Raw genomic sequence first — 72089 nt, 5'->3', positions numbered from 1 at the left:
TCAGGTTGATGGCAAAAAAAAAAGGACTGAAAATAGCTGGGCCATGAAAAGGTTTTTACTTTAGGGAAAATATGACAAGTTGACTCCTTTTTCAACGCTTATTGACTTGGAAAAAATCTGTAATCATGCAGCCCCCACTTTGCAGTACTAGAATGAACACAAATATAGAGACTTTGCAATGGCATAATAAACACTCTAAAATTGCTGGGTTATTTACATAACCCCGTCACTGGGTTGAGCGGGATGGGTCATTTTGTGTAGTCAATACATTAGAATCATGCATTTGGGGTAAACACTAAAATATGACAAAAAAACCCAAACAAACAAGCATTTGAGACAAAATGTCAAAGGCAAAGCACACGACTGAAAGAATATGAGCAAGTTCCTTATTTCTTGCTTTTTACTTTATGCAACACAATGAGTAAGTTAAAATTAGTCTGCTTTTTCTGGCAGGACTAGTTAGCCGAATGTCACAAACATCCTTAACAACAACGCCATCCTGACCTTTTTTTGAACCAAGATTCACAGTATCGTGTTGAGATACTACAGGTGCAAATCATGCAGCGGGGATTTTCTCATCATCAGGTGGAACTAATGAAACTAGTAGGATGAAGAGCACGACGTCTTCATTAATGAATAACAACTGTTTTGTTTGATATGTAAGTGAAATATCATAGTATTTTCAGTGCCCTGCTTAATCTAATGTATAATAAAATGTAAACATTAAACATATTTAAAATGTGCAAATAAAATGTTACAAATGGTTATATGTTTAATATTAACTGGATTGTTTACTGCCAGACAATTAACAGTTATTCTATGAAATCGAGTCGTACATGAGCTGATAGCCGATGAGGCGCGTAGCACCGAGTTGGCTATAAGCCATGTATGATGAGATTGAGTGGAATAACTGTTTTATTCTATCCACATTCACTGGATTTTGAGAAACAGAACATTTTTATTTTTATTTTTTGCAAATTTGATAAATAAAAAGTTTATACAAAATGTTAGACAAAATAATTTCTGCTTAGAATGTAAACAAACTGGTGAAATGACAGTGGCAATTTGTGACAAATGGTATAATCATAATTCTTGAAAAATAAAAAAAGATATGTTCTTACCATCAAATACATATATTCCATATTTTGTTGCTTTTCTGTATTTTTGGGGGGGTTGTTTTCGAGTAGAGTTTTTATTTCATCTTTGGTTGGTTCAGTAGCACACTCTACCATTTTGTTTTTCTCTACTCATGGTATATGAGCTGATAGCCTTAGTATTGGGTATGACTTTAATGTGCGACCAGTGGTGAGTCTCAGGTCCAGGAGGACTTGAGTATTGGGGAAAGTGGAGTTACCCCTTAATCACCATTGCTCCACTCTGACCCAGAGTGGTAGCACCTGCCTGGGTCCCAGCTATGGGGTTAAATAGTACATCACCAATAAGGCGCTGGCAGCAGGGCGCTTTTCGGCACAATGTGGTAGATGAACCCAACAGGATCAATGGCACACCACCTGATGGCATGTGGAAGAGCCACTCAAATGGCCAATGGATGGCATCACTCTGCAAGTCAGTTGTCACTGCAAGGCAACTTCCATACTCGTCAGGTCTGTGGCACTTTTGTGCACCACTTGGCATCAGGTCTGGAGGTCCAGAGAGATAACACGATGGGGCCATGACACTGTTTGCCGTACCTTACTGTGCAAGGCACTTCGTTAGGACAGGAGAATAGTATGCGAGAGCTCACAAGGCCAGACATTCTGTGGTGGCTCAGCCGGGCCATTCGTGACACCGCTGCGGGCGACAGTCAGTACGTTTACATGCACATCCAAATCGAGCTGCTGTCGGTAATCGAGCAAAGGGTCCCAGCAGGGGTGCCAGAGAAATCCAATCCTACATGCATACTGTGAAATCGAGCTATTGAGTGAGGTGCATTGTGCACCCGAGCCACAGGTGGCGCTACACGCCCCATCGTGTTGGTACACTTCCGGTTGTCGTCATGAAGAAGAGCTATTCAAGAGTATAAACAAAGGGACTACAGGCGGAAATTAGCATGTACTGCTATAACCTGTTACAGACATCTGTCCTTACCACAAGGATAATGTTTAATTTGTACACTGTCCCTTTTAAAAATAAAATAAACTCTAAGAAGAGTGTTTGTAGTTTGTATGTACGAACAGAAGTGTTCCTAATAAAGTGGGCGGCTAAGGTGAAGTGTCATGCCGACCGAGGCTGTTGTGTTTCCCGCTTGTGGTCTCGTCACTCGTCACTTCCGGAAGGGGCAGTGCTGAAGTAAGTAGATCGAATACATAGCTCGATAGGGTTTACATGCACTAAGTAGCTCGGCAGAAATCGCATAATCTAGGTCGTGTAGCTCGATTGCGAGAAATCAAGTTCGATTCAATTTCAGCCGAGCCAAGGTGTTTACATGCCATTTAGAACTTCGATTTCAGACGAGCTACGGCAGAAATTCGATTTTCTCTATGTGCATGTAAACGCACTGTCTGTCACTCTAGTGCAGGCCTCACAGCCCATCTGCATTTCTGTGCATCCTAATGAAGCAGTCATCACAGGCCCGGCGCCATGGGGGGGCGAAAGGGGGCGTCGCCCCCTCGTGGCTACAGCCCCGCCCCCTCAACGGAGACTCAGATCACTTAATTGTTTTCTTATGAAAATATAATGTATTATAGACGTATTAATAATTTGCATTTTCAAATACGAAATATTAAGTGGTTGAGCATTGCACAAATATACATTTCACATAAATCACTACTAAAACTGGCACGGTAGAACAAATCTGATTGGTTGTTATGATTCTTATGTTGCAATCGTAGAATTCAACTGTATTAAGGTAGGATTATTTCAAAAAGCCTGAATTTAATATTAACCCTGTTTTATACATATGTATCAATCCTAACTACTGGGGACTACTAGTTATTGTGGGTGTATGTGTGAAATGCTGACACCGCCGCGCACACACAGACCTGTGATAAGGACAAGGGGAGGGGTCGTGCGGGCGGGCGGGGGTTTTACATGTACACTTACAAGTGCACTGTCTCTGCAATATCCTGTAATATGCAGTCAGTTTACGGGAGTAGTCTTTCCCCCACCGAATTAAACGAATTCAATCACAATATTGTGAATCCATTTTCTTTCTTTGTAGGCTAAGTTTATCTCCGTTTATGTTGGTGTATGTGTTCATATATGGTCCGCTTTGTGCACAAATAGTGTAAGAATATGTGTCATTGACGTCACCCCCCATGCAGCGGGGGTGAAAATTCACCACTTCACAGTGTTTAGTCCCCTACACGCCTAAACTGGGATCGCGGATTAAGTGGTTAGCGTTGACTCGGTGCGAGTCAGGAAGGCTATTACTGGTGCAGCCGCGGGGTCTGTTAATTTTTTTAAATTATGATTTTGGCCGCCGAGCCAAGTACCTTAGACTTGCATTGGCGTTTTGTTTTCATGCCGCGGAGCTATTTGTATGTATTTTAAATGTAAAGGACTTGCCTGTAGGTTTGTGTGTGTTGTTTTATGTTTGGCATCTTTCCGGTTGTAATGCGTGTCTGTGAGAAAATTGGAGGGGAGGGGTAACAGGTGGGCACGGGTGTTGATAAAGCGCAACTGCCCTGGTAATATGTCACATGATTTTCCCGGACTAAAGCAACCTTCGGGGCCGTGGTTTTGTGGTTGGTGCAGTTAATTGTTTGAAACACGTTGTCAGACCGCCATCACTACTACACACTATATGAAAAATATTTGCCCCCTTGCGATTTCTGATTGCCCCCTTAGTAAACTGTTCCTGGCGCCGGGCCTGAGTCATCATTGTTAGCAATGGACAGCCAGCGGCAATGAGCTGATAGCCTAGTAGTAGAGTAGCCAATCAGAGCGCATGATTTCTCATGTCCAGTGAATGTGGATAGAATAAAACACAATAGTTGTATTTGTAATCTTTGGAAAAGTTCTTTAAAATAAATGCATGACAATGAAATACATTCCAGAAATGCAAAAGCAAGTTGTTTGTTTGTTTGTTTGTTTGTTTGTTTGTTTGTTTGTTTGTTTAAATCTATTCAAGTCCTCAACAAGGCTTATCATGAATATGCTAAACAACCTAGAAATAAGGGTAAAAATGACCCATGAGTCTGTCACCATGAACCAATTTTGGATAATTCAAGCAACACACCACACTGATTTCTACACATAACCAAACAGTGTGTGGTCAAATGAACACAATATGTCTTCTGTTATATAATACCCAAGCACTGAGTTACAGAAATGACTCCAATAGTGCTACATTTAATCCAGCTAATCCAGCTTGCAAACAAATGCAATGACTTTGCCGTTTGATATGGAACATGAATGTCAGACCATTTCCTTTGTCTTAATGTGTGCTGGTCGCATGGCACATGCCTTCAAGAAGAGAAGGGAAGAGAGAAAGTGGTGAGAAGAGAAAAGACAATAAGAGAAGAGAGGAAAAGAAGAGAAGAGACATGGTGAGAAGAGATAAAACAGAGAAGAGACAATAAAAGAAGAGCAAAAAGATAATAATAAAAGAGTAGAGACAAGACAAGCAGAGAAGAGTAAAGAAGAGAAAAGAGATGAAACAAGATGAGAAGAGACAAAATGAAGAGAAGAGAAGAGACGAGAAAAGAAAGGAAGAGAAGAGAAAAGAAGGGACAAGACAAGATGAGCAGATGGGCAGCATCTGTTGCCTCACAGCAAGAAGGTTCTGGGTTCAAGCCCAGCAGCCAACAGGGGCCTTTCTGTGTAGAGTTTGCATGTTCTCCCCGTGTCTTCCTCTGGGTGCTCTGGTTTCTCCCACAGTCCCAAGCCATGCAGGTTAAGTTAACATGGGGCAGCCTTAGGTGGAGTTTACATTAGACCGTATCAACGGATCATCAGATTAATGTTTTTAAAACGATTAGCGTGCACACAGCAACACCAATACACGATTCGCGTGCACATAGCAACACCAATACACGGATATGCTTGGCTCCGCAGGCATCCTGCGCTCCAAATCACTCCGCCCTGAACAGCGAGTGCCCTCTGGAGGGTGCGCACTCCGGCCCTGCGCAGCTCACAGAGCGCGCGAGTATAGCGCACGAGCAGTGATTCGGGACTGAGCCGCTGTGTGTGTGATCCCAGTGCATATCACTTACTACTTGCAAGTGGAAGGATGGCAAGCCTAAAGACAATCATAACTACACAATGGGCAGTATTTGCATCAGTATTTGCAGTATTTTCATACTTTTATACTCTTTAATGAAAGGTGATACAAGGCGGAAGTCCGCGCCGTTTTTCAGCAGTCGCGTCACATGACCAACGCCAGCGAATCAGGAAGGTGGATGTCACAGTGACGTTGTCCAATGACGACGCCAGCTAGAGCTCAGCACAGCGTATCCGCGTATTCTCAATGTTTACACAGCACCGGACCAGACACGATCTGGATTGAATACGTGGACCCTGGCGGATTCCCGTTTCCCGGCGTTTCCAGGCGTTTTAATGTAAATGGACAGTGCATCCGCGAAGAAAACAAGACAGATACGGTCTAATATAAACTTGGCCTTAGGCTGAAGTGCCCTTGAGCAAGGCACCTAACCCCCAACTGCTCCCCAGGTGCTGTTAGCATAGCTGCCCACTGCTCTGGGTATGGGTGTGTGCTCATTGCTCACTTGTGTGTGCATGTGTGTTCACTGCTTCAGATGGGTTAAATGCAGAGGACAAATTTTATTCTGCTTGAGTGTACATGTGACAAATAAAGGTTTCTTCAAGAGAGAGTTTGCTGCCACAGGCACAGCTATTCACTGGAATAAAGGTCTTTACACATACAGCACGACACAAATAAACGATGCGAAAATGTGAAAAAAATCAAACAAATTAATGAACTTAACACAACATTATTTGCATTAAACATGGTATGATTATGTGAGAATTTCACAAAGAGAATCGCACCACTATGGAGTCAACAAGTGATGATGAACTGGTGCTTATTCTTTTACAAAAAGTTTTTTGAGTACATTCTATCAATAGGCGAGAATGCTGTGAGTTTCACTGCTTGGTTTAGAAGTTGCTTCACTGTGTCACAAAGCAGGCTATGGACCATGAACTGTACACCGATTGTTTTCATTACTGAGCTCCTCTCCTGTTTTTTCCAGTCTTTACAATCATTATCTTTATAATTTTTGTTGTTCTCATCAGACAGTGCTGGGTTCTGAGACACAAACTAAATGAGACTCCACCAAGCCTACAGCAATGTGATGATGTTTCTACAACCTGTCCCCTGATTGCTGAATGCATTCCTGTTGTGAAATTTAACCAATTATGAAAAAAATAAATAGTACTTTTTCATACACAAAAATGTGCTTTTGATGAGAAAATGCTCATTTACAGGATAGTCGTTCAAAAAAATACATTTTCAGATGGAAACATCTCATCTCATCTCATTTTCTCTCCTGTTCTACAGGGTCGTAGGCAAGCTGGAGCCTATCCCAGCTGACTACGGGCGAAAGGCGGGGTACACCCTGGACAAGTCGCCAGGTCATCACAGGGCTGACACATAGACACAGACAACCATTCACACTCACATTCACACCTACGGTCAATTTAGAGTCCCCATTTAACCTAACCTGCATGTCTTTGGACTGTGGGGGAAACCGGAGCACCCGGAGGAAACCCACGCGGACATGGGGAGAACATACAAACTCCACACAGAAAGGCCCTCGCCGGCCACGGGGCTCGAACCTGGACCTTCTTGCTGTGAGGCGACAGCGCTAACCACTACACCACCATGCCGCCCAGATGGAAACATCATAACGACAAATTGCACCGTATGTGTAAAGATCTTTGTCTGTTTTAGCAGAAAAACACAACTAATCTTAAAATCTTGGAACTGAATGGCGAGGAACAAGTATGGGGATTAGTGTGGCTCTCCATAGAAACAGTATCTCACTTTAATCTTTGGGGGTCTTAGTCTTTTCTCAGAGACTATGGGGCTGTTGACTTTCAGAGCACACACTCACTGAGGCACTCCACTTCAAAATACAATTCAAAAATATAGTATTTTATTAAACCTCTATATTTGTAGCTCTCACGTAAAAGACCTGAGCTACATGGAAAAGAGCGACTTGATATTTGCCGAAATGAATAATGCTCCATATGCCTCAGCAAGGGGCACAGAAGTTCAACAGAGGTCATTTGTAGCCTCTTGAGTAGTCTACCATCTGCTAATAATCTTTGCATCTACTAACCACGGTTGACGTCCCATCATATATCACACAATAAAAGAACTTCAAGTGCCTGTCAACTGAGGGCCAAAATTTAAAATCCAACACCTGAATACTGTGTGCTGACACGCAACTGTAACGCTGGTGGAAGACATCTTGTAGAACTGCCTGTGCCCTTCTGCACTGCTCTCTTTAAAGCATTCCACCTTGATTTTCCATGCAGAAGCTGATGATCAAAGGTCCGCCGCTTTGATCTTTCGCCCCAGCGCTGCCAAGAGATCACTCTGGTCTCTCTGGCGAGGGAACTGACAGGACAGTAGCACAACAATGATAATTACAGGCTCCTCGTTTTGTTTCTGTGCGTCTGGAGCAAAAGACTGGCATGAACAGATGGCCTTACCTTTAAAGCCAAGAAGAAGGGAGAAAGAAACAGGACCTGAATTCCTTTACTGTCATAAGGGATGGAGAGAGAGAGAGAGAGAGAGAGAGAGAGAGAGAGGTTAAAAATCATTTATGGTAGATACTAAAGATGTGGAAAATAGGATTAATATGAAGAATTGCATGCTGTAACACTGGTTGGATTTCTATAGCTTTTATTTTCTCAGTGGTTCAGCTTTAACAGTGAGGGGAATTCCTTTACATGGGCATAGCTAAGGGGTGGCCTTCTCACTGTTGTTGTTTTGTTATTGTTTTCCCTGTGCTCCATATTGTTCCCGATATTCTGTGAATAATTCCTCAAGAACCACTTAACGTAGAAACTTCGTTCAAACTTTGTTGCATAGGTCTTGTAAATGACACCATTACAGTATATTCATTTTTTCTACGCAAGATATTAAAGAAAAACTCGTAAAAAAAAATTCCCATTGAAATGAATAGTGAAATCTTCATGGCTTTACCATTCTAACATTGTATTCTCACCGAAAAGATCTGTGTATGCCAGTACCTTATTTGAGATTCAGAATTTGCATATGGATCATATGAATGAACTCTGCTGGGCTTCCAAGACTGAATTAAATGTAGTCGAGTCTGCAACAGTTTACCTCAACAGGCCTAATAGGCAAGTTGGATCTTCCCCTCTACTTGCGGCCTTTTGATTTCTCTTCCTCGTCCCCTGATTCCTCTGAGATCTTAAAGGGCCGATGCCCTCCCATGCTGTGAGATCTGGTGTTTGAATAGCACTCCTGTGGTGCTCCTCCAGCTCAGAAGTAGCAGCTCTTTAAGGGCCTGGGAGGTCTATTATATCAAACACCTTACACCTGCTCATATTCATACCACACAGTTACCATTGTCGCTATTCTACTTTGCTTTGTATTTGTAGGCATAAGAGGTCAGCATTAGTGGAGACACCACTTTTATACCATTAGCTATACAGCAGTTGAACTATGATTACTACTGTAAGTACCAGTCTTTTGTTAAGCCCTTTGTTTGGTTACCCTCAATGCCCTCTGTTGAATTTTAAGAACTTATAGATCAAAGAGTTGGTATATGAACAGGACTAAGAACATTTATCAAAGATCAGGTCCCGATGTTGGAATCCTTGTGAATACAGATATACAGGTATGAAGCTTGCAAGCTGACAAAAGTATTTGAATTCTGGATATTTGAATTATATTAATACAGCATCAGATTAAATAAAATTAAATAAAAAAGCAACTATTGTCAAGTCAAAGTCCTTCCTGCACTATTCATGGTGTGTTTGGCAGCGCCGATCTCTGTTTCGTAACCCTCGGTCTCTCGCCTGTATTACATAGCTAGGGTTACAGTGGGGGGCTAGTCCTCTGGTAACTGCAAGAGTTTGACTCCCCACTCACATCTGTATTGCAGCATGCCTTGCCAGAAGGCACCATTTTTATAATGGTCTTTGGTATGACCCGACCTTGAATAAAACTCGCGATCTCCCGATCGAGAGGAGGACACAACCACGAGGCCACTCAACTATTGTCCAGCTATCCATATTAGATATTCTTTATTTATGATAATACTTCGAGTAATATGAGATGATTTTAGGAGCTTAGTGAAAGAACTGTTTATGGAAACTGAATGGTTGCAATATTGCCTTGTTAAAATGCCATCCATCCATTATCTGTAGCCACTTATTCTGTTCTACAGGATTGCAGGCAAGCTGGAGCCTATCCCAGCTGACTATGGGCGAGAGGCGGGGTACACCCTGAACAAGTCGCCAGGTCATCGCAGGGCTGACACAGAGACAAACAACCATTCACACCTACAGTCAATTTAGATTAGATTAGATTAGATTAGATTAGATTAGATTAGATTAGATTAGATTAGATTAGATTAGATTAGATTAGATAAAACTTTATTGATCCTTTTGGGAGGGTTCCCTCAGGGAAATTAAGATTCCAGCAGCATCATTACAGATAAACAGAGAAAAGAAATAGAGAAAAACTGCTAGATAAGTTAAAATAAATTAAGTATTTACATATACAAATATAAAAGAATAAGATATGGGGAAGAGAGGAAGGGGGGAAGGGGGGAGAAGTGGGGTTAGGGTAAGTGTGTGTGTGTGGGGGAAGCAGGAAAGATATTGCACTTTATATTGCACATTATATTGCACATTGTCCGGTATTGCTTATTGTTAGGCTAGGCTAGGCTACTGCTCCTTCCCATTCTCTGTCCTCCTGTTACCCCTCCTCCCCCCAGAGAGGAGTTGTACAGTCTGATGGCGTGAGGGACAAAGGAGTTTTTGAGTCTGTTCGTCCTGCACTTGGGAAGCAGCATTCTGTCACTGAACAGGCTCCTCTGGTTGCTGATGACGGTGTGCAGAGGGTGACTGGCATCTTCCATGATGTTCAATAGTTTGTCCATAGACCTCTTCTCTGCCACCATCACCAGAGAGTCCAGCTTCATGCCTACCACAGAGCCGGCCCGCCTGATCAGTTTGTCCAGCCTGGATGTGTCCTTCTTGAATGTGCTGCCCCCCCCCCCCCCAGTACACCACGGTGTAAAACAGGACACTGGCGACCACAGACTGATAGAACATCCACAGGAGTTTTCTGCAGATGTTAAAGGACCACAGCCTCCTAAGGAAGTATAGCCTGCTCTGTCCCTTCCTGTATAAGTGATTGGTGTTACAAGTCCAGTCCAGCTTGCTGTCTAGCCACAGCCCGAGGTACTTGTAGGAATCCACAGCCTCCACCTCGACTCCCTCGATCAGAACTAGTCGTGACCTTGGTCTGGACCTCCCAAAGTCAATGACCAGCTCCTTGGTCTTCGAGATGTTGAGCTGCAGATGGTTTCTGTTGCAATTTAGAGCCACCAATTAACCTAACTTGCATGTCTTTGGACTGTGGGGGAAACCGGAGCACCTGGAGGAAACCCACGCAGACATGGACAAACTCCACACAGAAAGGCCCTCGTCGGCCGCTGGGCTCGAACCCAGGACCTTCTTGCTGTGAGGCGACAGTGCTAACCACTACACCACCATGCCACCCCCTTGTTAAAATGTATGTTTTAAAATTTTTATGACACATTTTTCAAAAGTTGTCAATAGGGCTGCATGACTCGTGTCCACTCTTGAGACCATTGTACTGACTGGACTTGACTCGGATATATTGGCATTTGTCCTTGAACTTGTCTTGAGTTGGGCATTGGTCTCACTAAATCTGGTCTTGGTCTCTGTAACAATCTCTGAGCTCATTTGGTTTTCCTGTTTTTCGTTGGCTCCTCCCACTTGGTCACCTTAGGCCTGTCTTACCTGGTTCAGCCTCTATATGAGATCAGTTTGACAGATACCAGACAGAGAGAGGAAGGGACTGATGGAAGCCGTCCTTTTTGGACCTTCTTGGTTTGTGGGGGTTTTTGTGTTGTTGTTTTTTTTACATTATTTTGTTTGCCTTTAACTCTTTCTTCAGTTTAAGTTTTGTTTATGTTTATTCCAGTAAATCCTTGAGTTTTCTTATTTAAAGATGTGTGTCCTCTTTTGTTACGGTCTTGCACCAGGTCATAACAGTCTCGAGCAAGAGCTTGTCAAAAAATAATGTTTATTTTGTATTCTATTGGTAACCCAATTATATGCCTAATCTATTGTCCAGAATGATTTTGCAGAATTTTAGGTAATTCTCAAGAAATTTTAGTCTCGTTTATATGAAATTGATGTAAAGGCTTGGCCGAGAGAAGAACTGGTTTGTGGTCTTGATTTTGCCTCACTTTTATTTGGACTTGGCATTGCCCCACTTTAGACTGACTCACAGCTAGTCCTGGTCTTGGATTTGTCTTGGATTTGACAGAGGTGGTCATAAGTATAACCATAGCAGTCATACTATTGGACTTTAAGGGCAGTGGACAGAGTTCAAAAGGTGCAAATTTTGATCATTTGCCTTTTTTATTTGCTACTGTTGTATCACTGACCTAGCAACACTATAAACAGAAGAAGAAAAAAAACCCACAAAGAACAGCAGTTGGTGGGTGGAGGTTCAAGAAACAACATTTGGCAGAGAGATGATGGCTGTACTGTTGATTTATTTAGTAATGAAGGAACAGAAAACAGAAAATTGTTGTTTTAGTAAGTTTTCCTTTGAACATGGACATTGGACTCGCTGCTTTCATAACTGCAAGCTAACACCCAGAACCAAGACTCAAACTGCTCCATCTGCTGCTACATGCAGTGACAATCAACTATGTGATATATAGACCCTTGGACACATGGATATTTCTCTGGCACATGCAGCCATCTTAAAAAGCCCCCTCATCAGGCAATGACCCTCAAACGGGTCGATGGAAAATGGATAAGAATTCCATCCTTTCTTCCAGTTCCACAATCATACTCATATGAGTACTGACTGAAGACATGCTTTGCACTGACTTAAAGAGGCTTATACCTTAGTCCTATTTGTTGAATTCTCAATTCTGTTTCGTCAATGGATGTTGATTAATTTTCTATAACAGCAGCTTATATTACTGCAATCATTTTAATATGTTCTATAGTAACAGTCTACACAGGGACTTTCATAGCAGAGACTTCATTTAAAATGTGTTTAATTGTTGAAATACTTGTTGCAAGGTTTTTGTTTGTTTGTTTGTTTTGGGGTTTTTTAATGAGGACTTATTGCTTATTTAGCATTTTGGGAAGGAGTCTCCAGTGTCAGTGCTTTGTAACAGTTAAAGGTAAAGCTGTAACTTTAAATAAAGTTTTCCACCATGGGAAGGTCTTCAGGACAGAGGACTTTTCCAGTTTTTCTATAACAGGACAGACTGTATTTTGTCTTATTAACTTCAAGAGGTAAATAAGAGAGAGAGAGAGAGAGAGAGAGAGAGAGAGAGAGAGAGAGATTGTTGAAGGAAACTATTTATAGCTGTTATAATGTAATTGATATCAGGAGCTAACTTGTTTAGTGGGTGATCTGTAACATTAAATATACTATAAATGGACAAAAAAGTACTACACATCATTCTTTAATTAGGAGCAAAAGTATAATCATTGGCAAATTGCTGTGGTATAAGAGGAATAAAACTCTTTTGGACAGCATGGTGGTGCAGTGGTTAGTACTGTTGCCTCACAACAAGAACATTCCGGGTTCGAGCCCCATGGCCGATGGGGGCCTTTCTGTGTGGAGTTTGCATGTTCTTCCCATATCTGCTTGGGTTGTATAAGCCGGTGCATACTTAGTGCTGGTCCCAAGCCTGGATAGACTGGGGAGGGTTGAGTCAAGAAGGGCATCCAATGTAAAAACCTATACCAAATCAACTATGCTTTGAGAGATCTGCTGTGGCAATCCCTAATGGGAGCAGCCAAAAGAAGAAGAAGGAGATGCTGATTTTGGAAACTAATCAACTTTAAATATTGAGCCACATCACATCACCCTGTCATTACTTATTTTCTTATATCAATGCATTCCAAATAGTTTTATTCCTTACTTAATACAGGTGGATCCAATACAAATGACCAATTTAAACAGTTTTTTTTCTAGCATGCCTATATAGTTTCATGGCCCTATTTCATGCCAGCTTGGTATGCTTTAGCAGTGAATGGAACTGTATAATCCCCTTTGGACATAATGTGTACAATTATACACATGAAGTTCCATAGCATTTTTCCTTGTGTCCGAAGGGGATATTCCTATTCACCTGACATTTACTAAGTGCACTTGATGGGACATGGAGACGTATCAGTGGACAGAATAATACTAAAGAAAATATTAGTATAATATATACTGTATGTCTTTTTTTCGTAACATGTATCATAACAGCTGTGAGCAGGGTTCTGTTTGCACTCCAGCATATAAATACTTTATTAGCACAGCTAGAATTCATCCAGCGGCTTTAGAGTTCCTCTTTCTGCCAGCCACAAGATGTTCAGCGTTAGCTGTCAGATCAGCACATTGTGGTTTACAGCATGAAGACAGTAATTCATGGACCAGACCAGCAGCTTGGAAAGACATATGATTGACAGGAACGCCAACTTAAACTCAAGAATGTGAACGGCTGAAATACATGAAATGCTGTATTTGCAACAGTTTGTTTGAGAAATGTTAGTGTGATTTAAATACAAATAAAAGAGGTGTCATATAGTGGAGTAGTCCAGTACACAAGCTGTCGATCCAATCCATTGTTCTAAGGGATGATCCATTGTGTTTGGAGGTTTGAACCTGTTTGTGTCTGACCTCCATCATTCCAGCAAGAGTCCTTTGAGAAAAGTTAAAAGTGAAAATAGCACAGGGCTGATTAGTGTTTTTCATGCTCCCGAAACATCTGTTCCAGCCCATCATCTCATTATCAGACCAGATCAGCTGAATGACGTGTAACAGAAGAGAAAACGACATTACAGAGTTATAATCTCTTGATCTAGACAATCTAGGTGTGTGTTTTGTTGTTAGTTCTGTTATCACCCTACAGTCTTTAAAAAAATTGTTCCTCTAGTGTTTTTCAGATAGTTATATATTCTAGCATTCTATAACGATTCTTGGAACCATGGAGCTTGGAAGCTGACAAAAGAATTTGAATATGAATTTTGTATATTTGAAATAGAAATACATCAAATTAAATAAAATTCCTTTTTTTCCCGTGGTGTATTTACTTAATTTAAAAGTTATTCCTTTGCTTTGAACCTGAGTGAGATTTACCTTTAAAAACATACAATTTGAATTACAGATTCAAAACAAAACCTTGATACTAATCTCAAAAATTTAACTCCAAAACTGCAGAGTTTATATAAATTAGGGCAAAGGTAAATAATCCAGGAAAAAAGTAGATGAGTCATTAAACAAAAAAGTTTTATGTTCTACTAAAATAGCTATTTTTATACAGTGATGTTAAACACTCAATGTTCAGTTTAATTATAATGATCTGCCTAGTCTATGATAATGTTAGCTTGCTGGCAAAGTGAGCTGCTTAATGGGAATTTAGCTATTTTTGTAGAAAAAAAATTATATATATATATATATATATATATATATATATATATATATATATATATATATAATGCACTTGGTCATGGCGCAAGCATGACTGGCTAAATACAGCTTGAGCACTCCCTGGGAGTCCAGGATGTTTCAACTTTGGCCTAAGTTCTATAAAATCTGCATTTCTGTGATTTTTTTTATAGTTCTTTTTTATTTATTTCAAAACCATAAACCTAATCGTGTTTTTAAAGTTAAATCCCACCCCTAACAAATTCAAAACAAAGGAAAAACAATGGCAAAAAATTTAAAAGTATTAAATACACCACAGAAAAAAGTGAAATTTTATTTAACATGATGTGTATATATCTCATCTCATCTCATCTCATCTCATCTCATTATCTGTAGCCGCTTTATCCTGTTCTACAGGGTCGCAGGCAAGCTGGAGCCTATCCCAGCTGACTACGGGTGAAAGGCGGGGTACACCCTGGACAAGTCGCCAGGTCATCACAGGGCTGACACATAGACACAGACAACCATTCACACTCACATTCACACCTACGGTCAATTTAGAGTCACCAGTTAACCTAACCTGCATGTCTTTGGACTGTGGGGGAAACCGGAGCACCCGGAGGAAACCCACACGGACACGGGGAGAACATGCAAACTCCACACAGAAAGGCCCTCGCTGGCCACGGGGCTCGAACCCGGACCTTCTTGCTGTGAGGCGACAGCGCTAACCACTACACCACCGTGCCGCCCGTATATATATTTCAAATATACAAAATTTATATTCAGATACTTTTATGAGCCCTCAGTTTTAGGGTTCTATATATAACTGTTAAGGTACGGTATAAACCTGATAAAGCTTTAGAGTTGTATGTAATTTGTTTAATCTAAGTGTAGTTTGATTGTAGCAAAGATGTTAGAAGCACTTCCACTCATATTTATACACCTGGCATACAAATACACATCTGGAAAAAAAATACCACAAAAAAACTTGGAAAAAAAAACATGTTTTTGTCAAAACTGAGACACAAATGCTACAACACAAATATCTTTTCATTATATCTGAGAAAATGTGTTTGGGGGAAGTTTTGTTTCTGAAATGTTAACTACTCGTCTATTGCTGTCTTATAAATATGATAATGTTTTACAACAGCTGGTTAGAGATGTAAATGCTTACTTTCTCTAGCAAGAACATAAATATGGTGGATAATTGCCTATGTATAATATTAAACACCTTACAAAAGCTTTACTAGACTTTAAGCTAACAGGAATGGAGGAATAAGTTAATATACTATGCAACAATGCAAAAAAAAAAGAAGTAGAAATAATCCTCTGCAAACATACATATACAGCTATATATGTGTATTACAATAATAATAATAATAATAATAATAATAATAATAATAATAATAATAATAAGCTAATTAGAGATCGCAGTTATGTTGGGAGCATTGGGAGGAAATGAGTGGAAGGGTGTCTCCGTCGAGCTTTATGGCCCCTCCGTGGTTTCCCTCGACCATTCAATGACACAAACATCTGTCTCCCGCTGTGCTTCCAGCGCAGTGACGCATATGTGTTATAGCCATTCTCCTCAATGCGCTCCTTAAACTTGCAGCTTGGGGTATATCTTACCTACAAAAAAAGAAGAGAGAAATAACAACTATTCATTTTCAAACTACAGAGAACTCAACTCAAGTTCACTACAGATATCTGAATGTGATACATTTCAAAATTACGATCTGAAAGTGCACCATTTCCTCTGCTGCTTGAATATGTCTAAACTGGAAAAAAATGATATCTTAGCAAGTGAAAACATTTTGAATATAGTTAATTTTATCTAGTATTTAATAGCATAAGATTAGAGTACACTAAATATAATATTAATAATCTTACGTCGAGACATTTTTAATAATTTCAAGTTTAAAATGTTATTTTATTGACAGATAATTTGACTTCTTCTTAGAAATAAATGCTTAAAATTAGGAATTAGGAAAAGTATCTGCCAACAGAACAAGATCAAACTGATAAGAGCATGTGAACATGAACATGAGTCAATGCATTCATTCGTAGTAATTGCTTGGTCAGTGTCACAGTGGTTTAAATTAGGCTACTTGCTTATTTACAGATATTTTGTGAAATAGAACCAAATAAATTGCATAGAAAATATTGCAGGCAGGTAAAAACATGAATAACTACATGACAAAAATTTTTTTTAAATACTCAACTCCTACAGTGGTGCTTGAAAGTTTGTGAACCCTTTAGAATTTTCCCCATTTCTGCATAAATATGACCTAAAACATCATCAGATTTTCACACAAGTCCTAAAAGTAGATAAAAAGAACTCCGTTAAACAAATGAGACAAAAATATTATACTTGGTCATTTATTTATTGAGGAAAATGATCCAATATTACATATCTGTGAGTGGCAAAAGCATGTGAACCTTTGCTTTCAGTATCTGGTGTGACCCCCTTGTGCAGCAATAACTGCAACTAAACGTTTCCGGTAACTGTTGATCAGTCCTGCACACCGGCTTGGAGGAATTTTAGCCCATTCCTCCGTACAAAACAGCTTCAACTCTGGGATGTTGGTGGGTTTCCTCACATGAACTGCTCGCTTCAGGTCCTTCCACAACATTTTGGTTGGATTAAGGTCAGGACTTTGACTTGGACATTCCAAAACATTAACTTTATTCTTCTTTAACCATCCTTTGGTAGAACAACTTATGTGCTTAGGGTCGTTGTCTTGCTGCATGACCCACCTTCTCTTGAGATTCAGTTCATGGACAGATGTCTTGACATTTTCCTTTAGAATTTGCTGGTATAATTCAGAATTCATTGTTCCATCAATGAGTGAAAGCCGTCTTGGCCGAGATGCAGCAAAACAGGCCCAAACCATGATACTACCACCACCATGTTTCACAGATGGGATAAGGTGCTTATGCTGGAATGCAGTGTTTTCCTTTCTCCAAACATAACGCTTCTCATTTAAACCAAAAAGTTCTATTTTGGTCTCATCCATCCACAAAACATTTTTCCAATAGCCTTCTGGCTTGTCCACGTGATCTTTAGCAAACTACAGACGAACAGCAATGTTCTTTTTGGAGAGCAGTGGCTTTCTTCTTGCAACCCTGCCATGCACACCATTGTTGTTCAGTGTTCTTCTGATGGTGGACTCATGAACATTAACATTAGCCAATGTGAGAGAGGCCTTCAGTTGCTTAGAAGTTACCCTGGGGTCCTTTGTGACCTTGCCAACTATTACACACCTTGCTCTTGGAGTGATCTTTGTTGGTTGACCACTCCTGGGGAGGGTAACAATGGTCTTGAATTTCCTCCATTTGTACACAATTTGTCTGACTGTGGATTGGTGGAGTCCAAACTCTTTAGAGATGGTCTTGTAACCCTTTCCAGCTTGATGAGCATCAATGCTTTTTCTGAGGTCCTCAGAAATCTCCTTTGTTTGTGCCATGATACACTTCCACAAACATGTGTTGTGAAGATCAGACTTTGATAGATCCCTGTTCTTTAAATAAAACAGGGTGCCCACTCACACCTGATTGTCATCCCATTGATTGAAAACACCTGACTCTAATTTAATCTTCAAATTAACTGCTAATCCTAGAGGTTCACATGCTTTTTCCACTCACAGATATGTAATATTGGATAATTTTCCTCAATAAATAAATGGCCAAGTATAATATTGTTGTCTCATTTGTTTAACTGTGTTCTCTTTATCTACTTTTAGGACTTGTGTGAAAATCTGATGATGTTTTAGGTCATATTTATGCAGAAATATAGAAAATTCTAAAGGTTTCACAAACTTTCAAGCACCACTGTACATCTGTTGTGATGTAACCGAGGTTGAGAAACTGTCAGAACCAGAGTTAACAGACCATAATCAGTGCTGGTATTTCTAAATCTGAATACAGGTACACTAAACAGATACAGATAGTGGTATTGCGTTTCACCACTACTATAGTGATATTTTGCTTCTCTGCTACGGCTGGATAGAGCTCTTATCTCAAGAAGAAGAGATGGCACAATGACTATGTGGTTCAGGTTTCCGCTCAGGGGATGGTATCAGTGCCGTCCCGCTGCCTGCAGTTAGATAAGATCAGCTCCTGAGTGAGTGTTCTGATTAATAGTCATTAGGGTGAGATTCAGACAGGGATTAAATCAGACGTTTTCATGCTACATAGATTGTCTGTTCGGATACTTTCAAACTAGAGCTGTCTGAATGGCAGGCTTATCATCGTTGGGTAACTGTCATGTTGAGATGGTCTCATAGAGGACTTAAAGTGCTCAGGTACCACACAGTCATTAAATGAGGCACAAACAACTATCTGATGGCACGCACAAGGTTCACAACGAACAGGCCTGTGACCAGCAGGAGCCCTCTTAAACCTCAAGCAGCTCACTGAGTTCAGTTAAATGGGATTTAGGTCAGTGCACTTATTTTCTGGCAAGTTCAGCAGCATTTTGGTGACACTGACTGCTACCGTAGGTTCATTCTTTCTTTTGGGCTGAGACAGAAATCAATCACATCCAGGTGTGGAGGAAGGTAAATATTATTTTCACTTCAAGCAATAGGAGGTTCCATATCGCAAAGTAAACCATATAGCATTGCTCTAAATATTTTGTGAGTTCTCACAAGAATAGAGTGCAGCCCTTGTAATGTCTTGGAAAACGATTGAAGATGTACCTACCGATCCAAAGAGTGTGCCTTTTTTGGACATAGCTAAGTACAGGCCGGTGCTGACAGATTTGATGGCGACAACTCCCACACTAACAGATCGGATTTCCATCAGACCTGAAGAAGAAAACAGAAAATAGAGGCCTGGGTTAGAGAAGGGGGAGTTTCCCCATCAAAAACTACTCTATCATTACCGATTAGAAAAACAGCCATCCATATGCGCTAGGAATATTTTTCTCCAGAAGTAGAAAAAAAAAACAGGACAAGCAACAATAGCCCTTTTGGAATTATTCTATTTATTGATAAATCAAGCATGTTTTAGGTATGTGTCTCCTCATGTACCTGCAACTGAGAGCCACCTGTACCCTGTAGTTATAGTAATACATTAACATGTGGAAATAAATGAAAACCTTTTTAACTGGGTCACGCTCAGTTTGTCAACACTCTCCTATGTGATTTTATCATTTAACAGAACACAATCTAACTTTAATTGCTTCTTAGGAATCAAACCTTGCACATGTCCTTTGGTGATCTGATCCTATTTAAAACTGGGAGCTGGATCACGATGATGAAAGCAGATAGTCCACTACAAACCTCACTGCTTGTCCATCAACCTCTGAATGGGATCTGATTGCTGTACGGGAGGCTCCCTTCTCAATGCTGTTTCAGGTTTCACCAACAAAAGAACCCTGATGCATCATGCTATCTGTTCGGATAATCCCTGTTACCTAAAGGCTGTGTTACTTACCTCAAAGAGCAAAAACGCAAACACCCTAAGAAACTTTTAGTCTTTAATGAGGGTTGTGAGAGGAAATGATATAGACAAATCAGCTGTTGGCATTGGACTGTAAGAACAGAATCACATGAAGATACTGAAGGAGATGTTGACCCAGTATCAGTACGGAAATGCAGGCAGCAAATGCAGGAACTAACCCAGATGCCACTTCAATTCTTTTAGAGTCTGAGCTTGTTGAAGACACGAAGTCATTAGATTATACCCAAGAGCTTTGGGCCTAACATGGCCCGCTGCCTGGTTTCATTTACAAACATAGTAATATTGTACATATTAATATTGAAACACCTGGTAATACAACATTTTCGCATGAGAATTCACACCAGATCAATATTGTAGCTATCTAGTGCATGGAGGATAGCATCTCACAGTGCTGAAACTCTGGTTAAAATCAAGGTCTTTGCTGGGTTTGATGCAAATCAGACACATGTCTAAATACAGCTTCAGAAATATGTCAGGTGTTGACCTTTACTGTGATTCAGTGGAATCTGTATACCTAGTCATTCATGCAGTTATCTAATCAATCACACAATCCATAAAATCATGTAGACACAGGTCAAGAACTTCAGTTAATGTTCATTAAACATTAAAATGGGGGGGGGGGATGTGACCTCAGTGACTTTGACTATTTCATGATTTTCTTCCAGACATTTTGAGTATTTAACAATTATTCACCGAAGGCAAGGTGAATATTAGTGAATAATAACAGAAACAAAGTTGAGGTTATTATTCACCAATATTCACTGAGCCTGAGGCAGATAACTGTTTTAGTATAAATACACAGGTGATTATATTAAAAAAATTATATTTTTTTAAAAATAATTTATTTAAATCTTCAGAAGCGGCATGCAAATTGTGGCGGTGTACCTTGTGTCTGATTAGCCAAAGAAAAACTGATTATGCGATTATCAGTTTGGGCAGGTATCCCAGCCATTATAAAAAAATTTAAAAAAGGAATGCGTGCAAACTTGTGTCACTTATCTATGCCGACTCACATAAAATACTTTGTTTTGAAACAGATAAAATAAATCACAATTCCACCTTACCCTTGAATAGTTTTAGACCAAACTTTGTAGCATCTTTAGTGCTTTAAGGAACAGCATTTTCTTTCATAATTTCTCATTCTTCCTCATTTACAGTGACAAAACGATTGGCCACTATTTTGCCTAGTCGCTTGAGGTGATTATTGAGAAATAGTCTGACTCTCTTGACCAATCAGTGCATGAAATTTCCTATAATCACCTCCATAGTTATACTAAAAGTATTTAAGAAACTGCTGATCTCCTGAGAATTTCATACATTACAGCTTACACAGAATGGTGCAGAAAACCAAAAACATCCACTGAGTGGCAGTTCTGCAGGCACAAACCTTGTTGATGAGAAATATCAGAGGAGAATCATCAAACTGGTTTATGCTAACATGAAGGTAACAGTAGTTAAACTAAACACTCTTTACAATTGAGAGACATTATGTTCTTGCCAAATATAAACCTGTCTAATTTCTTCTTAAATCTAATTCTTAACAACTTGATATTTGAAAAACAAATATACTTTATATTTAAGTACAACCCCAAATTAGTTAAAGTTGGGATGGTATGTAATATGCAAATAACAAAAGAAAGCAATGATTTCTAAATTTACTTTGACTTGTGTTTCATTGCAGACAGTATGAACCCAAGATATTTCATGTTTTGTCTGGTCAACTTCATTTCATTTGTTAATATACAGTGGTGCTTGAAAGTTTGTGAACCCTTTAGAATTTTCTATATTTCTGCATAAAAATGACCTAAAACATCATCAGATTTTCACACAAGTCCTAAAAGTAGATAAAGAGAACCCAGTTAAACAAATGAGACAAAAATATTATACTTGGTCATTTATTTATTGAGGAAAATGATCCAATATTACATATCTGTGAGTGGTGAAAGTATGTGAACCTCTAGGATTAGCAGTTAATTTGAAGGTGAAATTAAAGTCAGGTGTTTTCAATCAATGGGATGACAATCAGGTGTGAGTGGGCACCCTGTTTAATTTAAAGAACAGGGATCTATCAAAGTCTGATCTTCACAACATGTTTGTGGAAGTGTATCATGGCACGAACAAAGGAGATTTCTGAGGACCTCAGAAAAAGCGTTTTTGATGCTAATCAGGCTGGAAAAGGTTACAAAACCATCTCTAAAGAGTTTGGACTCCACCAATCCACAGTCAGACAGATTGGATACAAATGGAGGAAATTCAAGATCATTGTTACCCTCCCCAGGAGTGGTCGACCAGCAAAGATCACTCCAAGAGCAAGGTGTGTAATAGTCAGCGAGGTCACAAAGGACCCCAGGGTAACTTCTAAGGTGGTGTTTACATTAGACCGTATCCGTCTCGTTTTCGTCACGGATGCACTGTCCCTTCACATTAAAACGCCGGGAAACGACTCCACAGGCGGAACAACTTGAATCCGCCAGGGCCCACGTATTCAACCCAGTTCGTATCTGATCTGGTGCTGTGTAAACATTGAGATACGAGGAAACGCAGTGCTGAGCTCTAGCTGACGTCATCATTGGACAACGTCACTGTGACATCCACCTTCCTGATTCGCTGGCGTTGTTCATGCCACGTTGGTCATGTGACGCGACTGCTGAAAAACGGCGCGGACTTCACTTCCTGCTATTGTTTCCGCCTTGATTCACCTTTTTGTTTTTCATTAAAGAGTATAAAAGTATGAATATAATGCTTTGCTTTGTCATTCTTAATGTTGTTCATGGTAAGATGCAAATACTGCCCATTGTGTAGTTATGATTGTCTTTAGGCTTGTCATCCTTCCACTTGCAAGTGGTGAGTGACTTGCACATGCCTGATATGCACTGGGATCACACACACAGAGGCTCAGTCCCGAATCACTGCTCGTGCGCTTCACTCGCGCGCTCTGTGATGCTGCGCAGGGCCGGAGTGCGCACCCTCCAGAGGGCACTCGCTGTTCAGGGCGGAGTGATCTGGAGCGCAGCTGCTGAGGAGGAAGCGCTGAGCCACACTGACACATTTCAACTTACGTGCCATCTAATTAGTCATGTGATTAGCGTATCCGTGTATTGGCGTTGCTGTGTGCACGCGAATCGTGTATTGGCGTTGCTGTGTGCACGCGAATCGTTTTAAAAACGTTAATCTGATGATCCGCTGATACGGTCTAATGTAAACACCACCTAAGCAACTGAAGGCCTCTCTCACATTGGCTAATGTTAATGTTCATGAGTCCACCATCAGGAGAACACTGAACAACAATGGTGTGCATGGCAGAGTTGCAAGGAGAAAGCCACTGCTCTCCAAAAAGAACATTGCTGCTCGTCTGCAGTTTGCTAAAGATCATGTGGACAAGCCAGAAGGCCACTGGAAAAATGTTTTGTGGACGCATAAATAAAACTTTTTGGTTTCAATAAGGAGTGTTATGTTTGGAGAAAGGAAAACACTGCATTCTAGCATAAGAACCTTATCCCATCTGTAAAACATGGTGGTGGTAGTATCATGGTTTGGGCCTGTTTTGCTGCATCTGGGCCAGGACGGCTTGCCATCATTGATGGAAAAATGAATTCTGAATTATACCAGCGAATTCTAAGAGAAAATGTCAGGACATCTGTCCATGAACTTAATCTCAAGAGAAGGTGGGTCATGCAGCAAGACAACGACCCTAAGCACACAAGTCATTATACCAAAGAATGGTTAAAGAAGAATAAAGTTAATGTTTTGGAATGGCCAAGTCAAAGTCCTGACCTTAATCCAATTGAAATGTTGTGGAAGGACCTGAAGTGAGCAGTTCATGTGAGGAAACCCACCAACATCCCAGAGTTGAAGCTGTTCTGTATGGGGGAACGGGCTAAAATTCCTCCAAGCCGGTGTGCAGGACTGATCAACAGTTACCAGAAACGTTTAGTTGCAGTTATTGCTGCACAAGGGGGTCACACCAGATACTGAAAGCAAAGGTTCACATACTTTTGCCACTCACAGATATGTAATATTGGATCATTTTCCTCAATAAATAAATGACCAAGTATAATATTTTTGTCTCATTTGTTTAACCGGGTTCTCTTTGTCTACTTTTAGGACTTGTGTGAAAATCTGATGATGTTTTAGGTCATATTTATGCAGAAATATCGAAAATTCTAACGGGTTCACAAACTTTCAAGCACCACTGTACATCCATTCCTGCAACACATTCCAAAAATATTTTGGATGGGGGCAATTTAGGGCTAGTAATGAGGTAAAACAATTAGATAGTGATAAGGTTTGAAATGGGTGATGTCAACAAATACATGAGAAAATTATTTAAATGTTTAGAAAACAATGTTCCTCAAAAAAAGATACAAAGGGATTTGGATATTTCACCCTCTACAGTGCATATCATTAAACAATTCAAAGAATCTGGAATTTTGGTGCATAAAGGGCAAGGGCACAAGCCTAAGCTGAACACCCATGATCACCAATTCCTCAGATGGCTCTGGATCAATAACCATCATTCATCTATAACTGATATAATGACATGGGCTCAGGATTACTTTGGCAAACCTTTGTCAAGCACTACAATACAGAGTTACATCCACAAATGCCAGTTAAAACTTTACTGTGCAAAAAGGAAGTCTTATGTTAACTGTGTCCAGAAATGCCATCAGCTTCTCTGGGCTTGGAGGCATCTGGGATGGACCATCACACAGTGGAACCATGTATTGTGGTCAGAAAAATCAGTATTCCAGGGTTTGTTTGTTTTTTGGAAGAAATGGGCACAGTGTGCTCCAGACCAAGGACAAAAAGGACCATCTAGACTTTTCCCAACAACAAGTCCAAAAGTCAGGGTTTGTCATGGTACAGGGTTGTGTGTGTCCTTGGCAAAGGTAGCTTACACTTCTGTGATGGCAGCATTAATGCAGAAAAGTGCATTGAGATTTTGGAGAAATATATGCTGCCTTCAAGACCACCGGTGCTTTAAGGGGGGGGGGCCTTCGGGGGGCTCAAGCCCCTGGGCCACAGCCAATCAGGGGCCTCGTAAAGGGGCCTTGTAATATTAATAAAATAATAAACTGTCGGAATCGTGGGCCTACATTAATGTACGGATAGAAATAAGGTTAGAAATAAATGAGCGCACAGTAGCCTGTTGTAAGAGACATGGTGGATGTGGTTCGCGAAACGAACACCCACAACTGTACCAGAATAAAATGTAACAAAATGTAACTTCACGCACGAAAGCGCGCCAAAGACTGCAGACTACAGACTACTGAGACACAAATTTAGAGACTTTGAAAGATGAAGCGTTCACGTGTTAGCGGGGCGCATAAAAGGAAAAAAAAGACAGAGATGCAGGTAATGATAGAATCGTTGCCTAAAGTCACAGACTTTTTTAAGGTAAGGATCACCAATCTGTTCAGAATATCAGCTACTTACAGTGCTACTTGAAAGTTTGTGAACCCTTTAGAATTTTCTACATTTCTGCATAAATATGACCTAAAACATCATCAGATTTTCACACAAGTCCTAAAAGTAGATAAAGAGAACCTGGTTAAACAAATGAGACAAAAATATTATAATTGGTCATTTATTTATTGAGGAAAATGATCTAATATTACATATCTGTGAGGGGCAAAAGTATGTGAACCTTTGCTTTCAGTATCTGGTGTGACCCCCTTGTGCAGCAATAACTGCAACTAAACGTTTCCGGTAACTGTTGATCAGTCCTGCACACCAGCTTGGAGGAATTTTAGCCCATTCCTCCATACAGAACAGCTTCAACTCTGGGATGTTGGTGGGTTTCCTCACATGAACTGCTCGCTTCAGGTCCTTCCACAACATTTCAATTGGATTAAGGTCAGGACTTTGACTTGGACATTCCAAAACATTAACTTTATTCTTCTTTAACCATTCTTTGGTAGAACAACTTGTGTGCTTAGGGTCGTTGTCTTGCTGCATGACCCACCTTCTCTTGAGATTCAGTTCATGGACAGATGTCCTGACATTTTCCTTTAGAATTCGCTGGTATAATTCAGAATTCATTGTTCCATCAATGATGGCAAGCCGTCCTCGCCCAGATGCAGCAAAACAGGCCCAAACCATGATACTACCACCACCATGTTTCACAGATGGGATAAGGTTCTTATGCTGGAATGCAGTGTTTTCTTTTCACCAAACATAACGCTTCTCATTTAAACCAAAAAGTTCTATTTTGGACTCATCCGTCCACAAAACATTTTTCCAATAGCCTTCTGGCTTGTCCACATGATCTTTAGCAAACTGCAGATGAGCAGCAATGTTCCTTTTGGAGAGCAGTGGTTTTCTCCTTGCAATCCTGCCATGCACACCACTGTTGTTCAGTGTTCTCCTGATGGTGGACTCATGAACATTAACATTAGCCAATGTGAGAGAGGCCTTCAGTTCCTCTAGTTACCCTGGGGTACTTTGTGACCTCACCGACTATTACACGCCTTGCTCTTGGAGTGATCTTTGCTGGTCGACCACTCCTGGGGAGGGTAACAATGGTCTTGAATTTCCTCCATTTGTACACAATCTGTCTGACTGTGGATTGGTGGAGTCCAAACTCTTTAGAGATGGTTTTGTAACCTTTTTCAGCCTGATGAGCATCAAAAACGCTTTTTCTGAGGTCCTCAGAAATCTCCTTTGTTCGTGCCATGATACACTTCCACAAACACGTGTTGTGAAGATCAGACTTTGATAGATCCCTGTTCTTTAAATAAAACAGGGAGCCCACTCACACCTGATTGCCATCCCATTGATTGAAAACACCTGACTCTAATTTCACCTTCAAATTAACTGCTAATCCTAAAGGTTCACATACTTTTGCCCCTCACAGATATGTAATATTGGATCATTTTCCTCAATAAATAAATGACCAAGTATAATGTTTTTGTCTCATTTGTTTAACTGGGTTCTCTTTATCTACTTTTAGAACTTGTGTGAAAATCTGATGATGTTTTAGGTCATATTTATGCAGAAATGTAGAAAATTCTAAAGGGTTCACAAACTTTCAAGCACCACTGTATCAGTTATCAGCCGTACCAGCAGCTAGGCTATGTGTAGCTAGGCTAGATATGCTATGAGGTAACGGATAGCATACTATTACATTAAGATACTGTTTTTTACGTTTGTGAAGGTGGAGGAGAACCAAGTCAGCGAGGCAGATGAGACAAACTGGAACTGTGCTGAGGAAGAGGAGGGTGTCAACTGCTCAAATGATAGTGATTTGAATATGTGTCGTGTGATTTGAGTTATAATCCTGTTAGTTAATATATGTATGTAATAGCATATTTCGATGGGGATAATAAAATGTCTAAAACGGCATCTACTGAAGAAATTGATGAAAAGATTGTAGCCTATAATTTTCACAGTTCGGGCAGCAGACAGAGTAAGCATACTGAGGGGAATAGCAATACAAAGCTAGCGCATATATACATTTCTCGCTAGCTGTGTTGGGTGTGTTGTTATCCCGTGTGGATTTAAGTGAAATACTTGAGACGTTCTGTGGTCAAGACAACGTTTTAAGGTAAGGACACTTGATTATTAATGTTTGCCCAGGGCAATTTATTGCTGAAACATCCCAGGAAAAGTTGTTGTCTTGAATCAAGACAACAACTTTTCCTGGGATGTTTCAGCAATAAACTGCAAAACCACATTCTGCACACATTACAAAGGCCTTACTGCGGAAGAAGAGGGTGCGAGTGCTGGACTGGCCTATCTTCAGTCCTGACCTGTCACCAATAGAGAGTGTGTGGCAAATTTAGAAACAAAAAAATATGACGACGACCCCGTACCGCTGCACACCTTAAGACCTGTTTGAAGGAAGAATGGGACAAAATAACACCTGAAATGTTTCATCACTTGGCATCATTTGGTGTCTTCAATCCCTTTTAAGATAAGACAAGATAAAACTTTATTAATCCCAAAGGAAATTATTGTACCAGAAATTGCTCCATAACAATACAGTATGTTAAAATACAACAACAATACAAGCTGAAAATAAACTGCATGTAAAATAAAACTGCACAAAAAATAAATGCCTAAAATAAACAGTGCCTAATAGAACAACAATAAAATATAAGAGATAGGATGGGGAGAATAAAACAGTGCCTAGATTGTTAGCATTCTAACAATAGAAAATAAGGTGTTGTGAGTTAAGTGTTGTGAGAAAGAACGGCAACATTATAAAGTAGTAAATGCTTTACTGTCCCAATTTTTTTTAAATGTGTTGCAAGAATCAAAATTGAAATAAGTGTTTATGTTGAATAAAGCAATCAAATTACTGAAGTAAAACATCAAATAATGTCCTGCTTTGTTTTGAGTGCAATACAGGTCAAAGATTATTTACAAATCATTGTTTTTAGATTTAATTTCAACACACTGTCCCAACTTTTTCTAATTTGGAGTTGTATGAAACAGGCTTATTACTTCAAGGGCTCACAAAAATACTGATATGTCCCAAGCAGAATTTGAGTTTAATACCCATCATTAGACTGTACAAACTGTCATAGGATCTGATAAACATCTGATATTTGGTTAGCAGTTTCACATCAGAAAGTCACATTAAACTCTTACAAACATAGTTTTCTCTCTCTCTAGCAAATGGTGTTAGTTCTGATAGTCCAACCAAAGTAAATACTACACTCTTAGGAGAAAAGGATAACAATTAAAGGTTTTTCTGTACAATCCATCTGGGGGAAACCCTGACATGAACTTTATAATGGTGCTTCAGAAAGAGTTCCATGTAGAACTCTTTAGGGTGCAAAAAACACTTAATTATCCAAAGAATCTTTGAACAAGCTGTGATTTAAGTCTCAGTAAAACATAATTATCCAAACGGAACATTAACCAACAGGTTATGCTGAAAACTTGTATCAGACACACTCTGGATACACAAAGAAATAACTTCATCAGCTTTTGTGCATGCAAAAATCTATTATAGAGGACCATCTTAAATTGTTGAAAAGCAAAGGAAATAACCTGTTTTTTGGAAGTTCCACAATATTAACTATAAATGGATAAAATGTGTCGTTCTTTAATAAATCAAAATGGTAATCGTTGGCAAATTGCTATGTAAGAGAAATAAAACATTGGCATGGTAATAGTAAAGAAGAAGAACAACAACTTTATTCATTACACGTACACTTGTTAAATTCCTCTATGCATTTAACCCATCTGAAGCAGTGAACACACACATGCACAATGAGCGAACACACACACACACACACACTCTCTGCAAAAAAATATCTTAGCAAGTGAAAATATCTTGAAAATAGTTGAAACAATCTAGCATTTCCTATTAGAAGAATACAAGACACCAATTCTGAGATTATTAAACCTAGTTCTAGATTGCAATCAACTTATGAAGCAGTGAACACACACATGCACAATGAGCGAACACACACACACACACACTCTCTGCAAAAAAATATCTTAGCAAGTGAAAATATCTTGAAAATAGTTGAAACAATCTAGCATTTCCTATTAGAAGAATACAAGACACCAATTCTGAGATTATTAAACCTAGTTCTAGATTGCAATCAACTTATTCCAAGATGTCTTGTCAAGTAAAATTATCTGTCCATGCAGGAAGATAATTTCACTAATATTAAGTAATTTTCTCCTCAAATTCAGTTTTTTTTTGCAGTGCATACCCAGAGCAGTGGGCAGCTATGCTACAGCACCCAGGGAGCAGGTGCCTTGCTCAAGCGCACCTCAGCCTAAGGCTGCCCCATGTTAACCTAATCGCATGTCTTTGGACTGTGGAGGAAACCAGAGCAAACCCACACAGACATGGGTAGAACATGCAAACTTCACAAAGAAAGGCCCCCGTCGGCCGCTGAGCTTGAACCCAGGACCTCCTTGCTGTGAGGCGACAGTGCTAATCACTGCACCATCATGCCGCCCTATTAAAACCACCCCATTATTGATTCTTTTCTTATAACAACATACCTTGTCATGTTTTATTCCATGTTTTATTATTGAATTTTGTATCACATGAAACCTTTAATCTTAGGTGGTCACTGGCTCTATTTGTGGTAATGACTCTCAACACAGCAAAAGAGCAGCCAAGTGTTCGTGTATGCATGTCAGTAAAAGACATCACCCTCTTCAGGTAAAGAAAGAAAGTAAATAAACAAATCGAGCAGCTTTCTGCTTTGACATGCGGGTGAAGGAGGCTCAGTCACAGCTTGAAGCCAGACTGGCAGGTCATGCAGGTAGCTTCCACCAGCTGCAGATCCAACTCATCATCTCCATTAGAAATCCCCAGGCTTTGAAGACCGGTGTGTTTTTTCCTGTTTATGTTTCCTTAGGGTGTTGCAAACATCATGTGGTAGAAGCATGTGTGCAGTTTGTAATCCTTTCTGACAGCACGCCTGATGGCTGGGGTTCACAACGAGTTTATGAGGACTGAGCCAGTTAAATGAAAAGTACTGGTGCCTGAAAGTGCTGCTACTCCTAATCTCTGTAATTAGCCATGAGCCCAGGGAGTCAAGACCTCTCCTCATTGGCATATAATTGACCTCTTACGGATTAGCTTTAGGATCCTTCAAGAGAAATGAGTCATACTCCAGAATTCTTGAAGAGAAGGCAAAATTGGCTGGAGATCAATCTGCAAAGGCTGGATAGTTTAATACTAAAATGAATTCCCTTTGAATCTGATATTGTTTGTGCTCAAGGCCATTATACTAGCTTAAGTTTAAGGTATGCCCATTACATCAGCAAACACACCATGCTTTTACCACATGCCACCCGAAGAATCCACACATCCATAGGATATTTTTTTGAAAAGATTAATTTCAAGTAATAGCACCACTTATGTATTGACGCAATTTTGAAAGCAGGATTAAAGAGACATTACTGACCTCACGCAGGTTTATTGAGTTGTAAATTTGTAGAAATTTCTACATTTTCCCTACATTGTTTAGGAAATGGTTTCAAACCATTTTGGAGCCAGGGACCTCTTTACCTGCAAAATAAATTATTAGAGCATTTCACTCCAGAACATTACAGGTATTTAGCAGACACTCTTATCCAGAACAACATACCCAGAGCAGCAGGTGCCTTGCTCAAGGGCACTTCAGCCATTCCTGCTGGTCCAGGGAATCAAACCAGCAGCCTTTTGGGCCCAATGCTGCTTCTCTAACCATTAGGCCATGGCTTTCTCCATGAACAGCTAATCCAAGTGACATTAGTTGATTGCTTTTTAGTTATTGAGGTTTGCATTAAACCCATTTAGTTCAAACGTCAGGCAAAGTTGTAACTATACAGTGTAACCAATTAAATGCTTAATAGACCCCTTGCTGCTTTGGAAAGTTAAGAGTTCTTCACTCCCTAAACAGGTGGAACTTGAAAAGTAGACAGCCTTTTAATTTCATAAAACTGGTCAAATTTAGTTTTAGTTCCCTCTGAAATTTGGTCACTGTGATATATGTTTATTTCTGTAATATCTCACAAAATATCAGACCATTCTATGGCTGGGAAGTTATTTAATTTGAGGGGATTCCAGAGCAAATAATATGCATGAAATCGCTCCCTTCACGCAGTCAAGCAGACAGAGGAAGTCCATGTGCACATGTGCACGTTTACCTTTTGGCGTGTCTTCTGCTTCTTCTTCTTCTCTTGGATTTTACAGCAGCTGGCATCCAGTGTTGCATTACTGCCACCTACAGGTTTACCTTGGCCATGCACTGACAATTACATCATTTTGTACTTAAACGAACAGCTGATCACATTGAGGTGCTCACTGACCACCGATATTTATTAGTTTGGTCCTGCATTTCCTTTCCTTCACAACATAACGTCTTTTCTTCTTGCTTTCCATTACTGTAGTCAGTCTTTCACATTTCATTCGCGTCCTCCATTTTTCTCTCCTGTTTCAAATTTGTATCCCACAATGCCTTGCGCAAACGAGGAAAGTCCATCACATGATGCATGATGTAGTATCTTGTATTGCGTCATGGTGAAGCAGGAAATAATAGCAGAGAATTTAGGGCCACATGGCCCTAAGTTAATTAATTGTTATATTTTAAAAAACAGCTAATAAAATTGGAAGTCTGTGATTCAAATTCAGTAGCTTTCGGTCCACTAAACAAAAATAATTGGGTGTCAGGGAAAATTCTTTTTATGACCTAAACCTGAAAAATCTGAAAGTCAGTCTACCTTTAAGGATTCCCCTAGAGGGGCAAGTGGAAAAACCCTTTAGGGTGCCAGATGGCACATTTTTTCTTAAGTGTGTACATCTCTAATCTCTTTCTTGGCTCACATAATCCATTTTAAACTGAACTGGATTATAAGCAGGGGAAAAAAGCATTGTAACTTATGCTGCAGGTTTGCAATGCCAACAATCATTCAAAACGGTCATTTTGTGTGTCTGTGCTCTCTTAACCTTTTGGCCAAAACTGTCAATTAAGCAAATCCTTGCTTCTGCTTAGTCAACTGTGGACCAGACATTTTCTGATCTTGCATGGGATTTCTTAAAGAATGGAACAAGTTCTGTGCTTAGTCTTCTTTATTCATTTTGTCTCCTTATTCAGTCTTCTCTTTCAGACCCACAGTCTGTAGAGTTTTTTGGAAGTGAGCCCATCTTCAGATCATTGGGTCTTTTTTGACCTTGAAAATAGGTAGAAAGAAAAGTGGGGGAGAAAAGGGAATTCTCACTGGGTTTCTTTTGTCAAAATTATAGTTGAATAAGGAGAAGGGGAGGGCTAAGAGTTGTACATGGTAGTAAGAAGGTCTTGGTGGTGGGGTGGGGTGGGTACAGGGGTCAGGGGGGTCAGAAAATTATGTTTCCTTCAACTGGCCCTTTGCTCCGAATAGGCCTTTGTTACCTACCTGAGATCTGGAAGCCGACAAGGACTTATTAATGACCCGGCTTTTGTTGCAAAGAGCAAGGTTCCTCCCACCTCAATTAAAAGGGAAGGAGGGGGTAGACAGGGTGAAAGATTGGGCAGAGTTTCTCTAGCTTTTCCCAACTTGCCTGGAGGTCTTTAATTTCGCAGGTCGCCCCCTTCAGCATCTCTCCCTGGCCTGTCGCCCCCTCTAAAAAAAGCCTGGGAATCTCTCGGTTCCAACGGTACGCTTACCCTTGATTGACATACCTTTTCAATTATTTCACAGTTTGCTAAGAGAGGGCACTGTTGTTTTTTTCTCTGCTCCTTCTCTTTCTCTTCTTTGCTTCTCTTTCAAAACATAGGCTTTTCATGTCGGGTTCCTCTCTGCTGGCCCTAATGGCCATGACCAGGACCTTTGATCTGATCTGCCTGTGCGGATGTGCTCTCGAGCCGGCTCCTGTCTTGGCCTGTGTATGGTGCGATCTCACACCATAAAAAGGCCACACCAGTTACTGCTATGAACAGCTTGGTGCCGACTCACGGGAGCTACTGTTTCAGAGTTCTCCGAGACTTGAGAACATTGGGCCTCATTTATCAAGCTGGATACAAACAAAGTTATTCGTAATTCATTTGCAGGAGCTTTTACACAAGAATGTGGTATTCATGAAAATCCATCTAGCTTGTATGCTACAAGAACTCTTTTGTGTACATTTATGCATAAGGAGACTCATTAATGTGAACTTCAATGGATTGGCTTCAAATCATATAGTTAGGATGAGGTACTCAGTTTTATATACAGATTACACTATTAAGTTTAAAGCTTATTTATTTCAAATGCACACACAAATTTAACTAAACTTCTGGGAAACTCAGTCATTTCAGATTAATGATTTGGAAGAAAGCAATCCAAAATAAATCCATCACCTACATTAGAAAAAAATAAGACTAGCTATTGCATTAGGACAAAAGTGATGCTACTGTTTAAAAGGAGGACGAGTACCGGTAAGTATATGTCTGTCGTAGGTTACATACTGCAGTGGCGAAACTGCTTTATTAGAACATGTTTTGGAGGTGCTTTTTAGCTGTTTGTTTGTTTTAGCTCTGTGTGAGCTTTGCTTTTTTTTTTACTTCTATAGGAATCAAAAAATACTGTGAATGCGCTTGGTAATTTAAGACCGATTATCATTTATCAACATATACATACGTATATGAAGAAAATCAGCATTTACTGAAACTTGTGTAAATCTGATGGATTTTTTTGTTTGTTTGTTTGTTTGTTTGTTTGGTTGGTTGGTTGGTTGGTTGGTTTGGCTTATGAAGACATTTACACAAACTAAAAGATTGACAATATTCCTTCAATTTTTTTTACCACCACAAAAACATGGTTAATTTATGTTATGTAGCCTTAGCTGTACAACTTGTTGTATAACTTGGAGTGCTTGATTAGCAGGACCCTATTGCTTTGTTTTCATTTTTATTGGATAAATCTATTGTTAATTGCCAAGACAAATTTCTCATCTTCATGAGTGAACAAGAATCATTTCACAGTAGACAACTGACAAACAGCAAAAAGAAGCAAAAGAGCTTATTTCAGGAAATTAAAGACTTTTTGGTGACACGGTGGTGTAGTGGTTAGCACTGTTGCCTCACAGCAAGAAGGTTCTAGGTTCAAATCTCATAGCCAACGGGGGCCTTTCTGTGTGGCGTTTGCTGTGTTGGTGTGGATTTTCTCTGGGTGCTCTGGTTGAACCCACTGTCCAAAGACATGCAATTTGGTTAACTGACTACTCTAAATTGTGAATGGTTGAGAGGAGAAAACCTCTGTAATAATCCAGTAGAAGGCAACAGGAAACCACTACTGTAATTCTTCCCTACAAACTTCAGTGTTTGGAGCTGTCAGAGCAGCCAAGTCACTGTAATAAATATAGAAAGACACTTAACTATCCAAAAAACTTTTTTTTTTTGCTAAGAGTGAAGCCCCCAAATAGTTGCTCATAATACGCCTACTTTAATTCATTTTTATCGATAACATTGATGTGTGATTTAGCCATGATGCTAAACTGGCAGTTGTAATCTCCTCTAGTCTCATTTTAATTTCATTTGGAGCAAGAGGAAAACTGTGTACTTAATTTATTTGGTCAAACTGTTGCTTTAATTGTCTCTAGGTCATGTAGCATCTCATCACAGCTTTCCAGTTTCGGAATTTGACATATCATGTCCATAACAGCAGCATTCCTGCTGCTGAGGTGCTGAATAATATTTGGTATTCAGCTTGTGCACTTGCAACATGATAACATGATCTCTATGAATGAGCTGGGTTTGCGGTGACATCATCATGGACAGTGACAATGAGCAGGTGAATGGCGTCATTGTGAAGGGAAACTTGCTCTATCCTGCCAGGGAGCAGAGATTGGGAAAAAAAAAGATGTTCTGTAATGTCTTTAGATGAATTTTTTTTGTCAGTTTTGACACAAAACTTCAGGGGTAATACTTTGTACTTTTCATTTTTCTTGGAATTTTTTTCAAACTCTTCTAGCTTTTGGTGTTGCAACACTATTTTACATAATTTAAATCAAAAAGGGTTGCATAACTAGAAGTTTATTTTTATTTTATTTAAGGATTATTTTATAGATCCCTATTCAGAACCCAACACAGGACGTTTCTGATAGGGATGCATCAGTGCCAATACTGGTATTGGGTATCAGCCCAAGACCATGTTCACCTACTTGTACTCATAAACATGCTATGATACCAACAATCAATACCATGTGTTACTATATGCCATAAGCTTAGTGTAAGTTGTCACCCAAATGAACAGATGACACAAAATGACAGCTATCTGGAGGTTTCCCCCAGTAATGTTTACCATTTATGGGGAATAACACTTTTTGAAGCACTTGCAGACTTGCAGCTTTTCTTGCACCAGTGCTACCTGCTCAAAAAGATAAATAATACTATTTACATATGAACTGTGGTTTTTGGACACTTCACATGGTTTCACACATGGATTTGATTTTTTTTCATCAAGAGGTTTGCTGGAGTTAGGAAAAGTACAACTCCTTAAAAAATGGTTATTATGAGTAGCTCGGAGTGTTCCGGAGAGACGTTAGACAGGGTGAGCTGTGAGGGAAAACGTTGCGTTTCTGAATGTACATCATACTCAGCAAGCCTCTGAAGTCAAGTGAGATTCATCATTTATCCCACCCAACAGACTATGAGACATGTCTCACTTAGCACACACACACACACACACACACACACACACACACACACACACACACACATTTATTTTCCTTGTGAGAACCTTACATTGACATCATTATTAATGCAGTGACACTTAAATCTAACTGTAACCTTAATCTCAATAACCAAAAGTAAGCATTTTGCGTTATCTATCTATCTATCTATCTATCTATCTATCTATCTATCTATCTATCTATCTATCTATCTATCTATCTATCTAGAATAAAAGCAGCTGTGGTTTGTAAGTTTGGAGACCAACCAAATGTCCCAACAAGTCAACCCCCTTTGCCCCCCCCCCCCCGCCCACACACACACACACACACACACACACACATATATATATATATATATATATATATATATATATATATATATATATATATATACACACACACACACTTTCATATCATTTTTTTCCCCTCAACTTTGATTTGGAATTGAAGATATGACCTTTTGACCCATCCTGCTTTACATAAACGCGATATTGACTGCACTGCAGTTGCCATGGACTGGTCTCACATTCAATTCTTCAAATGAGGTAATTCGTCACAGCTTACCATGATTACAGTGAGGGCTTATGACACCCCACAGCACTAATAAACACAATTTCTCATAATTAATGATGTTATAATTTGTAGTGTTTATAGAAGCCAACCAAGAATAATGTTAGTGGAAGGAAAAGTGAGAGGAAGCGAACTCGTATTTGAGTGTGTATGCTGATGTAGAAAGGGAATGTAGGCAATTTAAGGGAAGCCAATGGGTTACACTCTTAGAAAAATTAGTTTCTCAGTGGTTCTTGTGGGTAGTTACAGGTTCTTTGCTTCCTAAAAGAGAAGTTCTACATTTAATCTTTCTGTTTCTAAAGGTGTATATTTTTACTATTAAGACATACGATAGGGCTTCATTCCACTGACAAAATAAACAAAAACACAATTTATTGAAAAAAAAAATGTATGTCTCAAACAAGTTTTATTTCTTAAGTAATGTCAAAAACGTTTATTTTGTCAAAGCAGTTGAACTTTCAAACCATTTTTTCAAACACGTATACCGCATACTGAGTAATAAAATCAACTGTTTCAGCCCAAGATGAGGTTTTGAAAAATGGTGACATTAAATTCTTTTTTGATATGGGTGTTAATGGAATGATAATAGACTTTTGAAATCCTACTGCAAGAAAAATACATTGGTTCTGTCACAGGCTTAAGAAAAGGAAAGAAAGAAAGCGTGAAAGACAAAAGGTAAGGAGAAAGAAAAGGGGTTCAGTGATTGTGTGGCCTGATTTCTCCTCTCTGGCCCAAATTCTTGCCATCTCGTAGGGGAGATAAACAATGCTGACACTGATAACACCCTGGCTCTGTAAACATATTCACTCGCACAAGAGGCTAGAGTGAGATAAATTATACTGATACCACTGCGCTGACAAGTTCTTCACTTTGACTGGTTAAAAGATATCATTTTCTATGACAGCAGCTCTCTCAGTAGTACTGGCTGCAAAGTTTATATTAATGAACTCTCACTGAAACATTATTATTATTATTATTATTATCCATCAATTATCCATAACCGCTTATCCTGTGCAGGGTCGCAAGCAAACTGGAGCCTATCCCAGCTGACTATGGGCGAGAGGTGGGGTACACCCTGGACAAATCACCAGATCATTGCAGGGCTGACACATAGAGACAAACAACCATTCACACTCACATTCACACCTACAGTCAATTTAGAGCCACTAATTAGCCTAACCTGCATGTCTTTGGACTGTGGGGGAACCCGGAGCACCCGGAGGAAACCCACGCAGACATGGGGAGAACATGCAAACTCTGCACAGAACACCCCCCCCGTTAACCACTGGGCTCGAACACAGAACCTTCTTGCTGTGAGGCAACAGTGCTAACCACTACACCACCGTGCTGCCCCTATTATTATTATTATTATTATTATTATTATTATTATTATTATTATTATTATTATTAACAGCTTATTCACAGATACTTTAAAATGGTATATTTTACACCACAGAAAAGTCTTCAGAACTTTTTGTTTGCTTTATTAACAAAAAAGTAAGGTTGGTGAGAGAACAATTGTTGCTGTAATTTAGTATTACATGTAATATAAAATCAGGGCTTGTTCTTTAATTAATAAGAAATCAAAAATGTTTAATATTTGGCAAAATGCTGTGGTAAAAAAGGAATAAAACACTTTGGGACATGCTTTTATTGAAAAGTAACCAACTTTGGTAACAGTAACTCTGCTTCACATTGGGCTGCATCACACCACCTCGTTGTTGATTACTTTTCTATAACAGCATGCCCAGTCATGTTTTATTCCTTACTTAAATGCAATAATATTCACTAAGAACATTTTAAGGAGATTGTGTTATTTAACAAAGTTCACTATAGGCAACGGCAGGTATAATAATGTCGATTTGTGCAGCATCCAGTCTACTGTCAGAATAAAACCAGTGATCCAAGGTTTATCTTGTGGAATTTACAGCCTATGGTCATTTGATGTTTTTTCTTTTTAACAAACTTTTTTGACAATGTCACACTCAGTAAAGTTTAACAGTTTTGCAGAGCATTCTGTCCTACCTAATAAATGTCCTCAGGCTATAATATGGAACACCTGTCTGAGACTCAGTTTCTATTTCTTTTTTTGTCCTTCATCATGTTACAATATATTAAAACATATGTCACATTCACTCAAGCTGTCCTGACAGTGAAAGGAATAGTCAATGCACCAAAGCGTTCCGGTTTGGAAACTGCATTTAATGCTGACGCTGTCAATTTTTCCATCTCTATGTCTATCACTGTGTTCCTTACCTGAACTTATTACATACTCTAATAAGGTAGCGATCACTGCAATTTTATGCTGCTTGCTCAGCAAATGATTAATAGAGGTCATCAGTTTTCCTTATAAAATGGTACATTTCAAATGCCATTTTGTATAAATTAGGCGAGTAATTAGGGCAGCGTGACCTGGCATCACTGGCAGCCGGACTCTTTGTGCTCTTTTCTCACACTACTGCACACTTGGGTGACGTTCCTGCTCACACAATCCACTACTTGTACGGTTTCAGGGGCCTGCCCTGATCCCCGTTCCCCCTTTATGCCTCGCTGAATGCAGGCTCTGGGGATTAGCCAGGTCCTTCAAAGGCCATTAGTGGCAGTGACAGGTATCCCATTACCCCCTGCACACACATATACACACACATACACGCACACACAGATAGGCCAGGTGAGAGGCACAGAGGCAGGGGTCAGACGAGGACAAAGATGCAGACCCACCCAAAGCTAAGGACCCCCTCACCTTCATCCCTCAGTCGTTCTCCTTTTCACTGCCTTATCTAGTCCCATAATTGATCTATGAAAAAAAAGTAACTGTCACCTTATTTTGGTTCTAATGTGTAAAAAGTGAGTGTTTCGAACTTATATGGGCAGGTAAGGTAAAACTATCTATCAAAAATGTAACCAGATAAGAATACAATAATCAGAATGAAGAAGTAATGTGTTCCAAACACAGATACAAAAAGGAGGTGCACTATTCTAGAGGTGTGCATTAGGACTTGGATCCCATAGGACATAAAAAAACACCATAGGAGCAGGTTTTGACTTTCATGTGGGCGTAAGCGAGTATTAGATATAAACCTTATGGGATAAACAAAGAACATGTTCATTAAGACCTAGTGCACACTACACAGTCACTGACTAGATGCAAACACTGCACAATAATTGCATCTGAAGAGAGTTATCTATCATATGACTTTTTCACTATTCTGTTTGGAAACAAGGAAAATGGAAATAAGAGCAAAATATTGAGGAAATATTGGTTTGGGAGATGCAGGCAGGATTAACTGGTCTACAAAGAGAAACAAAGGTATAGTGACAAGGATCTATTTTTATATTGTGTTCCATCAGGATTTATGTCATAGTTGTTTTTATGTTTGCTTCTCTGAACAACCATTTGGGTATAACATGTCATATACAGTGGTGCTTGAAAGTTTGTGAACCCTTTAGAATTTTTTATATTTCTGCATAAATATGACCTAAAACATCATCAGATTTTCACACAAGTCCTAAAAGTAGATAAAGAGAACCCAGTTAAACAAATGAGACAAAAATATTATACTTGGTCATTTATTTATTGAGGAAAATGATCCAATATTTCATATCTGTGAGTGGCAAAAGTATGTGAACCTCTAGGATTAGCAGTTAATTTGAAGGTGAAATTAGAGTCAGGTGTTTTCAATCAATGGGATGACAATCAGGTGTGAGTGGGCACCCTGTTTTATTTAAAGAACAGGGATCTATCAAAGTCTGATCTTCACAACACATGTTTGTGGAAGTGCATCATGGTATGAACAAAGGAGATTTCTGAGGACCTCAGAAAAAGCATTGTTGATGCTCATCAGGCTGGAAAAGGTTACAAAACCATCTCTAAAGAGTTTGAACTCCACCAATCCACAGTCAGACAGATTGTGTACAAATGGAGGAAATTCAAGACCATTGTTACCCTCCCCAGGAATGGTCAACCAACAAAGATCACTCCAGGAGCAAGACATGTAATAGTCAGCGAGGTCACAAAGGACCCCAGGGTAACTTCTAAGCAACTGAAGGCCTCTCTCACATTGGCTAATGTTAATGTTCATGAGTCCACCATCAGGAGAACACTGAACAACAATGGTGTGCATGGCAGGGTTTCAAGGAGAAAGTCACTGCTCTCCAAAAAGAACATTGCTGCTCATCTGCAGTTTGCTAAAGATCATGTCGACAAGCCAGAAGGCTATTGAAAAAAATGTTTTGTGGACAGATGAGACCAAAATAGAACTTTTTGGTTTAATGAGAAGTGTTATGTTTGGAGAAAAGAAAACACTGCATTCTAGCATAAGAACCTTATCCCATCTGTGAAACATGGTGGTGGTAGTATCATGGTTTGGGCCTGTTTTGCTGCATCTGGGCGAGGACGGCTTGCCATCTTTGATGGAACAATGAATCCTGAATTATACCAGCGAATTCTAAAGGAAAATGTCAGAACATCTGTCCATGAACTGAATTTCAAGAGAAGGTGGGCCATGCAGCAAGACAATGACCCTAAGCACACAAGTTGTTCTACCAAAGAATGGTTAAAGAAGAATAAAGTTAATATTTTGGAATGTCCAAGTCAAAGTCCTGACCTTAATCCAATTGAAATGTTGTGGAAGGACCTGAAGCGAGCAGTTCATGTGAGGAAACCCACCAACATCCCAGAGTTGAAGCTGTTCTGTATGGAGGAATGGGCTAAAATTCCTCCAAGCCAGTGTGCAGGACTGATCAACAGTTACCAGAAATGTTTAGTTGCAGTTATTGCTGCACAAGGGGGTCACACCAGATACTGAAAGCAAAGTTTCACATACTTTTTCCACTCACAGATATGTAATACTGGATCATTTTCCTCAATAAATAAATGACCAAGTATAATAATTTTGTCTCATTTGTTTAACTTAGTTCTCTTTATCTACTTTTAGGACTTGTGTGAAAATCTGATGATGTTTTAGGTCATATTTATGCAGAAATATAGAAAATTCTAAAGGGTTCACAAACTTTCAAGCACCACTGTAACTCCTTATCAAGGCATTATTATTGTGCTTACATTTTGCCCTCCCCCAAACAGGTGGATGATCAACTGGATTCGGGGATCTGCTGCGCATGACAGCAGATTAATTTGATTTCCTCTTGCACTCCTTGGTTGTTTCTCATTATTGTTTTTACATTTACATTTATAACATTTAGCAGTTGCCCTTATCCAGAGCAACTTGCAGAAGTGCTTTGTAGTCTCTGTCAAAATCATCCTCATGCTAGTTAGGTCAGGGACTCAATACCATCAAGCTAACAGTTTACTGGAGAAGGTTAGAATTATATGAAAGAAAAGACACAAGAAAATGGATTTATTTACTTATTTGTTTGCTTGTTGATTATTTGTTAAATAGAAGTGTTAATTCAAGTGCATGGTGAAGAGGTAGTTGTTTTAGTCTTTGTTTGAAGACCATTAGTGACTCAGCTGTTCAGACAGCCAGGGGACATTGACTCCACCACCTGGGTGCCAGGACAGAGAAGAGTCTTGATCCATGCCTTCCTTGTATCCTTAACAATAGTGGGTCCAGTTGAGCCATGCTAGAAGCCCAGAGGCAGCAGAGTGGGGTGTGAGGTCTTTTAAGGTCGGTGGGCACTGGTCCATTTTTGGCTTTGTAGGCAAGCATCAATGTTTTAAATCTAATGTGGGTAGCTACAGGAAGCCAGTGCAGGGAACACAGCACTGAGGTGGTGTGGGAGACCTTGGAGCAGTTAAAAACAAGTTGTGTATCTGCTTTTTGGATCTGCTATAAGGGTCAGATGGAAGACCTGCCAGAAGCAAGTTGCAGTAATCCAATCTCAAAATGACAATGACTGAACAAGCACCTGAGTGGCCTCTATGGACAGGAAATAACGGATCCCCCTGATTTTATAAAGGAGAAACCTGCATGACTGAGTCAGGTTGGCAATCTGAGTTAAGAAGAATCATTTTCTGTTCAGAATTGCATGCACAAGTGGCTGTATGAAGCACCTTCATTTGGTAGATGCACTGCAAAAAGTACCGTCATTGGCAAGAAAACACAAACATGCTTGAAAATATTGCTAGTGGTTGCTGTGAGAGTAGTCATCGAGCTGGGGGGGGGGGGGGGGGGGGGTTAGTCACTGAACCAATAAATTAGTGGGAAATCAGGACTAAAATTATGTAATGTGCACATGAACATGATGCATCATTCTTAGTAACTGCCTATGAGCTTGTTTATATTTTGGAAAATAGAACCAACTACAAATTTTCAAAAATATCGCAGACAGGTACAAATATAATAACAGTCCAGGTTTGAAAAAATATTCCCACACACATCATTACAATTCTATGATTTGTATATAATAAATGAATTAAAGAAATGTTTCTCAGCAAAGCTTTTCTATGTACGTGCAGTACCTGAGAAAAACAGCCCATAGTCGCACCCCCTCTTGAGGCAGTGGAATATGGGGACACTCAGAGAGCAGAGGAAGTCTTTCATTAGTTAATTACTGAGCCAGATAAATAGGTCACTTCCACAGTCAGTGGTTCCCAGGGTCAGAGATCATCATTTCCTCAGATGGACACAGTCAGATTTATACACTCTTACAATTACACTCTTACAATCAGTATGCACTCATCCAGGGACTTCCTGAACTACAGATTAAAGACCGGGATTTGTAATGCTCTGTAGGTGATCTGGGAATCTGATCTGCACTATGCGTAACCTGATTACAAGGAGGGTAATCTTATCAGGGTTGTGAAAAGTGCCTCATAACAGTTCACGATGGCTGAGGTAATTCTGGATGAATGCTGATATGTAAGTGTGAGCAGGGTGAAGAGCTGTCTCTCTGTCTGCATCCATAAACAATATGTGGAACCTTTCTTGAGGGTTTTTTTTAAAAATCACATTCAGCATTTAAAGAGTTCTTAAATGCCACTCTAGCAAATGTGCCCTGCTGGAATGACTCTTTGAGCAGTGCTTGGTATTTGTCATAAAATCAAATACCAGTAATCACTTGCCTTCCACCCACAAGCTTTGGAGTACTAGAGATCTACTGTAGAGTGGGTTCTCACTTGAAGGCCACTGAGGTGAAAGAGGTTGAGGAACCTGTGGTCTAGTTGATCTGCCTGCTTGTGTGTGGTATTGAATGATTTGTGGAGGATGGAAATCAGGCCCAAGAAGGAACTTTTCTTTAATCAAGGAGAGAGTGGCCTTGCATCAAAAGGCTTGCTCTGACATTTACAGACTGGTTTTGATGAGATTTGCTTGTTTCCAGCAGCTCTTAAGAAACCCAGACTCAAGGGGAGCTCATTGCTCAAGAGCACTTAATTGCACCAATTTGCTTCTGCAGCTGCTTGGCCTGTCCATAAACGGATTTGGGGAACACATTGTTACTCCTTTGTCATCATTGTAATACCCATATGGCAAAGCATGTCATGCTAATTTGAAAATGGTCATGTTTGAAGCTACAAACCAGATTATCATCAATTACATCACTCTTAATTCTTTATTATGCCAAAAACTTAAACCCTAAAAACAGCTCCAGATATTTGAGAAGAGAAGGACAACAGAGCAAGGTCTAGGATGTTACACTCAGATGATCAGACACAGGACAGCCTCTATTCTTCAGTATTGAAATGAGACAAACTAGACAGGGAGGTGACAGATGACACAACAGTACCATCAGCCAACTGTCAGTCTCATCAAATGGCTTCAGCAGTGACAGAGGCCTTGACCTTAACCCTATCCTCCACAGGGGGTGAGTGAGGTGCTCAACCAACCAGTGAAGTCAAGTCAGGGCTCTTTTTGGAAAATTCTGCTGCAGAAGACTGCAGACTACATTTTACGCTCTTAATTTTCTGGATGGTCTTATTGGCCATTGACAAATTGATTTGATATAAAGTACCAGTCAAAGGTCTGGACACACTTACTCATTCACATGTTTTTCTTCATTTAGACTATTTTCTACATTGTAGAACAATACTGAAGACACCAAAACTATGAAATAACATATGGAACATATATGGAATTATGTGGTAAATAAAAAAAAATGTTTAAAAAACAAAATGTGTCATATTTTAGATTCTTCAATGTAACCACCATTTATCTTGATGATACTTTGAACACTATTGGCATTATCTTAACCAGCTTCATGAGGTAGTCACCTGGAATGCTTTTCAATTAACAGCTGTGCCTCGTCAAAAGTTAATTAGTGCAATTTCTTGCCTTATTAATGCATTTGAGATCATAAAACAGTAAATAGTAAAGAATAAAAATACAGTAAATAGCCCTATTCCATAAATGTAGTAATCCATATTACAACCCCGATTCCAAAAAAGTTGGGACAAAGTACAAATTGTAAATAAAAATGGAATGCAATAATTTACAAATCTCAAAAACTGACATTGTATTCACAATAGAACATAGACAACATATCAAATGTCGAAATTGAGACATTTTGAAATTTCATGCCAAATATTGGCTCATTTGAAATTTCATGACAGCAACACATCTCAAAAAAGTTGGGACAGGGGCAATAAGAGGCTGGAAAAGTTAAAGGTACAAAAAAGGAACAGCTGGAGGACCAAATTGCAACTCATTAGGTCAATTGGCAATAGGTCATTAACATGACTGGGTAAAAAAAGAGCATCTTGGAGTGGCAGCGACTCTCAGAAGTAAAGATGGGAAGAGGATCACCAATCCCCCTAATTCTTGTTAGGACTGGGACTGTTTTGGCCTCTAGAGGCCGCTGTTATTTCCTTTTCTGGTCATGTTTGTTTTGGCCTCTAGAGGTCACCACTGTGTTCTGTGTTTTGTTTTTGTCTTATTGCCTGTTTCCTGCCCCGCCCTGTCCTTAATTAGTTTGTGTATTTATACCCCTGAGTTCAGTCCTCTTATCATGGAGTCTTTGTGCTGTTATGTTTAGCTCCAGTTACCACTGTTCCGTGTTCCTTGCCTTTGTCTTTTTGGTTTTGCACATTGCTTTTCTTTTTGGACTTTTTGGACTTGGTATTTGCTGTTTTTTGGATCTTCTGAGCGTTGGTATTTTTGCCCTTTCTTTTCTGTTTTTTTGGCTTTTTTATTTGACTTTGAAATTTTGGATATTTTATTTTTCCCTTCATCTTCTGAGCGTTTTTTGGATTATATTTTTTGGGACTGTAAATATTGTAAATAAACTTTTTGATACTTTTCTACTTCCGTCTCACGCCTCTGCACTTGAGTCATTCCCCTGGTGGCCTAGTGGGGGTTTGCTGGATTATCACACCAGCGAACCAGGTTCGCATCCCAGCAAAACCCTAACAGAAAGACTCCGTCATGACCGACTCAGCAGAGGCTTCTTCATCTGTCTACCTGGCCAACCTTCAGGGAATGATGGCTGCGTTAACACGTCTCGGATCCACCATGGACACTCATGGACGGACTCTCACAAACCAACGTGAGACCCTTGCTCGCCACGAGGTACTGCTTCAGCAGATTGGGAAAACCCTGGCACAGCTGACTTCTCTGCCCCCATCTCCTCCACCTGATTCTGCTCCTGCTCCACCATCCGCTCCTGCTCCAGTGCCTCCTGCCATGCTGCCTTCTTCACCTCGCGAACCCAGCCTTCCTGCACCACAGAGGTATGACGGCAAGCACAGTGAGTGTTGGGAGTTCCTTACCCAGTGCCAACTCACCTTTGAGCTTCAGCCTACCACCTACACTATGGATCGCCACAAGATTGCCTTTGTGATAACCTTGTTAGCTGGTAAGGCGTGAGCCTGGGCCACTGCTATCTGGCAGAGACAGGGACCCAAGTGCTCTGATTTCCAGTTGTTTACTGAGGAGATGCTTCGTGTCTTCGATCAAGCAGACATCAGTAAAGACGCAGCCAGAAAGCTCATGTCCATCCGGCAAGGGGGAAGCTTCGCAGACTACGCCATCTCGTTCCGGATGCTAGCAGCAGTAAGTGGATGGAACGAGACTGCCCTGGTGTCAGCCTTCCAACATGGTCTGTCTGACCCCATCAAAGACGGTCTGGCTTCTATCGGATGCCCAAGTGACCTCGAAACTCTGATCTCACATTTTACTCGTCTTGACAACAGGATGAGAGAACGCCGCCAAGTCCTGAGCCTCCCCGGCCTCCCTGCCTCTACCTGGAGCCTGTCTACCTCCTCCAGTGACTGTCCAGAGCCCATGCAAGTTGGCCGTACTCGTCTCTCCACAACCGAGAGGGAGCGCAGAAGGAGGGACAAGTGCTGCATCTACTGTGGCAAGCCTGATCACTTCCGAGCATCATGTCCTGAGCTCTCGGGAAAAGGACCGCCCCGTCCAGCTGAGGGAGGGTTGTGATGGGGCCTACCCTCTCTCCCGGACTCCCTGGCCAAGGAATCTACATCCCGGTCTCCATTTCCTGGGGTGAGTCTGTCCACTCTTGTCAAGCCTTGTTAGGCTCAGGGGCGGCTGGAAACTTTATGGATATCCACTTCGCCCAAAGCATCAATGTCCCGACTGCACCTCTTGAAGTCCCACTGTCTGTGTCTGCCCTGGATGGCCAAGCTTTAGGTGATGGAAGAGTCACCCAAGTTACTTCTCCAGTCTTTCTCCAGTCTCAAGGTCACAAAGAAGAAATATCCCTGCACCTTATTCATTCACTTGAGTTCCCAGTTATTCTAGGCCTTCCTTGGCTTACTCGTCACAACCCTCGCATAGGCTGGGTAACAAGCCAGGTTGTGGAATGGGGCCCTGCATGCCATGCCTCTTGTCTGCTCTCTAGCTCTCCTGTGTCTCCTGCCGAGCCTCCTGATCTCACCGAGTTATCTCAAGTTCCCACAGAGTACTGGGATCTCAAAGAGGTCTTCAGCAAGAGCAGGGCTGCCGTTCTTCCCCCGCACCGCGCCTACGACTGTGCTATCGACTTGCTCCCTGGGACTACTCTTCCTCGGGGCTGACTGTTCTCCCTCTCTCAGCCAGAACATAAGGCCATGGAGGAGTACATCAAGGAGGCCTTGGCCTCTGGGTTCATTCGACCCTCCACCTCACCCGCTGGTGCCGGCTTCTTCTTTGTCGGCAAGAAGGATGGGGGGCTCCGGCCATGTATTGATTATAGGGGCCTGAACAAGATCACCGTGCGCAACCGCTATCCCCTTCCGCTGATGTCCACAGCATTCGACCTGCTCCAAGGCGCCACCATCTTCACCAAGTTGGACTTACGGAGCGCATACCATCTCGTCCGTATCCGACAGGGAGACGAGTGGAAGACCGCCTTTAACACCCTGTCAGGGCACTACGAGTACCAAGTCATGCCCTTCAGACTCACCAATGCACCAGCTGTTTTTCAGGCCCTTATCAACGACGTCTTGAGGGATATGATTAATCAATACGTTTTTGTCTACCTCGACGACATCCTGATATTCTCCAAGACCTTACAGGAGCACCGCCACCATGTCCGCCAAGTCCTCCAGAGACTTTTACAGAATAATCTGTTTGCTAAAGCCCAGAAATGCGAGTTTCATGTCCCCGAGGTCTCCTTCCTGGGATTTATCGTACGAATGGGGCAACTCCAAATGGACCCAGCCAAGACCCTGGCCGTCCGGGATTGGCCTACTCCCAAGTCTGTTAAGGAGGTTCAGCGGTTCTTAGGATTCACTAACTTCTACCGCAAGTTCATCAGGAACTTCAGCTCTGTAGCAGCACCTATGTCGGACCTCACCAAAAGGACTGGTGGTTCCTATGTCTGGTCCCCTCAGGCGGAAAAGGCATTTAATGACCTCAAACACCACTTTTGCCGGCACCTATTCTGGTTCTCCTGGACACCTCCCAACCATTCATCGTGGAGGTGGATGCCTCGGACAGTGGTGTCGGCGCGGTGCTCTCTCAATGCTCGGAAGGGAAGCTGCACCCTTGCGCTTACTTCTCCCACTGCCCGAGCCCTGCGGAGTCCTGCTATGATGTGGGGGATCGTGAACTGCTAGCGGTTAAACGAGCCCTTGAGGAGTGGAGGCACTGGCTGGAGGGAGCGCAACATCCATTCCTGGTGTGGACGGACCATAAGAACCTGGAGTACCTCCAGCAAGCCAAGAGGCTGAACCCACGACAGGCTAGGTGGGCTTTGTTTTACAGCTGTTTCAATTTCACCCTATCATACCGCCCGGGCTCTAAGAATACCAAACCGGACGCGCTCTCCAGGCTGTTCTCGCCCAACAACAGGGAGAGTGAAGTTGGGCCTATCATCCCTGTATCCCGGATTGTGGCTCCTGTCCGCTGGGGTATTGAGGAGACCGTTCGACAAGCTCAACGCTGGGACCCTGATCCTGGGACAGGGCCACTGGGCCTCCTGTACGTCCCTCATCAAGCCCGGGCCAAGGTTCTCCAGAGGGGTCACTCTTCCCCTCTCACCGCCCACCCGGGAGCTCGGCGGACCCTGGACTTCCTGAAAAGACGCTTCTGGTGGCCTAACATGGAGAAGGAAGTAAGGTCATTTGTCCTGTCCTGTGAGGTCTGCACCAGAACCAAGAACCCGCGACAGCGTCCCCCGGGTCTCCTGCATCCTCTGCCTATTCCCCGGCATCCCTGGTCCCACGTGGCGGTCGACTTCATCACGGATCTCCCTGAGTCTCAAGGTAACACTGTCATTTTGGTCATTGTGGACAGATTCTCCAAGGCCTGCCGCTTTATACCACTGTGAAAACTCCCTTCTGCCCTTGACACTGCTAAATTGCTATTTAATCACGTCTTCCAAGTCTTTGGTCTTCCACAGGACATTGTCTCTGACCGGGGGCCCCAGTTCTCCTCCCGAGTGTGGCACGGCTTCTGCAAGCTCATCAGGGCCACTTCCAGCCTCTCCTCTGGGTTCCACCCCCAGTCCAATGGCCAGACGGAGAGACTCAACCAAGACCTGGAAACCACCCTGCAAGGCCTGGCTATGGATAACCCGACATCGTGGAGCACCTGGCTGCCATGGGCTGAGTACGCCCACAACGCCCTGCAGTCATCGGCCACCAAGCTGTCGCCGTTCCAGTGCCAATTCGGGTTCCAGCCACCTCTGTTCCCGGACCAGGAGGAGGACGCTGGGGTGCCCTCGGTCAACCAATACGTGAGACGGTGTCGCAAGACCTGGAGCAAGGTCAGGAGGACACTCATCCAGACCTCCAGTACCAACCAGACTCAGGCCAACCGCCATAGGAGACCTGCCCACACTTTCCGCCCTGGGCAGCGGGTTTGGCTGTCCACCAAGGACCTTCTGCTGCAGGTGGAGAACCGCAAGCTTGCTCCTCGCTACATTGGCCCCTTCAAGGTTGTACGCAGAGTTAACCCTGTCTCCTACCAGCTCCAGTTACCACATACGCTAAGGATTAACCCCACATTCCATGTTTCCCTGTTGCGGCCCGTACTGACGTCCACGTATGCCCCTGCCCCTAGGAACCCCCCGCCCCCCCACATCTTCCAGGGTCAGACTGTTTTCACCATGCGCCGCCTGCTGGACTCTCGCCGGGTTCGCGGGGGTCTCCAATATCTTGTGGACTGGGAGGGCTATGGCCCTGAAGAGCGCTGCTGGGTCCCAGCTCGGGACATACTAGACAAAGAACTTTGTCGGGACTTCCATTTGGCCCATCCTGATCGTCCTGGGAACGTCAGGAGACGCTCCTGGGGGGGGGTCCTGTTAGGACTGGGACTGTTTTGGCCTCTAGAGGCCGCTGTTATTTCCTTTTCTGGTCATGTTTGTTTTGGCCTCTAGAGGTCACCACTGTGTTCTGTGTTTTGTTTTTGTCTTATTGCCTGTTTCCTGCCCTGCCCTGTCCTTAATTAGTTTGTGTATTTATACCCCTGAGTTCAGTTCTCTTGTCACGGAGTCTTTGTGCTGTTATGTTTAGCTCCAGTTACCTCTGTTCCGTGTTCCTTGCCTTTGTCTTTTTGGTTTTGCACATTGCTTTTCTTTTTGGACTTTTTGGACTTGGTATTTGCTGTTTTTTGGATCTTCTGAGCATTGGTATTTTTGCCTTTTCTTTTCTGTTTTTTTGGCTTTTTTATTTGACTTTGAAATTTTGGATATTTTATTTTCCCCTTCATCTTCTGAGCGTTTTTTGGATTATATTTTTTGGGACTGTAAATATTGTAAATAAACTTTTTGATACTTTTCTACTTCTGTCTCACGCCTCTGCACTTGAGTCATTCCCCTGGTGGCCTAGTGGGGGTTTGCTGGATTATCACACCAGCGAACCAGGTTCGCATCCCAGCAAAACCCTAACAATTCTGAGCGGACAAATAGTGGAGCAATATCAGAAAGAAGTTCGACAGTGTAAAATTGCAAAGAGTTTGAACATATCATCATCTACAGTGCATAATATCATCAAAAGATTCAGAGAATCTGGAAGAATCTCTGTGCGTAAGGGTCAAGGCCGGAAAACCATACTGGGTGCCCGTGATCTTCGGGCCCTTAGACGGCACTGCATCACATACAGGCATGCTTCTGTATTGGAAATCACAAAATGGGCTCAGGAATATTTCCAGAGAACATTATCTGTGAACACAATTCACCGTGCCATCCGCCGTTGCCAGCTAAAACTCTATAGTTCAAAGAAGAAGCCGTATCTAAACATGATCCAGAAGCGCAGACATCTTCTCTGGGCCAAGTCTCATTTAAAATGGACTGTGGCAAAGTGGAAAACTGTTCTGTGGTCAGACGAATCAAAATTTGAAGTTCTTTATGGAAATCAGGGACGCCATGTCATTCGGACTAAAGAGGAGAAGGACGATCCAAGTTGTTATCAGTGCTCAGTTCAGAAGCCTGCATCTCTGATGGTATGGGGTTGCATTAGTGCATGTGGCATGGGCAGCTTACACATCTGGAAAGACTCCATCAATGCTGAAAGGTATATCCAGGTTCTAGAGCAACATATGCTCCCATCCAGACGACGTCTCTTTCAGGGAAGACCTTGCATTTTCCAACATGACAATGCCAAACGATATACTGCATCAATTACAGCATCATGGCTGCGTAGAAGAAGGGTCTGGGTACTGAACTGGCCAGCCTGCAGTCCAGATCTTTCACCCATAGAAAACATTTGGCGCATCATAAAACGGAAGATACGACAAAAAAGACCTAAGACAGTTGAACAACGAGAATCCTACATTAGATAAGAATGGGTTAACATTCCTATCCCTAAACTTGAGCAACTTGTCTCCTCAGTCCCCAGACGTTTACAGACTGTTGTAAAGAGAAAAGGGGATGTCTCACAGTGGTAAACATGGCCTTGTTCCAACTTTTTTGAGATGTGTTGTTGTCATGAAATTTAAAATCACCAAATTTTTCTCTTTAAATGATACATTTTCTCAGTTTAAACATTTGATATTTCATCTATGTTCTATTCTGAATAAAATATGGAATTTTGAAACTTCCACATCACTGCATTCCATTTTTATTTACAATTTGTACTTTGTCCCAACTTTTTGGAATCGGGGTTGTATGTCAAGAACCGCTCAACTAAGTAAAGAGAAACAACACCCAGCATTACTTTTAGCCATGAAGTGTCTTTTATGCAATAAAAATAAAGAAAAACCATTAAATTTGAAGGGGTGTCCAAACTTTTGACTGGTACTGTAAGAGGAAGAAAAACCTTTGGGACGTCTTTTACATTCAAAACTCTTTATTGTTGGAGTATATTTAATCTCTCTCTCTCTCTCTCTCTCTCTCTCTCTCTCTCTCTCTCGTTATTTTCTCAGAACTGAAATTGTGGTAATCCCATATATGTTACAGATGTCATCAAAGTTTGGTTTTGTTAAAAAAAAGTGCCATAATATAAATTTTAGAGTAACAGATAACACTCATCCTCAGTATAGAAACCTGTTCAGGTAGTTCGCCAAACAGGAAGAAGCTAATGAAGTGTGTCTCAGTATCAAATATTTTCAATAAGTGATTTCCAAACAGCAAGCAGAATTCTATAAATTATACAGAACTGACGTATAACTTTTAGTTGCAAGCAATGAAGTCCTTGTATCAAATGTCAAAGTGTTAAGTATCATTTACTGAGCAATTTCTATAACTGATAAGTTGGTAGTTCTGAGAATCAAGTACAAACTCTCTGTTAATGTTAACCACACATTTTGTCAGGTAGTAGCAGGTTGTTAAAGTGCCTGGTTACTGTTTTATGCAAAACTAGCTTTTAAGATCATTAAGACATTATACTTTATCAAACAAGATGATAATAATATAGAGCCATAAGATAAATTTCAACAGGTAACAATTACTTCTAAAACAAGGTGCAGATTGTCTGATCAGCACTCTGCATACACACAGCACTCTGCCTGATGACGCTATAAAGAAGTTATATTGCATATTCTGGAAGATTTTATAACCTCTCTACATGTTATTTATGAACAGGGACAAGTGGGTGAGACAACTGGGCAAAGATCCTTATGAATTGTTGTGGTAAACAGACCATGCTCTTCCCTTGGATACAGTTTTATTTTGTTCTTAGCGAGGAAAAAAATGTGTAGTGCTTGGTTCCTTCTTAGTAGTTATGTTCATCTGGGTTTGTTTTCACAGTGAATCAAATGTATAAATCTTTTCAAATTCAAGTGTAAATTTTAGACAATAAATGAAGAGTTAATGCACATACTGGCTATACAATTACCGATTAAATTCATCAGACATGGGACATCACATAACACAGGATCATAGTGTATATTGCCTGAAATATACATCCCCGATTCCAAAAAAGTTGGGACAAAGTACAAATTGTAAATAAAAACGGAATGCAATGATGTGGAAGTTTCAAAATTCCATATTTTATTCAGAATAGAACATAGATGACATATCAAATGTTTAAACTGAGAAAATGTATCATTTAAAGAGAAAAATTAGGTGATTTTAAATTTCATGACAACAACACATCTCAAAAAAGTTGGGACAAGGCCATGTTTACCACTGTGAGACATCCCCTTTTCTCTTTACAGCAGTCTGTAAACGTCTGGGGACTGAGGAGACAAGTTGCTCAAGTTTAGGGATAGGAATGTTAACCCATTCTTGTCTAATGTAGGATTCTAGTTGCTCATCTGTCTTAGTTCTTTTTTGTCGTATCTTCCGTTTTATGATGCGCCAAATGTTTTCTATGGGTGAAAGATCTGGACTGCAGGCTGGCCAGTTCAGTACCCGGACCCTTCTTCTACGCAGCCATGATGCTGTAATTGATGCAGTATGTGGTTTGGCATTGTCATGTTGGAAAATGCAAGGTCTTCCCTGAAAGAGACGTCGTCTGGATGGGAGCATATGTTGCTCTAGAACCTGGATATACCTTTCAGCATTGATGGTGTCTTTCCAGATGTGTAAGCTGCCCATGACACATGCACTAATCCAACCCCATACCATCAGAGATGCAGGCTTCTGAACTGAGCGCTGATAACAACTTGGGTCGTCCTTCTCCTCTTTAGTCTGAATGACATGGCGTCCCTGATTTCCATAAAGAACTTCAAATTTTGATTCGTCTGACCACAGAACAGTTTTCCACTTTGCCACAGTCCATTTTAAATGAGCCTTGGCCCAGAGAAGACGTCTGCGCTTCTGGATCATGTTTAGATATGGCTTCTTCTTTGAACTACAGAGTTTTAGCTGGCAATGGCGGATGGCACGGTGAATTGTGTTCACAGATAATGTTCTCTGGAAATATTCCTGAGCCCATTTTGTGATTTCCAATACAGAAGCATGCCTGTATGTGATGCAGTGCCGTCTAAGGGCCCGAAGATCACGGGCACCCAGTATGGTTTTCCGGCCTTGACCCTTACGCACAGAGATTCTTCCAGATTCTCTGAATCTTTTGATGATATTATGCACTGTAGATGATGATATGTTCAAACTCTTTGCAATTTTACACTGTTGAACTCCTTTCTGATATTGCTCCACTATTTGTCGGTGCAGAATTAGGGGGATTAGTGATCCTCTTCCCATCTTTACTTCTGAGAGCCGCTGCCACTCCAAGATGCTCTTTTTATACCCAGTCATGTTAATGACCTATTGCCAATTGACCTAATGAGTTGCAATTTGGTCCTCCAGCTGTTCCTTTTTTGTACCTTTAACTTTTCCAACCTCTTATTGCCCCTGTCCCAACTTTTTTGAGATGTGTTGCTGTCATGAAATTTCAAAATGTCTCACTTTCGACATTTGATATGTTGTCTATGTTCTATTGTGAATACAGTATCAGTTTTTGAGATCTGTAAATTATTGCATTCCGTTTTTATTTACAATTTGTACTTTGTCCCAACTTTTTTGGAATTGGGGTTGTATACTGCATGCTCATTTTTTGTTTCGAGGCATTAAATCTCTATTTCTTTGGGAAACTGCTGCTTCAGAGATATTTTTATATATGCCTGCTATGACTCATTCTTTTTTATAGTTGCCTTTTGTGCTCTTTTACAGCTGAATCAGCTGTATGTATGTGCAATCCTGGCTGAAATGGGAACGCCTGAATTGTGGGTGTGCCACCTTCTTATTATCATTTGGCCCTCTGAGATCTGTAATGTCATATTTGTCCTTAGTCAGCAATGAAACAGTAGCTTGGTTTCAATGGAACCATTTTGCATGATAAAATAGGGCATGAATTACAGAGCCTCGGTGAAGACTCTCAACTCCTGAAATCCTTCCTGTATCGAGGAAAAGTGTGACGATCATGCCTCATGCATGCCATTTCATGCATGTTATAGCTCAAGATTAATGGATGTAATAAACCTCTGCTCTTTCAGCACTCTTCTCCTGGAAGCTTACATTAAATCACTAGTTCACACAATCTTCTCAGTTAGGCTCAGTTTGTTCAGTAGGTCTGAGAACCTGCAACTCAGAAATCTCATAAGCAAATACAAGGGAATCCCCAGTAGTCCTGAGAAATCAGCTTCCAAAAAATACTGTACTGTCTGGGTTAACGCGCGTCTTAATCAAAAGGTCAATTCAGCGCTCCTAAAATTCCCACAGAGCGTTCTAAAGAGATGCTGCCAGGACCTTAGCTTTGACACAGTGAGGCTGAAACTGTCAGCGCCTGTCTGCTCTCGCTCATTTAGCCTCAGCAAGCAGAAAGAACGACAATGTTTCCTTTGGCAGATGTTAGTCAGCATATGGTGCTGCATGAGTAAGCCTCGCTGTAGATTCCCAACTGATCTAATTAATAGCTGTTTTGCATCCTGCATAAAAACATTATAATAACAGTGCTAATGACTTTTCATTGAGGGGAAAGAAAGTTGGTCTTGGATCAGTTCTCATTACCGCATCTCATCTCATTGTTGGTGGAGTGGAGCAATACCCATTCTACTGTACATTACTTCAATGATAAAATAAAATAAATTTATTTATGGGCATATTTATTTAGGTGGCATTTAGGTAAATTTATTTTGCACATTCCCATTTTTGGCTGTCCTTCTCAGAAGGCCGCTGCCCTCTTAGGTGTTTTATTTACAAATTTGACTGCAGCATTCGGGCGGCACGGTGGTGTAGTGGTTAGCGCTGTCGCCTCACAGCAAGAAGGTCCGGGTTCGAGTCCCGTGGCCGGCGAGGGCCTTTCTGTGCGGAGTTTGCATGTTCTCCCCGTGTCCGCGTGGGTTTCCTCCGGGTGCTCCGGTTTCCCCCACAGTCCAAAGACATGCAGGTTAGGTTAACTGGTGACTCTAAATTGAGCGTAGGTGTGAATGTGAGTGTGAATGGTTGTCTGTGTCTATGTGTCAGCCCTGTGATGACCTGGTGACTTGTCCAGGGTGTACCCCGCCTTTCGCCCGTAGTCAGCTGGGATAGGCTCCAGCTTGCCTGCGACCCTGTAGAACAGGATAAAGCGGCTAGAGATAATGAGATGAGATGAGACTGCAGCATTCTAAGTATCCATCTGATTGTTAGAAATTCTACAATTCTGTTCACTGGATCAAAGTTCTGTAAAGGTTTGACCAACACACTAAAGGTGTAAAAACCCTACTGGCCTTCAGACCCAGGAGTAATAACAAATAAGTGAATTGCTTGTATTGACCCTATTGCTAGAAGCTGCTCTGTGGATAACTAGTTAACCTCCCTGCTTTGAATAATGCTAATGCCTTTTCATTGAGGGGAAAGAAAGTTGGTTTTGGATCAGTTCTCATTACCATTTCGTGCATTGTTGGTGCAGTGGTTGCGCTAAATGGTAGCTTATGCAGCTAATGACCCATCCACTAAAGCTAATTTGATACTGTGGTTAGTTTTTAGTGTTTAGTTAGCAAGTAGTGTTATTCAATCAATGTTAGGTGGGGTTTACATTAGACCGTATCAGCGGATCGTCAGATTAACGTTTTTAAAACGATTAGTTTGCACACAGCAACGCCAATACACGATTCGCGTGCACACAGCAACGCCAATACACAGATACGCTCGGCTCCGCAGGCATCCTGCGCTCCAAATCACTCCGCCCTGAACAGCGAGTGCCCTCTGGAGGGTGCGCACTCCGGCCCTGCGCAGCTCACAGAGCGCGCGAGTGGAGCGCACGAGCTGTGATTCGGGACTGAGCCGCTGTGTGTGTGATCTCAGTGCATGTCGGGCATGTGCGTCACTTACCACTTGCAAGTGGAAAGATGGCAAGCCTAAAGACAATCATAACTACACAATGGGCAGTATTTGCATCAGTATTTGCAGTATTTTCATACTTTTATACTCTTTAATGAAAGGTGATACAAGGCGGAAGTCCGCGCCATTTTTCAGCAGTCGCGTCACATGACCAACGCCAGCGAATCAGGAAGGTGGATGTCACAGTGACGTTGTCCAATGACGACGCCAGCTAGAGCTCAGCACAGCGTATCCGCATATTCTCAATGTTTACACAGCACCGGACCAGACACGATCTGGATTGAATACGTGGACCCTGGCGAATTCCCGTTTCCCGGCGTTTCCAGGCGTTTTAATGTAAATGGACAGTGCATCCGCGAAGAAAACAAGACAGATACGGTCTAATGTAAACTTGGCCTTAGACACTGATTCAACATGCATATACAAACTACAGTTTTGTACTTGACCCCCAATGTTCTCAGAGCACAGGACCTCAAAGATATCAGAGCCTATCAAGATTGTTGCTCTGACCCAAGAAATTTGTTCCCTCTTGGACAGAGGTGTATTAAAAATGTAGACCTGACAGTTCAGAACAAAGGCTTCTACTCAATGTGCTTTCTCATTCCAAAGAAAGACAGCAGTTTCTTTCTTTGGGCAGAAACCCAATTTTAGTCATATTACCCAATTTTGCAAACCAACCAAGTAACCTTAGAGTGTTTTATAAAGGCAAACACGCAGAGCATTTTCTGAAGTGCCCAGTGATATGCCGTAAGGTTCTACTTAGATGGAGCAGTACCCCACTGGTTCATGGCTGTCATTGCCATGGCTTACAGTTGGGCTGGACACTCAGACCCTCTGTTAGGACCGCTTCTTCCTTGTGCACATTATTTAAAGATGTGCCAGTCCAGGAATTCTGCATTGCTGCTACTTGGCCATTACAGTGCGCCTTCCTCAGGTTCTACAGCATTAAAATCATCCCTCCCAGTGGCTTTAGTGTGGTGGTTATCTCCAAAAAACATTCCACAGAATTTTAATGTGGGTCGGTTCCTCATGACTATGAAGCTTGTGTTATCCAGGTGATTCTTACTACCCATGGTGGATAAATTGGTTGAAACAGAATGTTAGTTATATATGTAACTGTGGTAACTATGGTCAGGGTTTCTTTTCATCCAGAACCAGCACAGAATTGACCAAAGCTTAGTGAAAAGCTTCCACAGAAGACAGCTGTATATCAGCGATATTTATTGCAAATACTGTGAAATATATCACTTTGCAACTTTCTCGTAAGCTCTCATCATGCATGTGCATATGCACAAGAAAGTGTCTAGGTGATTCTTACCATGTCTGACAGTTATCCAGGATCACAGAACCACAACTACATATAATTCATGGTTTTTTCTGATGATAAATATGCCAAACCTGATTAAAACACCAATAGGTTTGCATATGCTTTTAAATATGTAAATTTTTCTGACCTTATTTGCAAAGCTTCAATATGTGGTGCACTGCTTGCTCTGACCCCCTGATGTTGTATGTGAAAATTCAATCATTACTAGTAAAGACAGCTCTGGGTATTAAATACCCAGTATTTTAAGCAGAAAGAAAGCCTTCTGGACTCAAATTAAGGCTCAATAAACATACTGATGAACCCAGTAAAACCAAGTGTGGAGCCAAAGGCAGACTGTAAATCAAGTGGAGCTGCTAATTGTGACATTTTATGTCCATTCATGCTATCAAACCTGGCTCTTGGATAGAAAAAGTTATACTAATTAAAATATTATTACCACACTTCTTCTATACCATTAAATGGTGTGTGTGTGTGTGTGTGTGTGTGTGTGTGTGTGTGTGTGTGTGTGTGTGTGTGTGTGTGTCTTTCATGTTTCTCCCATGTCTCTATTCAGTGCCAAGAACAACTGGCAAGAGATGAACTTTTTGGATTTTCCCACTATAGTTGGACCCAGTGTCCCTGTTTGAAAGGATTAAATGGGCAGTTTTCTCCATCTCTTTGGCACCATATGCCTCAGGAACTCTCTTTGGGCTTAAAGTAAGCAAAATTCTAAGATTTTAGAGAAGCATCTGGAATCACCTGGTATACATATCTGCTTAATCAGGACAACAATCTTTAATCTTTACTCTCAGGGTCTGATATATATATATATATATATATATATATATATATATATATATATATATATATATATATATATATATATATATATATATATAAATTTTTTTAATAAACCGTTTTTGTTTCCATACTTTCCATGCCATAAACCTGAAATTGTCAAAATGCTGGTTTTCCTGTCTTTTTAAGGCTATTGGTTCTGGATAGTAAAATCCTTTATTGCAATAAAAAAAAAGAATGTAATGCTGCATTCATGGTGCCTTGTAAGCAGTAATTTGCAAGTTCAACATGTGAAGTAAAAAAAAGCAAAACAAAAACACGGGCACCTCCACAAAAGCATGTCTTCTGTTTGCTCTGTCAGTGCATGTAAAGCTGATAAAAAGCACTTTTACAGTTACAGGACTGATTGGCTATTGGTTCTGTACTACTATAGTGAGCAGTGCAACATTTTGGATGGAAACTGCATTACAGCAACAACAGCGGAAAATAGAAAGTATCTTAGCAATAAACTAGCCAACGGACAATAATGAGTAATGTTAGCAACAAGCTAACCAGCTAACATTAGTGATAATGCTAATGTTAATGATTACCTTTTCAAAACAGTGATTAGCATGGTCAGTGTTATAGATTTAACCAAGTACTATGTATGTATATTAACTGATCTAAAGCCAAATACTACTATAATTAACAGTTATTTCATGAAATCGAGTCGTACATGAGCTGATAGCCAATGAGGTGCGTAGCACCGAGTTGGATATAAGCCATGTACGACAAGACTGAATGGAATAACTCTTTCATTCTATCCACATTCACTGGATTTTGAAAAACAGAGTATTTTTATTTTTTGCAAATTTGATAAATAAAAAACTTTATACAAAACATCAGACAAAATAATTTCCACTTATGGCCCTTTTCCACTACCCTTTTTCAGCTCACTTCAGCTCGCTTCAGTTCACTTCAGCCCGACACGGCTCGCGTTTCGACTACCAAAAACCAGCACGACTCAGCTCGTTTCAGCCCTGCTTAGCCCCTAAAACTCGCACCATTTTGGAGTGGGGCTGAAGCGAGCCAAGCCGTGCCGAGTGAGGCTGGGGGCGTGAGCAGACACTCCCCTGTGCACTGATTGGTGAGGAGGAGTGTCCTCACATGCCCACACACGCCCCGCGAGCGCGCTGGGATCTGTAAACACCGCAAACCCGGAAGGAGAATAATTACGAATTAGGAGAATTTCTGAAGCCTTATGCGCCTCACCTCATCTATACGCTCTTGCCAGTATCTGTCCGCGTTGTCGGTGACAACAAGCCACAGCACCAAGACCAGCAACACTAACGACTCCATGTCCTCCATGTTTATTGTTTACTATCCGGGTCGTGAGACTACCGCTTAAAAGCTCACTGATGTCACTGTTTGCGCTGCTTAACGACATCACCTGACGTCCACCCACTTTCGCTAACTCCACCCAATGTGTCCACCCACTTCCAGCCAGCACGGTTCAGCGCGGTTGTAGTCGAAATGCAACTCCAACAGCCCCGCTCAGCCCGACTCAGCACGGCACGGCTCAGCCCGACTCAGCCGCGTTTGTAGTGGAAAAGCGGCATTAGAATGTAAACAAACCAGCAAAATGACAGTAGCAATTTGTGAAAAATGTGATGATAACAATATCCATCCATCATCTGTAGCCACTTATCCTGTTCTACAGGGTCGCAGGCAAGCTGGAGCATATCCCAGCTGACTATGGACGAGAGGCAGGGTACACCCTGGACAAGTCGCCAGGTCATCACAGGGCTGATACAGAGACAAACAACCATTCACACTCACATTCACACCTACAGTCAATTTAGAGCCACCAATTAGCCTAACCTGCATGTCTTTTGACTGTGGGGGAAACTGGAGCACCCGGAGGAAACCCACACAGACACGGGGAGAACATGCAAACTCCACACAGAAAGGCCCTCGCCGGCCGCTAGGCTTGAACCCGGGACCTTCTTGCTGTGAGGTGACAGTGCTAACTACTACACCATTGTGCTGCCCCATGATAATAGTAATTGGGTTTTGTTTTTGAGTAGTTTTTATTTCATCCTCGGTTGGTTCAGCAACACGCTCCGCCATTTTGTTTTTCTCTACTCATGGTATATGATCTGATAGCCTAGTAGTAGAGTAGCCAATCAGAGCATGCAATTGCTCATATCCAATGAATGTGGATAGAATAATGTAAGTTAGTAGTAGAAAAGGAGCACTGTACACTGTTCGTAGTGTGCACGGCTGTGTAGATTTGGCATCCCTAGTAAACAGGGACTGGTAGTTGAGAAGATCATCCCAAGATGAAATTTCAAGTTGAGGGACATTTGAGATGTGTTTTACAGGTTGTAGGTGGGGGATTAAAAGTTGCAGCATTGCCTGGAATATAGCGTAAGTCGTGAGCAAGGAAAAATCAGTAGTATGCAAGTCTAGTCTGGGTTTGTCTTTGTGGGACAAGGGCCATACATTAGACTGACTAGCTTGTTCAAGAATTATTTGAATGGCATATGGAAAAGGCTAGCTGCTTTGCTCAATTAAAATTATTACTTAAGTCTCCTGAGGAAAGGTGCAAAGGTCATAAAGGTGTAAAGTAGGAAGGCTATTTTTTGTCAGGTACTTGGCACTGGTATGAAATAGCAAGACCTGGCTAGCAGAGAGCTGTTCCAAAATCAATGTGTCAACAAATAATGTTGTGCTACTATATGGTAATATGAAGTTACAATATCAATATCAATATCACTTATCTGACTGAATCACTGGAAAGTTGTATAAAATTCTCACACATGTCTGTATGTAGCCTCAATATTGTCCATCAAAATACAGTACGTGACCACTAAATTACTTGTGAAGTATTTCCCATAATTACTGTCAGTTCTGTGTTGAATTCATGACTCTGTGAATCTGAGACTCACTTTGTTATTGGACACGAGTAATTTAAAGCATGTTAAAACACATTCTTCCAGAAAATAAGATTCATTTGAAATGTTTGAGCCAAAATAATGAATATGACTTCTATATACATTCCTTTTCACATCTGCTGACTGCTAAAGGTCCTATGCGCCAGCATTAGCAGTGTACAATCTCCCTTCTGTGGCTTGTCCGTGCCTCAGTAGACTGACAGTCTAGCTTCTTGAAATATGTTTTAAATAATTCCACAATATATTCAGAACGGGTGGATGATTTTCTTCCTGTGACTTGGGGCCAAGCGCAACACGCCGATGAAATCACAGCAAAGGAAAAGGGCAGCATGTAAAGGGAGATGCAGAACTACGACGGGGAGACTTGGTAAACATGACACAAGACCCTGGAAATACAGCTGAAACAGAGGCGGTGGGGCACAGGGCCTGGTACACAGCAAAGTGAGCATATTTTAACACAAGTGACTTTTCTGATTATGCCTGTTACATGACTTTATTTCCACAGGGTTGAGCACAGTGTCACCACCTGGACCCGAATCAAACATTTGATGTCTTTAACCACACACACCCAAGACTTTAACAGTGTTTCCTTTTAAAGTCCCATTAAGAGGAAAAAAAAAGATTGTGAAAGCTGGCTCTGCTTGCTACCAATATTTCCATAAGTACCCGTGACATGAATAATGAAAAGGAACATAAGTACCCGTGACATGAATAATGAAAAGGAAAACAACTTTGGCAAAGCAAAATCTTCCAAATGGACTGCTGGTGGAGAAACAAAATATGGATAAGGTGTGTGTGTGTGTGTGTGTGTGTGTGTGTGTGTGTGTGTGTGTGTGTGTGTGTGTGTGTTTTCCCCCTCAGCAGAGCTACACCATCAGTAACACAGCATTTGAACAAAGATAAAGTGTTTTAGTTGTTTGATCCCTTGACCTTTAAGAGGACAGAGTAGTTTATGATCCTGGTTTCTTCAAAAATCTCTTGTTTAGTGAACAACCTCGTAAACCATTATTCATCCTTGTTAGTGTTTATGTTCTGTACAGAAGAAGTAGAGTGGAGCTCCACCAATAACCACTTTAGCAAATCCTGAAGTACTTCTCTGATTTACACAGATTGTCCATCAACCTTTTAATTGCATTATCTCAACCATTCATTGCTAAACCAATCTGTAGTAAAAACGTCAACTTCAGACTAAGCCAAAAATTCAGGAATTATAATCAGCACAAGGTGTTCAAAAGCACAAATTTAAATTTCCTTGTGTTAAATTTTTTTTTCCCAGAGTCAGTGTTCTATCTTTTATACTGACTAAACTAGAGTTTTCCTAAAATAGGCACACCAACAAACAAGTGCTAAAACCAGAACATATTGGGGGGGGGGGGGGGGGGGGGGGGGGTGTTTGCTTCAACTCATGGCCAGATTTTAATTCAGAACAGACTGCCAGAGCCAGTCACGATGGGTATTGTTCCATTCACCAGAACAGGTCTCTGATACAACACTACTCTGGCCTACTATCATTCTCACACAAACCCCTCTCTCTCTCTCTCTCTCTCTCTCTCTCTCTCTCTCTCTCTCTCCCTCCTTTGACTCCATGGCTCTGCATCTTCCCTTCTGCTGTTCCAGTCCACTGGGATTGATACAATATTTTCCAACCTCAATTAGCCAAGGGCTTGTTGACTAATTCAGACTGTTTTTGCACCTGAGCAGTCATAAGCGGGGGCTGGAAAAAGGGAAAAAGTGAGTAGGGCACGAATGTCCCCTGTTTGGGCTATGGCAGCATGTTGACAGATCTCGGGGGCTATGCTGAGGACGAAGGTGGATGGCATGAAAGTGTATGGTACCATAACAGCACTCTCTACCTGTGAATACAGCACTGGTGTATATGTAAGAAATAAGATGTGTAAATGAGAATACGCTAGCACAATAGCTCATTCAAGGCTATTGTATGAAGGTATTTTGCTGCATGTAAGGCATTTTTAAGGAATACATTATTAATAAGGCTCAGATATGTCCAGTTTTATGTTTAGGTGCATTCTGTTCAGTTTCATTTGATTTGATTAATGTTTAACATGCTTTGATTGGCCTTGCTTTGCATTCTCAGTAAAACTATCAATAAATCCAAGGCATCTATTATGCTAGGGAGTATTCCTAGGTGTTTCTCACTAGCACCAATAAGAACAATTCACGAATTAAGCAAGATGTATTATGCCATGGCACAGGAGGCCCTTGCTACTCAAGGGGCACTTGTGAAATTTAGGCACAGGAAATGAGAGTATAGTTTTTAAATGCACGTGGAAATTGCATTGGAGGGCTGCACTGTTTCACCTCACCAAACCCATGTGCAACATCTAAGCAGACCTGACAGAGCCCTGGAAACTAGAAACTGAGAAAATCCACAGTTGTGGAAAGCAATTGTTGGTGACAGACATTCCCGGTGTCTATAACAACACAATACTGGCTGCAGAAATGACCAGACACACTTACAGTATCCAAAACCTTGAGTTTTATGATATTAACTCAATTTCTACAGTCACATGTATGTCTACATGGTTTTCCTGAACCTAAACCTGAAATTGGGAATCTATCATACTGCTTGTCAAACATTGCCGAAGTTTCTATTTGTTCCACACCTAGTATCATGCAATGATATTCCCTTGTAATTCCATGTAATTCTATTGAATCTGGACAGCTGCACACCAATAGACTAAAGCTGTGCTCCCAGCTGGAGTGACTGGTCTGGAACAGATGATTCACACTGTTTGCAAAAAGGGTACTCAGCAACACATATAAACACACAAAGTAAGACTTTGGTCAAACTAAGGTCAGACCCCCAAACCACTACAATGTGCTAGTCTCATGACCATTAAAAGCCAAAGCCAGACCATTGACCTCTTGACATGATCTCATATTGTCAAATCTCCAGTTGTTCAGGAATAAATGTGATGGATCATGCATAGCTATGATTTGCTAGGAGCATGCAAGCCCAACGACAACAGGAAAATGTGGGCAATTTGTCCCAGTAAGTGCTGTGGAATATGAATAAGCTGTTGCACCTGCAATTTCACAAAGGGGAAAAGTTATGGGAACGTTATGACCATAGATCATACGGAACCAGAATTCAAAAATACAGGTGAAATATTAGAGTAATGGAAAATATCCCATTATACTATTCTTACCATACACTATCAAATTACTCTTATTATAAAGTAAATATAATAGCTTGCAGCCAAATTTTTAACTAGTTTCCTCAAAAGCAGAACTCTCATTCCCTGCTCTCGTATTCACACCCAGCCATCTCACGTCTGCCATCGAGTCTATTATGTTGTAAACATGGCCAAGGATTTCCCATGAATATTCCAAAGGATATCCAGCAAAGCTTTGAATCACCAGATCATGACACCAATTGAAGGTAAAATCTGTTGACCTGTGTAAAGGCAGATGAATCCTGAATGATTAAAAAAGAGCCATAAAAAGAGCATGCAAGGTAATAAAAGTGAAGGCTGATACATAATAAGCTCCACACCCTTTCTAGCAGACTAAGAGGAAAAGACACTGCTGCATACTCACTGTCAGGATAGTTTTTGCGCCGTGTGCCATCCACCTTGCCTGTCTTGTCGATGCAGAGGAAGAACTTGTTGGCGGAATACAGGCGCCGTAGCCGCACGTCGCCTTCCAGGTGGTTGTAACTGCGTGTGTGGCGTTCCAGAGTCCATGAGCAGTTTGCGCTCCGCGTCAGCACATGGAGTGGGTCATGACCCAGTCCGGCCGGGCATTCTGCAAAAGCTGTACTGGCCAGAAAGAAGAGCAAGGAGAGGTATGCAAGGCGCACAGGGAGAGCACCGGGCAGAAGAGGTAGCCCGATATGGGCTGGGCTGATAGAGGTGAGGTCGGCGCAGTGAGCAGCAACGGCCGCCGTCCATTTGCACATGGTGGGTCACACTCCCAAGGTGCACCTTGCACAAACAGCTGACATGATGTTGCTCCCCATTCGCCACCCCACTGCGTACAGTCCCTGTGAGCAGCAGCTGCTTTCACCAGGAACCATTCAGAAAAAGCATGGCAAAACAAATTGATGTGAGTCAATTCTTTGGAGACGTGCAAAGATCTTGAGTCTGTCTGCCTGGTTATCCTGCTCCTTCACTGCAGAGGTGATGTAGCGCTTTGTAATTCCATCTCCAAAGAAGGTTCTAACACTTCTCAAGTTTCCATGGAGTGCTCAGGTCTCTTGACTTAACTTTACCCGGCTGTGAAAGCACTGTGGGATGGCTGCACCTTGCAGAGGCTCCCTCTCCTTTCAGCCAGGGGCAGAGCAAGGTGAAACGTGAGGCCGCCTGACCCGTGTCTGTGAATGAGTTGAGCAAATTGTGTGTCTATGTGTGTGTGTGTGTGTGTGTGTGTGTGTGTGTGTGTGTGTGTGTGAAAGAGAGAGAGTGAGAGTGCAGCAGGAGAGAGAGAGAGAGAGAGAGAGAGAGAGAGAGAGAGAGAGAAAGCAGTGAAAGCACGTCTGTGTGACCGAAAGAGGCTGTAAAATCGTAGCTGGGTGTCCACACTCTTTCTCTTTGCCCTGCTGTCTGCTCTTTGGTGGGGTGGCTCACTCTTCCCTCACATTTTATCCTGGGCTGGGCTTGTATCAGGGGGACTAACGAAGATGGGTGGGTCCAGGTTTATTCATAATCACTGCAGACATACATCCCTCTCAATCATTTATCACCTTTTTCCTGTACTGCCATGCCCTTCAGGATAATCAGCATCTGGCAAGAGTAGTGTGTGTTATATTAATTGCTCCAACCCACAGAACTGTTTCATGCCATTTCTCTTTTAAAGAGACTATGATATGATTCATTATTCCAGATAACGGAGGACTATAAATAATGTGACTGTTTATCAACTATGCATTTGATCTATTGGTTCATGCCACCATGCTAAAAATGTGATTTTAGCATGGTGGCATGAACCAATAGATCAAATGCATATTTGATAAACGGTCACATTATTTATAGTCCTCCATTATCTGGAATAATGAATCATATCATAGTCTCTTTAAAAGAGAAATGGCATGAAACAGTTCTGTGGGTTGGAGCAATTAATATAACACACACTACTCTTGCCAGATGCTGATTATCCTGAAGGGCATGGCAGTACAGGAAAAAGGTGATAAATGATTGAGAGGGATGTACGTCTGCAGTGATTATGAATAAACCTGGACCCACCCATCTTCACCATTCATTATAAAATGATCCCAGTGTTATTGGTCTTGATGGCATACCCATGTATATACGCTCACTGTGACTTATCCAGATGTACCTGTAAAATAATTAGGCAATATCACATGAGAGGGAGCGTTATACTGTTATACTGAATATCACCATGGCTGTGATTCGGTTGTAGGCACAAGGTCATAAATAATCACAGCTGGGCAGATATTCAATACAGCAGCACAACCTTGAGTGTGATATTGCTTTTATACAACAGAAGCTAATATAAACAAAACACTAATATCGAGTAAGTGACATTTTGGACAAAATTTGGCCAATATGTTTATTTTTTGCTCTGCTAGCAGAAATAGATCCCAAAGAAGCGACACTCACTTTATAGCATGTCAGCTAGCTAGCTCACGTTGATTTGTACATTCCTGTTCAAAGTGCTTCCAGTAAAAGCTTCCCTTTCTTCTTCATATGATGAGCTTCCATATTTTGAGTCAAAAGTTATATTCCTGAAAATGACCATTTGCCATGTCCACTAATGATGTCGCTAACGCTACTGTAGTACCTGTTTTGAACTATGAAGTGGAGAGATACAAACAGTGAAACGTCCCAGTGTGGTTATAATAAATATAAGCACTCTTGGAATGTTGCTCAACCAATCAAATTCATGGACTGGAACTGACTGTTGTATAATTAATCATAACAATATTATTTATATCCAAAGCTTTAGGTAAACACATATATTATTGCAATGCCACTTTGTTTGATTTGATATGATGTTTGGTACAAATAAATTTTAACTAATGAGTTATGTGCTGGGGGCGGCACGGTGGTGTAGTGGTTAGCGCTGTCGCCTCACAGCAAGAAGGTCCTGGGTTCGAGCCCCGGGGCCGGCGAGGGCCTTTCTGTGTGGAGTTTGCATGTTCTCCCCGTGTCCGCGTGGGTTTCCTCCGGGTGCTCCGGTTTCCCCCACAGTCCAAAGACATGCAGGTTAGGCTAACTGGTGACTCTAAATTGACCGTAGGTGTGAATGTGAGTGTGAATGGTTGTCTGTGTCTATGTGTCAGCCCTGTGATGACCTGGCGACTTGTCCAGGGTGTACCCCGCCTTTCGCCCGTAGTCAGCTGGGATAGGCTCCAGCTTGCCTGCGACCCTGTAGAAGGATAAAGCGGCTAGAGATAATGAGATGAGATGAGATGAGTTATGTGCTCTTTTGTTTTTTTTATTTCAGTACAGATTCATTCATTCATTCATTTATTTTCAGTAACCACCTTATCCTGGTCAGAGTCACAGTGGATTTTTTTTTTTTTTGGCATTAAAAGTACACACACACACACACACACACAAATATATATATATATATATATATATATATATATATATATATATATATATATATATATATATATAAAATACATAAAAACAATACATTGCTGAGGATAACACAAAAAAGCACTAAACTTATTTACATTGTGGTCCTCTGAAGAAAATGACAATTTGAAAAAGGCACATTAACAAAGTACACTGGTCAACAAAAAAAATAAAAAATTGATAACATATAAAATAATTGGAAAGACAAGAACATGAGTAATACTAATAATACATAAAATCATCTTGGTTGTCATTTAACAATTGTGACATAAAATGTTCTTTAACTGTTTTCTTAAAGTCATCTTTACTCCTTAACATTTTAACAGAAACAGGTAGGTCATTCCATAATTTAGCACAAGTATGGTAAAACCATTTTTACTAAAAGAACTGACGTGATTTACAACAAATGAACCAAAACTATTTCTAGTACAATTATGCACAAACAACTGGAAGTTAGATTTCATATACTGTGGAGCATTGTTGTTATAGATGTTGTATACATGGTTTAATTTAAGATGTTTAACATGGTAATCAACAGGTAGCATGCCAACTTTCTTGAACTCTTCCACTAGTGGATCCAGAGTCTATCCTGGGATCCTGGTAATGCTGGGTGTGAAGTGGGAACACCCCCTGGATGGAACTTTATCGCAGGGCACCATATACGCACGCACAGGTGCCATGCCACCTACCAATATTTTTTAGGAGGTGGGAAGAAACCAGAAATACTGGAGGAAATTATTTTCTTGTATTTATTTTGTTTAAGGTTTAAAAAAAACCCATTAAATTAATTATTTGTTTGTTTGTTTGTTTGTTTGTTTGTTTGTTCATTCACTTATTTATTACATTTTTTAACATGTTTAGTAGTCACATTTTCTTGCCGTCTGTAACCCCTGTAAGGTTCATAATTTTGTTAATAATTAATAAATGATTCGAAACTCATAATGTCAAATATTGACCGTTTATTTACACTGGTTGTTGCATGTTTCACTAGTAGTGCTTAATGAAGCCTCTGCTCATTGGAAATGTTTTCATGCCTTTGAAAGGTCCAATGGTCTGAGCAGACCTGAGGATGAAGCGGGAAATTGGTGGCAAAGGGACTTAAAAAGTGTTTTTCATTGAGTGTGAGGTTACAGTCACTTCACACTTACTAGGCAGTTAACAAGCATCATGAGGAAACATTGGAAATCATGCTTGACTCATAAAACCTGGTGGAGACAGCAGTCTGGAGTGTCTGAGCTCAGCCCCTCACTCATTCCTGTCCACTTGTGTTGGTTAGCCTTTGCGGTTCTGAGTGTTGGGCATCAAAGTTTCTCTTTAGTGCCACTCCATTTCATCAGCTTGGGGCATCATTAAAAAAATTCACAGTTCTTTACCCCCAATTAAACCTCACCACAGTATTCCCTGTGTGCTCTCAGCATCCACAAACATATTCTGTTCTCACAAAAACAGCAGGATAGAGCGATTGTAATTCCTGCGCTTCACGCTATTTTTTTGTTGTTGTTGTGCAAGGAGCATGACAGCATTTAGTGTAGGACTGACTGTGGTTTGGTTACACCAGAGCTAAATTTACTGTCTGTTTAAAAAATTAATGACTTGAAGTTGTGTTCAGGAGAGCTGAGTGACTACAGGCTGTCTGTGTAATTGTTCAAAGATGTTCTGGTCTTATTATCAAGCCCTGAGGATGGAAATTGGTCTCTGGGTTCCTTAAACCTGACCAAAACTATCAAGAGTTTGTTTAGCACCATGAGTTCAAATGTTTTAGAAGTAAGCAATAATCCTCCGTATACCTGTGGGTGATTCATTTTATTATATGCTGTTAACAAATGAAATGTTCTCCTTCCACTAGCCTTTGAGCAGATGTCTGTTTTCAGCTGTCCCATATGAGCAGGAAACCCTTTCATGCAAGCAATCTATGCCCCTCCGGAACACTAAACCACCCCGGAAGTCTCTGTGCCCCTTTCCTTTTGGAAATTAATGGTAATTAAAATCATTCTGGGCACTGTAAGATGTTTCACTTTAAAGCCTGTGCACCCTTGGGGTCAAAAACAAAGTCTCGTCGTCCATCTGAACGTCAGATGTGGCTGTAGATATCCCCACATTCAGCCGTGCACTCTGGTCACTGCTCTGAGAAACATAGTGCAAACAAGGACACTACTGTATGGTGAGTTCCCTGAGATTTAGTACAATGGTCACACTTTTTGCATACTATCATTTTGAAATATACAGAGATTGTGCCTTGTTGACTGAATGAAATGTGGGACTCAATACAGAAAGATTTCTACGAGAGAGATTCTAATATTTGAAATTTTTTTGAGGATCACCGTTTCACACTAGAGTCCCAAATAAACATATATTACATGATGAGGTCTTAAACTGCTCCGTGTCACAACAGTGTTTGAGAATGTCTGGGTGTGCCCCGAGTTTAGAAACCCTCCGCAGCTGGGAAGGATGTTCACAAGCGAAAGCAACCTAATCTTTCCCAGCAGGGCTCCAAGCGGCTCTGGAAGTGTATGAATGGAGATAATATCTCAGTAATGAGGCCTGTTTTGTATCATCGAAGTCCTCAAAAAGAGCCTGAAACCTGACCTCCCTCTTAGTACCAACAATATCCCTCAAACAACTTCCATTATTGTTTTCTTTCTCCTGTGAACTCACTGTTTCAAACCTAGAACTCCCATGACTTACTGTTCAACTCTTTCTCTCCTTTCCATTTATCACCTACGCTGCTAGTTTTCTGTTGAAATGTGTCTATTTTATTGCTTTGTCTTCCTTCATAACTAAATATTTGTCACAGTGTTTCTGCACACTACACTAAGGACACTATAGGATCTTAAAGCCCTTTTAATCACATTTCCTTAATAAAAAACAATGTGTGTAATATCTGAGTGAAATTATTCAAGCCGTCTCATGTTAACTGTTCAGCAGGTGCCCAAAAAAAGGTTCCATGGCACACTGCAGGATTGCCTGAATAAACATCCGATTCTAATTCAGGACCTGACCGCCATCGCCACCACTGGGCACCATTTGCATTTCCTGATTCGTGACCATGCTCTATTGTCTGTGGTATCAGTGATAAAAGCAATCTGTCTGATCAACAGCACACTTCTTCCCTGCAATGAGTAGAGATTTTAGAGTGAGACATTTTTGAAGAGAAAAGAGTGAACATGACATATCTGATAGGCAGTTGTGGCCAGTGGTGATATTAGATGGGAGGGATAAAATT

General features: G+C 41.0%; 1 protein-coding gene across 1 annotated transcript; it reads right to left on the bottom strand.

Moving 5' to 3' along the window:
- Window positions 1–15919: 15919 nt before the first annotated feature.
- On the bottom strand, window positions 15920–66856 carry fgf22 (fibroblast growth factor 22). The gene is made up of 3 exons (XM_060940542.1): window positions 65859–66856; window positions 19292–19395; window positions 15920–16216 (listed from the first exon to the last, which is right to left on the bottom strand). Exons 1-3 carry the CDS (start codon window positions 66217–66219, stop codon window positions 16022–16024), a joined length of 660 nt encoding a protein of 219 aa, XP_060796525.1. The 5' UTR covers window positions 66220–66856; the 3' UTR covers window positions 15920–16021.
- Between the last annotated feature and the right edge of the window lie 5233 nt (window positions 66857–72089).

This window comes from Neoarius graeffei, chromosome 15 (assembly GCF_027579695.1).
Source record: "Neoarius graeffei isolate fNeoGra1 chromosome 15, fNeoGra1.pri, whole genome shotgun sequence".
Lineage (NCBI taxonomy): Eukaryota > Metazoa > Chordata > Actinopteri > Siluriformes > Ariidae > Neoarius > Neoarius graeffei.
Note: the sequence above shows the minus strand (reverse complement) of the source record. Positions and strands in the feature narration are given on the sequence as shown.

Coding starts and splice junctions, on each gene's coding strand:
- fgf22 (XM_060940542.1), bottom strand. CDS start 66,219: ATGTGCAAATGGACGGCGGCCGTTGCTGCTCACTGCGCCGACCTCACC. Junction 19,396..65,858: donor GCGCAAAAACTATCCTGACA/GTGAGTATGCAG, acceptor TTTCTTCTTCAG/GTCTGATGGAAATCCGATCT. Junction 16,217..19,291: donor AAGGCACACTCTTTGGATCG/GTAGGTACATCT, acceptor CTTTTTTTGTAG/GTAAGATATACCCCAAGCTG.